A 72,089-nucleotide genomic window follows, 5' to 3' on the forward strand; every position below is an offset into this window, starting at 1 on the left:
TATTTTTATTAGATAGCTTCTGTTAGAAATAAATAAATACAACATGACAGATTAATTCAATCTGTCAAAGTTGATGATCATTTTGAATTCATGTGTTAGTCTGTAATGGTTGTTTACTTCCTTCCTCATTCCTGGTTCTTTTTTTCTGACCCTTGGATGTAGAATTGTAAAAATAAAAATATTGTTTTTTTCTACACCTGTTCTAGCTCTCAAATTATGACCAGAGACCTATTGAATTTATCAATAAGCTCCAAAGCACTAAAGGGGGCCCCTTTCTGTATTCTAACCTATCTACACTGATCTGGACTATTTCCCAGCCATGCATCCTGTTTCCTGCCATCTAGTCTCACTCTGCTCCTGCTCCATCTTTATTCTCATGGTGACTCCCTATTGGCAATTTCCTCATGGTGACCATCTCCTGGGACCCTCTAACTGGGATTGCAAGTGCCAACTCAAATTTCCTCTCCTCTCCTTCCCAGGTATTTAGTTAAGATTTTATTATCTAGTCAGAAATGATGGTGAACCATTTTTACACAATGTTGTGACAGGAGATTCTTTAATCAGAATGACAGTCACAGAAATCAGCATCTGAATACATAGGGCACAAAACCATCTCCAACACAGAATACATATGTATTCATTCATTTGAACATTTTTCTAAAACATCTTTTTGTTCTGCATGGTGGTACATGCCTTTAATTCCAGCACTCATGGAGGCAGGGGCCAGAGCATCTTTGTGAGTTTGAGGCCAGGAAAGTGAATCTGAGACAGCCAAGGCTCAAAATCAAATCAAAACAAAGCAACAACAAATCAAACAAAAACATGCAAGCATCTTTCCTGTCAAATTTATGTGGGACTTCATCCAAAGCACAATGGACAATATTAAAATTTACAGCTTTTTTTTTCAATAGAAACAAAAATGTTTTGAGTGTAATTTAAGAAAAAATATGTGAAGATTCTATTCCCTGATAACTTTGACAACAGTATCATTACAATTTTAACTTAGGCAATGTATTGGTTTGAATAGGAATGACCCCCATTAGGGGTCACCCCCATTAGGCTCATATTCTTGAATACGTGGTCATTAGGGAGCAGCACTGTGTGGCAGAGATTAGAAGGTGTGGCCTTGTTGGAGGAAGTACGTCACTGGGGGTGAGCTTCCGGGTTTCAGAAGCTCAAGCTAAGCCCAGTATTGCCCTCTCTTCCTGTTGCCCGCTGATCCAGATGGAGAACTCTCAGCTTTTTCTCCATTACCATATATGCTTGACTGCCATCATGCTTCCTGCCATGAGAATAATGAACTAAACCTCTGAACCTGAATGCCAGCCTCAATTAAATGTTCTTCTTTATAATAGTTGCTGTGGTTATGGTGTTTCTTGACAGCAATAGAAACCCTGAGACAGGCAGGAATCCATGTTGCTTTGCACAATAGTGATTTTCAAAATAAGTGACAAAGATAGAAAAAAATCAGAAGTATTAGAATAACTCAACAGCACTGTCATGTATTAAACAGTGGCAATCAAAATGAAAAAATGAGTCTGGCCTCTGAGAAAGAACAAATTTCACTATTAAGACAGGAGTGAGAAGGTATTATAAAAGCACTGAGGATTTTTCTGTAGGAACGCTAAAATGAGTTCATCTGAATGACAAACAAGAAAAATATTCTTACAAACACATAGGCTCTCTTTACTATAAGTACTCACGTAACAGAGTACTTGACAGTGACCTGGGGGCATCCTGCTCTGGGTAGGAATTGAAGTAGGTGAATTCTAAGTCCTGTCTCACTCTGAGAACCTGTGTCTGTGGAAACCTTATAGTGAGGACATTAAGACTAGGACTGAGGGACAAGGGTTGCTTTAATCTACAGCTTTCTTTCAATCTCCTTCTTGCTCAGTCTTAGAGTGGCCCGTGCTTTACAACAGAGATGTAGGTTTGGCAAGAGTTTCTATTTTTGTCTGTAAAGTTCTGGACAACTTTAAGACTTTATTTGTATGCTATTACTGTGATCTTTTAAGAACCCCTGAGGAATGTGTATTTAGTACATAGGTACATGTTCCCTTGAAAAGCTCAGCCGAGGAGCACTGGAGGAGGCTGAACATGGAGGGGAGAGTATGGATGTCATTTGCTTTGTGGCAGAAGGGAGAGCAGGACAGATTATTCCCAGTTCACTGGATTTTTACCTGATGACTTTCAGAGAATGTAAATGAGGAGACAATCACAGGGGGTACATTTAATGACATCTTAATGCATTGTGGAATTTATGACAAGGCCTGGATAGCTTGGGCACTCCACTGTTGGAAGCAGATGCTGCTATAATTCTACTTAATACTGAGAAGGAGAGGAAAGCATATTGTTTTTCATACAAATGTTTATGAAACGTTAATAAGAATAACATGTAGCGCTTGATGCTGCGTACATAACCTGAAACCCTTTTCTATAAATATTTGTTAAGGAGGCATTTTTGCTCTCAACATAAATTGGTTCCAAGTCCAGATCCTAAGATGTTATATGATCTTCTTTCTCTTAGTACATATTTAAATAAGACTAACTGACCCAGAGGTGCAGTCATTTTTTACTGTAATTTCTATCTTAGCCCCTAAAGGAGTTGCTTGGACTTGACTCATGAAATATACTCTGCACCATAGCTCAGTGAATGGCTAGGAAGTAGAACTTTTGTGGTTATGCTAACTGGTTACTAACATGTTTGGAGGGAGTAATGAGCTTCATTAAGTTTGAGAAAGTACAGTTTCTAAATGATGTGGTAATACTTGATATTTACAATATAAAAATATTTCTAAAATACGTTTTTCATCTCTGCCAGAAATGTTGGCTCAGTAATTTCCAGTGACCAATTAGGAGAATGAGAGGAGGTAGAATATGTTTGAGAAATTCTCTCCATTCCAACATCACAGTAAATTTGATTTACTGTTCCAAATGCCACAGTTCTTCATCTCTAACTACAGTGGCGGGGCTCTTAGGCACAGTTTTATTTCAGGCTGTATCTTTTCTATTTGCACCACGTATTAAGTTACTTGTAATGACTCTTACTAGCCAATGTCCCTACCCACTCTTTTAATGGAGGAACTGTTTTAGAGAAACAGGATACTGTAACTGTGATTTTTCTTTCAGTTAAAATGATCCTAATTGCTAATCACTCTTCAGCATCATGGCACTGTCTCCTCTTAGCTTCCTGGCTTTGGTCAAAAATGTCAAGTCTATAAAATGAATCATTTTTGTAGCTTTATTTGTTTAAGTACTTAAATATGGGATAATTTTCACATGACGTCTTTTGCCTTCCAAAGCAACAGAGGAAAGCCATTGTGAAGCATTAGGCCAGTGTGAGTCTTGGGAAAAGCAAGAAGGGCTTTATCTTCTAAAACTATCCTGGAAGCAGCTTTACCAGTCCACAGAGGAAGACAAAGAAGCCAGCCCTGATGAGACCTGATAGACTCGGGTCAGATGGAAGGGGAGGTGGACCTTCCCTATCATTGGATTAGGGGAGAGGCATAGGAGAAGAAGAGGGAGGGAGGATGTGATTGGGAGGGGATGGGGAAGGGGGCTACAGCTGGGATACAAAGTAAATAAACTGTAATTAATAAAAAATTAAAAATTAAACAAACAAAAAAATTATTGCAGCAACTGGGTTGAGAAAGGACAGAGTAAATACTTAAGAACCTCATATAGGAGTGCTTCTAAGAGTAATATTGAATTTTTCTTTTTGTACCTCTTCAATGAGTCTATTTGACACAGTGTGATTGGTTAATTATTCTTTCTTTGTGAAACAGGGCTACAGCATAATGATACTTAAACTTTCTAATAAATCAGCCTTCTCCAGTGTTGGAAGACAGCGACACATGCTATTTTGGTCTCAGATTTCCAAAGAGTGCTAATGACATGCAATATTCAACTCTAAATACAATGTTATGTATTAGAAAACAGTACCATATGTAGAAATTTTCAAAGTTGATTTTTACCTGTGCTTGTTCTAATAAATTTCTCCTAACAGAAATTAGGAGACAGTTTGGTGAGAATTTTCTTTTTATCTGTTGCTGTCTTGTATATTTTATGAACTTCTTTGTCGTATTGAGAGCTTTTAAATGAATTTTATCTCACTTTACCTAGGATATCTCTGTGAAAAAAAATCACTAATCTAAAAGGATATAGTATCCAAGCTAATGTCATTGTTGGTCCTCAGGTAGTCATTTGCCCTTACTGCAATAAATTAGGCTGTTTTGAGTTTCTGTTAAAGACTAGAGGTAGATATTTAAAATAAAAACTTTATTGTAAATTGAAGTCATTGTATTTGAATTTTCTCAGCACCTCAATAATTATTTTGCTCTGGAAAGGAAAAGAATGTAAAATAATGAGTACAATCCACAGCCCATTGGAAGTAGAGATACATAAACACTATACAAACTTTCTTTTTTTAAAATTTATTTATTTTTACTAATTACAGTTTATTCACTTTGTATCCACCCATAAGGCCCTCCCTCTTCGCCTCCTGGTCCCATCCTCCCTTCCCCTTCTGCAAGCATAACCCTCCCCAAGCTCACTGATACTGGAGGTTCTCCTCTCCTTCCTTCTGATCTTCGTCTATCAGATCACATCAGAAATGGCTTCATTGTCATCTTCTGTGGCCTGGTAAGGCTGCTCTCCCCTCAGGGGAGGTGATCAAAGAACAGGTCAATCAGATTATGTCAGATGCAGTCCCTCTTCCCATTACTATGTAACCCACTTGGACACTAAGCTGCCATGGACTACATCTGTGCAGGGATTCTGGGTTATCTCCATACCTGGTACTTGGTTGGAGTATGAGTCTCTGGAAAGACCCCTGTGTTCAAATTTTCTGGTTCTGTTGCTCTCCTTGCATGGTTCCTGTCCTCCCCAGATCTTACTATTTCTCACTTCTTACATAAGATTCCCTGCATGTTGCCCAACAGTTGGCCATAAGTCTCATAGTCTGCTTTGATAGTCTGCAGGGTAGAGTCTTTCAGAGGCCCTCTGTGGCAGGTTCCTAGGTTGTTTCCTGTTTTCTTCTTCTTCTGATGTCCATCCTGTTTGCCTTTCAGGATGGGGATTGAACATTTTAGTCTGGGTTCTCTCTCTTTCAATTAAGATTATCATGATAATGGGCACAGGGGTCATTTGTGAGACTGTATCTCCAACCAAGGACCATGTATGGATATAACCTAGAACCCCTGCTCAGATGTAGCCCATAATAGCTCATAGTTGGTACCCAAGTAAGGGAAACAGGGACTATTTCTGACATGAACTCAATGGCTGGCTCTTTGACCTCCCCCAACCCAAGGGAGGAGCAGCCCTGCTAGGCCACAAAGGAGGACTTTTCAGCCAGGCCTGAAGATACCTGATAAGCTAGGTTGAGATGAAAGGGGAGGAGGTCCTCCCCTATAGTGGACTTGGAAAGGGGTAGGGAGAAGATGAGGGAGGGAGGATGGGATTGGGAGAGAATGAGGGAGAGGGATACAGCTGGAATACAAAGTAAATAAAATGTAACTAATATTAAAAAATAAAAATTTAATTAAAAATAAATAAATAAATAATCACGATAATACAGCAAATCCATGTTGTGGTCTAACTAAGCCTAACACTTTTAAGGTCATGCAGTTCAGTCATTAGTTGCTAATAGAACACAGTCATGAAAAGGGTGGTAGTGTGTTTCTTAGGGTTAAGCTCTATACCAGACTCTAGTTAGTCACTTATACTCAGCCATATGATTCTACTAGTCACGTCATAGTTCCCTGGTTTTCTCTATTACCAACATTTTCATTTGTGATCTAACCTGAGAATACCACCTAACATTTAACCTTTGTACCGTATCCTTCCTAGGAGTATCCTTTGTCTGTTGTTTTAGTTGGAGTGTGCCAGATACCAGAAGAGCAATATAACAAAAAATGTTACTGTATCAGTGGAATTAATATTCTCCACAAACTCATTTAAAGAGATAAAAGAAAATGGTTATGGAGGTTAAATTCAAAGTCAAGCAAGTGTGACATGACAAAGTTGATTCTGGAACAAGTTTGTGAAGCCAAGGCCCTTTGCTTAGGTTCACAGTGGTGACAGCACAGATATCCAGTGTAGATTATTCCCTGGGAAAACCTCTATGTCCACTCCTCTATCTGCCACGTGCCTACAGACAGGAGTCAATGAACACCTAGGTCTTTATAGCACTCATTTTACAAATAAGTTATTTAAAAAGCTGGAAAGCTGTTTGAGAAATTAATGATTGATCAAAAATGTGACTATTTTTTTCAAAGGTAGTTTTAACTAGATAATCTTGAGGAAATTTTGAGGAAAAATTCTGTTGTCTAAGAGTTTATCTTCAGTGAAAACTTGACTTTCTGTTGACATTGGCATATGGATAGAAGTTTCAAAGAGAATGAACTGTGGATGATAAAGGAATAAATGATTCTAGAAAAAGGCTTGAGGTAATGTCAAAGTGGTTACAGATTGCTGCCCTTATAACTTTTTCTTGGACATATTTGACATGCTTTCATAAATATTGTCTTTGTCTGTTTAAATGAAATTCAATGTCTTGAAGCTTGGAGAGGCTCTAAGGTGTTTTATTAATATTATGTCTCTAAGAAGCATCAAACAATCATTATTTAATAAATACTTGATAATAGTTTGAATTAAAAGAAATAATGAGCTATTATGTGTTGAATACTTTTGCTTAATGAAGAACTTCCCCCAAAATTGTGAGTAGAAAGAATAATCATAAAGTTATGTATATCAGTTATATTATTCAGGATACTTTTAAAACTCACAAGCTTGCAAGTTTATCTGTATGTGTGAAAGGATATTGTTACAAACATGCAAGTTTAGTGTTTATAAGCATATCTTCTTTGCAATGGAATTTCTAACACTTGTTTTGTGTCATCTGGTTGTATAAAATTCACACTGTGCACTTACTATTAGCTATAAGCTATGGACAATGTGCAGCCAGCATGTTACCTCAGGGACTTGAGAAGAAAGCTTCTGGATGCTATTTCACAACACCGATGGCTAACAGTGATAAAGGTGACAAAAGGTGTCAGAAGCCCCATAGCATTTATTCTGTGGCTGCTGATCTAAGTAAGGCCATTAGTTTCCAACAGGTGCAGAAGTCTTAAGTGCTGAACTAGCTTAGAGATGCTTAAATTCCATCCTATGTCTGCATCACAACTAAACAAATGCATGGAATTATGATCATGAAATCCTGTTTTACATTGAAGAATTTAAAAATATCAAAATAGTTTTTATTGGAAGTACATTATTCTTTCAAGATCATCCAGGCTAGAGACTTTTGACTCTGAATACATGTGCAAATACCCACTTCTCTTTATTAATCCCAGTAAACACAGCTAGACATTATTTTTTTTTACAATTGAATGTGTTTGAGTTTTGTGTGATCAGCATATTTTTTAATTTTTATTTGTTTAATATTAGTTACAGCTTGTTAACTCTGTATCCCTGCTTATCCCACTCCCTCTTTCCCTCCCAATTCCACCCTCCCACCCTCATCTTCTCCCTGCCCCTTTCCAATTCCACTGATAAGGGAGAACCTCCTCCCCTTACATCTGATACTGGTTTATCAGGTGTCTTCAGGACTGGTTGCAGACACCTCTTCTGTGGCCTAACAAGGCTGCTTTTCCCTGGGGGGGGGGGGGGGGGCAAAAAGCTCACTATCGAGTTCATGTCAGAAACAGTCTCTGTTCCGCTTATTAGAGTACCCACTTGGATACTGAGCTACCAAGGGCTACATCTGAGCAGGGGCTCTAGGTTGCATCCATACATGGTCCTTGTTTGGAGGAACAGTCTCATAAAAGACCCCTGAGCTCAGATACATTTGGTCCTTGTGGAACTCCTGTCCTCTTCAGGTCGTATTAAATTCCCCCTTCTTTTTGTTGATTCCTTGCACTCTGCCGGAGGTTTGGTTATGGGTCTTAATATCTGCTTGGATACACTGTAGAGTCTTTCAGAGGCCCTCTGTGGTAGGCTCCTGTCCTGTTACTTGTTTGCTCCTACATCCAATGTCTATCCCATTTGTCTTTCTAAGTGAGGATTCATCATCATACCCTGGGTCCTCTTTCTTGTTTATCGTCTTTAGGTGGATAGATTTCAGTATATTTATCCTATCTTACAGGTCTATATAAGTGAGTATATACCATGTGTGTCTTACTGCTTTTGGGATACCTCACTCAGGATGATCAACTCTAGATCCCACCATTTGCCTGCAAATTTCATGATTTCCTTGTTTTTAATTGCTGAGTAGTATTCCATTGTGTAAAAGTACCACAATTTCTGTATCCATTCCTCAACTGAGGGACATTTGGGTTGTTTCCAGGTTCTGGCTATTACAAATAAAGCTGCTACAAACATGGTTGAGCAAATATCCTTGTTGTGTACTTGAGCTTCTTTTGGATATATGCCTAGGAGTGGTATAGCTCGATCTTGAGGAAGCACTATTCCTAATTGTCTGAGAAATCACCAGATTGATTTCCAAAGTGGTTGTACAAGTTTGCATTCCCACCAGCAATGGAGGATGGTTCCCCTTTCTCCACAACCTCTCCAGCATGTGTTGTCACTTGAGTTTTTTATCTTAGCCATTCTGGTAGGTGTCAGGTGAAATCTCAGGGTCATTTTGATTTGCATCCCTCTGATGGCTAAGGACATTGAGCATTTCTTTAAGTGTTTCTCTGCCATTCTGTATTCCTCTACTGAGAATTCTCTGTTTATCTCTGCACCCCATTTTTTAATCAGATTGCTTGATTTGCTGCTTTTTAATTTCTTTAGTTCTTTATATATGCTGGATATCAGCCCTCTGTCAGATATAGGGTTAGTGAGGATCCTTTCCCAGTCTGTAGGCTGTCGTTTTATTTTGATGAATATGTCCTTTGCTTTACAGAAGCTTTTCAGCTTCATGAGGTCCCATTTATTGATTGTTGCTCTTAGAGCCTGTACAGCTAGACATTCTTAATGAATGCCTTTAAATAAGACATAAGAAAACCATAGAAAGCATAGATGACACAAAAACTACTATGGATCTTTAGAACTAAGAGGTGGAAAAAGGTTTTCTTTTTGTGTACTTTGTCCACAATTGAGAACTGGGGAAGCCAGAACACAAAAATATCAAAGTGGAGGAACAAACAGAAGACATTAAGAAAAGAAAGTTATTTACTAACGTTAGAGGACCAGAAAAGGATCAATCTGTACTAACAGAAATGTCAGGACAATAGTAGTCCTATCAAAGCCAAACACCACAGTGAAAGGCCGTGCCTTAACCTCAGAGAATGCTGAGTAGGAAGCTCATAGAATCAAAGCACTACTATCTATAATGTGCACTCCACCAGAGCCAACCCACCCCAAGATGCCATTGGGAAAACTGCAGGAAGCTGAGGTTCTTCCACTTAAATAGTGCCAGTGTTATGCCGGTAGTATCAGTGTCTGCATAAGTGGCAGATTGTGAGTTATTTCTTTCTGCTAGCACAGGGCCCAAAGAGGCCTTTTAAGACAATATATATAGTCAAACAACATAATGCCAAAATATTTAGGAAATAGTCAAGTCATAATAATTGTGATTATTTCTGCTGAAACAATTTAAATTTAGTACTGAGGAGCAGTACGCTTAAAGATGGCTACAGTGTAAAGAGAGACAGCAGGTTATGAGCAAGAACTCCAAAATGACAAATATGCTGGAATCATTTGACAACAATTTTAAAGCAGCCATTGCAGAAAGGCTTCAAAGAGCAATTCTGAATCTTCACAAGATTTAAACACAGCTGGGTGTGGTGGCACATGCCTGTGATCCCAGGACTCTGTGAGGTAGAGGCAGACAGATCTCTGTGAGTTCAAGGTCAGCCTGGTCTACAAAGCAAGTCCAGGACAGCAAAGGCTACACAGAGAAACCTGTTTTGAAAAACCAAAAAACAAAATAAAATAAACACATTGAATATAGATTTCATCCAAGCAATCACAAAGTGTAAGGTATAAACAAGCAGAAATATTAGATTAAAATTACGTTTACCAAAACCAAATAAAAATCATCAATAAATATGTTTAACAAAATGGAAGTATCTGTGAACTCAAAGATAAAATAATTAAAATGTATCCAATGTAAAGAACACAGAGATGGCTTAGTGCCAAAGAGTATTTGCTGAGCTGAACTAGGCATGGATCTTGGCATCTAAGTCATAAACCAGTAATGGACATTCATGCCTGAAAGGACCTTTCTGGGCAGGAGTGAAATAAATAGACATAGTGATGGTTTACATTTGCTGGCCAGCCACCTTAGTGCCAGGGTATTAAGAGACCTTGTCTCAAAAGAAATAAAGCATAAAGTTATAGAAGCAGAACACTTCTGACCTCTCTGAAACATCCACCTGCAGATATATTTACACATAGCCACGTATAGAACTATGCACAAACACACAAACCTGTGCACAAACACAGACACGCACAGAGAGACACATTCACATAGAAAAATAGACTAAACACACATATACACACGTTTACATACATACAAATACTCAGAGACACAAGCAACAGGCACATACACACAGAGAAACACAGATTCACAGAGACACCTGGAAAAAACTCACAGATACACTGTGACACATACAAAGACTCATATGTCAACACAAACATATTCATACAGTCACACACACCACATTCAATCCTATAGCCCTCCCTGCACAAAATAAGCAAATAATTTTTAGAAATTTAATTATCTCGCCTAAAGAAGAGAGGAAATGACCAAAACACAATATGGTAATGACCTTGAATCTCTGCCAGACTGTAAGAAGACTTTTTCTGCCCTTGGATTTTCAGAGAGAGAGGAAATATGAGTGTGGCTGAAACTGTACTCAGAAAATCTGTTCAAAATTCTAGAAATTTGGCAAATGATGCATCTCTACAAGTTCAGAAAACTAATGAACATTCGAATTGCATACGTTCAAAGAAAGTGATATAAAACACCTATCATTAAATTCTGAAAAAGAAAGGAAATATTATACTTTGTTTGCTACAGCAATATCACAGTAAAGGAACTTTAAAAGAAAAATTCAAGAGCTAAAATGCACAACAAAATTTACACTTTAACCCTCTTTATGTGTGCTACTCCTCAGTACTAAATTTACATTGTTTCAGCAGCAATAATCACAATTAATAACCATATTATTTTAAACTTACAAGACCAAGAATCTCTCTACCCATGAACGTTAGATTTTCATTTCCTCAATTGTGGAGCCTGGCAGCTCCCCTCACTGGAAGATTGTCCATAGGAAATTTATATTGACCAACACATAAATACTGACATGACAGCAGTCACTGAACTTAGCAGTGAGCACACAAGCTTTGAATTGGGCTTTTTTTTTTTCTTTTTGCTTACTGAGTAGGGATGGTTTACTTGTATGGATGGATCCCAGGCATAGCTTTCTTGCCCTTGCCCTATGATCCTCAGCATCATATGCAACAAAAATACTGAGAAAGTGGCACAAAACACGTGTTTCTTGGCCTCATCCCCAAGGTATCAGGCTTAGTGAGTTTAACACAGGGATCAGAATATTGCATTTCTCAGTAATTTATAAATGCTGCTTCTGCCAGCATGCTTTGGAGCACACTCCCCGGGACTCACACTTGATTCGGGAAGATAGGTGTTGAACGCCCAATGTTCGCACTGTTTATTTCCCACACACTACCTTACTTACCTTCCATTTTTCTCCTCTCTTCAAACAGCTGTTTCCTCTTGACTTTATGTAAGCTTTCTCAAAAAACCCACTGTCTCCATTTAGGGCTTCCTTCAAAACCGTGGACAGTCTTTCCACTGCAGCATCTTGGATTAAAAGTGAGTGCCACAAGGACCAAATATATCTGGGCACAGGGGGCTTTTCTGAGACTGATTCTCCAACCAAGGACCATGCATTGGAGATAACCTAGAATCCTTGCTCAGATGTAGCCCATGACAGCTCAGCATCCAAGTGGGTTTCCCTAGTAAGGGGAACAGGCTGGCTCTTTGACAACTTCCTCCCACCCCCCTGAGGGAGGGCAGCCTTGCTAGGCCACAGAGGAGGACAATGCAACCAGTCCTGATGAGACCTGATAGGCTAGGGTCAGATGGAAGGGGAGGAGGACCTCCCCTATCAGTGGACTTGGAGAGGAGCAGGGAGGAGAAGAAGGCGGGAGGGTGGGATTGGGAGGAAATGAGGGAGTGGGCTACAGCTGGGATACAAAGTAAATAACCTGTAATTGATATTAAAAAATAAAAATTATATAAATAAAAGAAAAAAAGTGATTTTTCTTTTCCCAGTCGTCATTTTGCCAGTTTTTCCCTCATCTGGGAGAAGAGAGTTGAAGAAGTCTGGCCTCAGACATGGTATAATTGTGGTTGGCTTGGTCTTGTCCAGGTCACGTGAAAGTAGATACATCTGCTCTGAATTCATTTGTTCAATGATCCTGTCATGCTTAGCAAATACTCTTTTGTTTCATTGAAGTCCCCAGTTACAACAGGCTATTAAACTCTTTTGCTTCTCTTCTGTGATAATCTGTAATCCTTGGAGGCAGGGGAATGATGTAGATAATCCATTTAAGACTGAGTACTCAACAGTAATATTCTTTGCAGGTTGACCAATTTTTTGACTTTTTGTTAGTTGCCATCAACAGAGGAAGGAAGCCTCTCTGACGCAGGTTGAAATATGCACTAATCTGATAGTGTGGAGAAAGGGGGGATTCATGAAAAAGCAATATTAAAAAAATTAAAGGAGTAAGAGAAAAAGAATCAAGTCACCAAGACTTGAGAGATAAAGATTATCATGAAACCCTCATATAAAAGAAAGCATGTGAAGTTAAAAGGAGTTTCGAAACAAAATGGATGTGAAGAAAGATCTAGAGACAGTAAAAATATGGACAAATGCAAGAAAGATTCAATCTCAGAATTTTCTAAATTTTGTTTTTATGGTTGAAAAAAATATAACATTTATTTATGCACTCCTCCTTGTATATACAAGAAATACTTGCAGTTATTTTTATTATGAACTGAAATGGGATGGCAGGTTACAGAAAAGTATTTTTCTGGATATAAAGCATTTGATTTTGATGTAGTTGCTGAGATGTAGTAAAGTAGCATTAAATTACATTTCTGCATTTTGCTAATGTTACATTTTCTGGCTTTGAGTTTGTGTTACTTACATGAAAAATATAACCATTGGAGAAAATTATATGAGGGTGTGCTAGATCTTTCTATAATATTTTTTTCAAATTCCTCTAAATTTCTAGGTATTACAAACGACTTCTGAAAGATATATTTTATTTTGCTTATTACTGCTGCATGCATTATTTGAAAAGTAAATATATCTTATGCGTTATATATAAAACGAGCTCCAGACCATTCTCTCTAACTTTTATCCAGATTTGCTTTCGAGTCATCGCTCTTCTTTGAAACTCACCACGTGACCTATTACATCTCTTCAGCATCTACTCAACATCATCTTTACAAATAGATGATACTAGCTGATGTAATGCAGCTACCAAGTACAATATCAAAATGATAGTGATAATTTGCAAGGCACTAGTAAATACACTGAACTACTTATTTCTTCACAAATACCAAGGAGGCTAACAGTGCTTTGTCACATATAGAACAAATCTATCAGAAATAAAACAAGATGGCAGGAAAATCGACACTATTAGTATGCTAACTAGTAATTCTAACGGTATTATGTACCTCGTACTTTAAATACATCTAAAAGGGAATGAAAATAAGAGGAAATGATGATTGTGCCCTGTCTCCTCTGTGATTGTTTCCCAACTTTCATAAGTCTTCATTTATAATATTGCAAGGGGTGTAGTGACTGGAAATTACCCTGGGAAACTGAGGGCTTACCCCTTTTATACCCTGTGCAGACATATTTGTATGAATAGCAAAGTATTTAAAAACTGTGTGAATAGAATTTCTAAGCCATAGGTTTAAAACTTGAACTGTACTTCCAAGGCTTTTAACCTATATAATGTATGCTCTAGCCATTTTTATTTTTCTATCAGCTCTCCAGAAATGCAGAGGTTTGTACTTTTGCTGAAATATTTAAGAAATTGAATAGAACTCTTTAACATTAAGAAATAGTTCTAACCTTGTACTTGATCCAAAAGTCTTAATAGTCCTGAAATATTTCACTTGCTTTGCACAGATCATTGGGTCAGCCTTCAAAGTGCTAATGAGGCCAAGTTCTCCAGGACAAACTCTAATGGGCTAGTTAGGACCAACTGACCTCCATGTCCACAGCTAACTTTCCTGACATGTTCACAGATGCTGGTCTCACCTGAAATACCTGGGCAGTTGATTGGCCGGTTCAAAAAAATCCATTGGCCAAAGTGACAGACACACTTGGGTCTGCTAACCCATCATCATCTACATACTGAAAATATCTTTAACATATTACTTTTTATTAGGAAAGAAATTAGGACACTGATGTCAACCTGTTTGACCTGATGGGCCCTTGAGTTTTCTTTCACGCTCTGTTTTATTAACTTTTGGACTAACTTAATAATATAAATTATTATTTTTATTTCCTGAACTTCTGGCCTAAAAAAAGTCAATGTTGACAGTTTCAAATTTGGACTTTTTAGAAAATGAGTAAGGATACATTTGAGGAGCTGCTGAATTTCATACCTAGAAACATACTTTATAGTGATCATTAAGAGAAAAAGAAATTACAAGGACAAAATTCTGTTTCATTCTCAGAGGTGAAAAGAAGAATAAAGGATGAGACATTCACTTTATCATCAGGATACAGAAGTGCTTTATCATTAATAAACACTAAAATTTTGTACTAATGATTGGCTCTAGTGATTGAAAGTAATTCAGCAGAGGAACACCCTATTTTCTCACAAGGGCTTTTCAGGCTAACATTATTAGACCCCAGCAAAGCAGCATGGAAGGGAGGTAGTTTCTAACTTGGCCTTCAAATGCTGACTAGATCCCATGTATATAATTACTTATGAGGAGAACATGAGCATCTTGAAGTGGGTGAGTGCTTTCCAAACAGACAATCAATATTAATTAGTGGGACATGAAATCAATTTAATGATTCAGTAGGTCTTGACCATCCCTTTTGAAATGAAATGCCATATAATAGTATAATCAGGAAGAAGACTGTATTATGCTAGGATGGATTCAGAATAGATTGGGAAGTCATGGAGTGTTTACTGAAGTAGTATGTGTATGCTCATGTCTGTGCTATGTCATGAAGTACAATATACTGCTCACTATGAGCCATGATGTTAAAGGAGGCTTGACCTTGGGAAATGCGATGGAAGAGACTTCTCTGAAACTACTGAAAATTTAATGCCTAGCCAAGCTGCCCCAAACAGCTTTTTTTTTTTTTCTTTTAGCTGAAGGGCCTGGAGTAGTTAACTTGGAAGCATACGCTATCAGTTCCTGTACGTGTTTGTTTTGTCTTTTTTTTTTTTTTCCTTTTGCCAGCTGTACTCTCCACCCTCATCTTATTTACATGTATGGGCCTATTTCAACACAAGTGCTTTCTATCACCTTGGAGTCTGACAATTCAGATTTAACTTATCTACCTGAAACATCGTTTCATTGGTGGCTCTTCAAAATTACATCGCAATAGTATTTAGTGTGCATTATTAATTTTTAAGTATTGGGCAACTGTGCAAGATAGTTGTGTTTTAAAAAAATAGATGACTTGGTAATATAGTCAGTGAGATATAATGTTTTGCCAGAATAATTGTTATGGAAGGAGACTCTAAGATCAGCCCAGGTATATCTTAGCTGCTATCCATGACAGTGGGTATCCACCTTTATTGAATAACTTGTCTCATAGGATTTAACGTCAATGGATATGTATCACTTCAATCAGATCACAACAGATTGTGATTCCTGTCCTGCTGGTTTAGCCTCAGTATTCCAGTCTCAACTTACATGTCATGAAGAATGTGTCTGTGTCAGAGGTCAACAGGATAAAAAAAAAAAATAGTGGTGGGCTTTACCTCATAGCCAGCCAGAATTTTAAGCCCCAGTGTCTTAAGGAAAAGTTAACTTAGGAAAAGTTCTACAGAGTTTAATACTTCTAGTTGCTACAGGAACACAGAAGTGGATTTTTCTTGAAAAAAACTTTCACAAGAGCCCATATCTTCTTACCAAGTTAACTGAGTCTTTTGAGAGGTCCTTCCTCAGAAAGCAGTCAATAGTATTGTCAAATTCCAGATTCATTGCTGCTATGGCACAAGTGCCTCCCTTTAAGAATTTGTCATGTACCTGTTGGCAGTTAGATGTGGTGTACGCTCTGATTCTCAAACATAGGATATTTGACAAACTGGAAATGCTTGTAAATTATTCATGCTTTTTATTTTAACAAGAGTCAGGTTAGCAAAATTATTTTCTACTCAGAATGTTAGCAGTGCTGTAATTGAAAAACTGTGTCCCCTAGAAGGTGAGGAGTGTCTCTCCTATCAGTGAACTAGGGGAGGGGCATAGGGGAAGCAAAGGAACTGAAGGTCAGATTGGGAGGGGAGGAGAGAGGGGGCCACAGGCAGGATACAAAGTGAATAAATTGTAAAAAAAAAAAAATTAATTAAAAAAAGAAAAAAACTGTGTCTACATTCTATAATGAAAATCATACATTAGAAAACAAAACTTACACACTCTATTTTGCATTCTATTTCTAACATTTAATTATGAAAGAAAATCCCTTGCAAACACATATATAAGAATTTTGTCGTAGAATTAATGGTATTTCATTCATTTCTAAATGAATCACAAGACAGTCTTTAGAAGTGTACATGAAAGGAAAATACAAAATACTTCTTGAGACAGTAAGTTTATTAACTCTAGAGATATGAGCAATCAAAAATGTCCAAATGAAACAAAAGCTGACAACAAGACACCAACTAAACAAGCTGGAGACATTTGACATATTAATATTTTAATGGTAACCCCTATATAACCAAATTTCTCATTATGTTGGGGTTTTGTTCCTTCTCAGAGTAAGTCTCATTATGCTATGTTATAACTTACACTGAAACGGTTGTCATAAAAAGGAAGGAGAACCTAACATTTACCGTGGTGTGTTTGTAGCTTTTTACACTCAAATTAAAGTGCACCGTGAATGAATCAATGAAGTTCACAGGAAGAAATAAATTACATCATTACTAAAATTTTGAGTAACTAACATAATCATTTTAATGTATGAAACTATAAGCATCCCCTTTTATGTTGGGAACATTGGAAACAGCCTTTATGTTTTGTTTATGACCTGGCCTATTGGAGAAAGGACATAATTTGTATCACTCAAAAGTGTAAATGTTCCCTGTATCCACAAATAACCCAAATGCAGTGAAGTAAATACTGATTTATGTATGTGTTCAGTTGGCTTCAGAGCAATAATATAATTTCCAATTACATTTTTCTTAAGAAAATAAGAGCACTAGCAGTTACTCCATGGGAAAGAAATAGTTCCTTGAGCTAAACACAGAAACTGCCATCCTCTAATTACCCTAACCCCTTAGACCTTGCATTGTCATACTACAATCATCTTTGTCAAATAAAGCAGAAAGCCCCGATTTTACTTCACCCATGTCATTTCCCTTTTACTTAGGTAGACCAAAAATGTAATTGCTGAGGCATGTTACATTTCATGTGCATTTCTATTTTTTTTTTATTTAGACCAGAGATAAATGAAAGTCTATATTGTTACTCTCCTTTGATAATTATCATGATAAGTGTGATTGGTCAGAATAGCACAGAGAAAAGGTTAACATATAAAATACTAAGTTAAAATATTAGCTTAATAACCTCCATTTTCTATACTATTCAAAAATCTGAATGGCTTCTTAGAGCTAAAATGTTAGTAATGTCTTGTCACTTTGTGAGTTAACTCCACTTACACAGTTTTAAATATTTTTGTTTAGTATTTCTTTTCATGAAATCTTCAGTCAAATAAACTTTTTTACTTTGCCACAGCTCATTGAATTCTTATACCTGAGTTACTTCTTCTCAGACAATCTTAACCACATCCAAAGATTTAGCTCCATTTTCTTTGTTTTGGTAATGGATTGTATATCTCCTCCTCCCTCTAGAGCTCCAGTGCCACTTGCCTGTGTTTTGTAGTGGACAGTCTATGGACACCGTCTTTATGTTTCTCCAGTACATCATATCCACTAGATCCTAACAAAACACAAAGCACTCAACTAAAATTTAAGATGTGATCTCTGTTTCCAAGTCATCAAATCTGTGTTGTCAGTTTAACTGCTTTTACTTTACTGTATTTTGAAAGCATTTTTTTAATGGAAAAAAGAAGGAAAGTCTGAGACTAACATATAGCAGATAATATATAATTCCCTATTTTACAGGAACATCTGGAACCATGGAAATAAAATACTGACCCTCCTTATTTCTTTGTGGGGGCATAAAAATGTTTCATCTGAGGAATACGTTTGACTTTGAAAGTTTAAATTGTTGGTTTGCTTAGAATAAAGGTTTATTTTCCCTAGCACAGAAAGGCAATATGGTTAGTTTGCAATTACTGTAATGAAAGGGAGAAATAAAATCAAATTTAATTAGGAAGGTTTAATAACCAGAATGCTAATATAGTTCTGGTTTATAGTATACAACCTTAATGTGTGATTATTCTGATGAATTCATGATGTCTCTTAACCTTCATTTGGCTCAATTTTGCTGCCTATTGTAGAGTGGAGTTGAATGGTTCAAACAGAAGAGTAAACAATTCTCTTTCTTGTATAACAAGTTTATTTATGACATTGTTTCTGATGAAACTGAAGAATTAGGCAGAGTAGCATCTATCCTAAAAAGTAAGACACAAAGAAGCTGAAAGTAAAAATGAGAGGAAGAGAATATAAAGATGAATTTGATGATCACACATCCTCATTAACTCACATTGCAGTCTTGCAAATGCAACTAAATATCCTGGCATGTTTAGAGAACAGAATGAACTCTATTACCAGGATGTACCTGGTAATAAAAATATTCTGTTTTATAGACAGAAATTCAGGGTTAATTTCTTTTGTCTTGCCATTGTATCTTAATGATACCAGACAATTAGTACCTACTAATGGCACAAAAGCTATTTCCTGAAGATAAGTACAAAATCATGAAAGTTTTATAAATTGAATTGCCAGAGATTTTCATCTGTACTTATCTTGTGCATTTGCCTTTTACAAAGAGGAATTTAAAAATGTTACTCTGTAAAGACAATTACAAGGTAACTTTAACATTTACTTCAAATGAACATGATAAAAAATTGCAAATGTATTTTATTTTTATGTTTAGAAGACAATGGGTTTGGGAATATATGGCCCTCCACACAAATTAACAGCTCTCTAATTTTAACACCTTTTCCTGTTACATTTAGAGAGTTTGTTGGTATTAATTTTATATTTAGATTGGCAGGAGTAGCAGAAGTTTTTGTATTTGTTTCACAACATTTGGTATGTGGCAAATACAGTGGATGTAGAGAAGATTCATTTGTGTGAAGTGTTAGGATGTGGTGATAGACTGGCAGGAAGGGTGTCCAGAGGAAGAACGGTGGACAGAACATGACACATCCAACTCTGTTCAAGTGGGTCGCGTTCTACCTGCACTACAGTAACCTCAGAAGATTGAGACAGGTCCTAGGACATGTCTCAATGCTCTGAGATAACCAGGACTGAGCAACGTCTCAATATCTAATAGAAAGTTTTGGTGGTTCCGAGCTACATCAATAATTGATGCTAGTTGAAAACAAAGCAGACCAGAATTTTGACATAGCTAGTGAACTATAAATTTTTTCCAACAAGTTTGCTATGGTAGGAGAGTAAAAGAAAATGCCTGAAATATATCCCATCATATACCATTTTTGCCTTAGCTGACTGCCTCTGTTGAGTAACTTGAGTCTGGTTGACGGAATATAAAAATGATGATAGGATACCAATTAAATCAGATTACAAAAGACGGTGGCTTCTGAATTGCTAGTTCATTCTCTGTATTACATTTTCAGCTTGCAGACACTTGACAAATGTTTCTGCATCAGATATGGTCTCATGGATAGACAGTGAGTGGGCCAGACGGTATTTTTCACATTTACATTTTAATTTATTTTTAAAGTTCTATAAAATACCAGAGAACTCACTTCTAAGTTTGCCTTTTGCTTCCTGTAACTTCTTGTCATGTAAAGTTAGAAGTAAAGCTTTGGTGAATATAAGCAGATAAATTTTGCTTCCAAACCAACAGTATAAGTAGAATGTCTTAGTGACATTCTGAATTTGACATTGGACCTTTGGTAACTTGGATAGCCTGGGCAATTCTCGGATTAACATCATGTTGTAAATATTGTTCCTTGGACCAGTTGCTTATTGTTGTTCAAATAATAGACATGCCTGTGAAATTTCTGGACACTGCTGCAGCTGAAGAGTTTGAGTGCAGGGGTATGAAGATATCAACTAGGAGAAATAATCAAAGGTTCTTAGAACAAGCTGTGTGTGTATTGAAGACAGATTCCTGTAACTTGATTTAAAAAAATAAATAAATGACTAAATATTTATGAAATTTCCCTTCTAGGTAAATCTGAGATTGGGGAGCATCCATAGATATGAAGAGACCTGAGCAGTTTTTATAAAGAATTCTGGAAAATTATTTAAATAAAAATGATCTGGAGAGGACAGGAACTCCACATGGAGAGCAACAGAACCAAAAATCTGAGCACAGGGGCCTTTCCTGAGACTGATACTCCAACCAAGGACTATGCATGGAGATAACCTAAGACTCCTGCACAGATGTAGCCCATGGCAGTTCAGTATCCAAGTGGGTTCCATTTTAATACAGGGACTGTCTCTGACATGAACTGATTGGCCTGCTCTTTAATTACCTCCCCTTGAGGGGGAAGCAGCATTACCAGGCCACAGAAGAAGACAATGCAGCCACTCCTGATGAGACCTAATTGACTAGGATCAGAAGGAAGGAAAAGAAGACCTCCCTTATCAGTGGGCTTGGGGAGGGACATGCATGCAGAGGGTAGAGGAAGGGAGAGATTGGGCCAGGAGGAGGGAGGGAACCACAGGGGGGATACAAAGTGAATAAAGTGTAATTAATAAAGAACTAAAAAAATAAAATGTTAAAATAAATTTCCTCTTCTTTTCTTACCCCCTCCTCCTTCTCTTCTTTTTCTTTTTCCTCTTCTGTTCCTTGTCCTCCTCCTCCCGTTCCCTTTCGGATAGGGCTTCACCATGGAACTTTGGCTTACCTGAACTCATTCTGTAGTCCATGCTGGCATCTAAGCTCACAGAGCTCCGCCTGCCTTTGCCTTTCGTGTACCCCCACCATGCCCAGATCAATGTCTCTACTTTTGATACTTCTTTTTTTTAAGTATATTATTTTTTTAAAATTTATTTATTACTATTTATTATAATTTATTCACTTTGAATATTGGCGGTAGCCGCCATTGTATCTTCCCAGCCCCACCCTCCGTCCCTCTTCTCCCCGTATGCCCCTCCTCCAGTCCACTGATAGCAAAACACCTCTTCTCCTTCTCTCTGACCCTATTCCATCAGGTCTCATCAGGACTGGCTGCATCATCTTCCTCTGGGGCCTCGCAAGGCTGCACCCCCTGCCCCCCAGGGGGAGGAGATTAAAGAGCCTGCCACTTCCAGAGACAGCCCCAGATCCCCTTATTAGGGAACCTATATGGAAACTGAGCAGTCTATGGGCTACATCTGAGCAAGGGGTGTAGGTCTTCTCTATGCATGGTCCTTGGTTGGAATATCGGTCTCTGCAGGCCCCTTTGGGCCCAAGGTTTTTGCTCTGTTGGTCTCCTTGTGGAGCTCCTGTCCTCTCCAGGTCTTCTATCTCCCCCTTCTTCCATAAGGTTCCCTGCACTCTGCCCAAAGTTTAGCTATGTGTCTCAGCATTAGCTGAGATAGAGCTAACGGTGGATAGAGTCTTTCAGAGGCCCCCTGTGGAAGGAACCTGACCTTTTCCTTGTCTTCTCCTACTTCAGATGTTTACCTGTTTGCCTTTCTGAATGAGGTTTCAGCCTCTTCCCTAGGGTCCTCCTTGTTGTTTAGCTTCTTTAGGCTGATAGAATTTAGTGTATTTATCCTATATTATATGGCTAATATTCACTTATAAGTGAGTATATACCATATGTTTGTTTCTGCTTCTGGGATACCTAACTCAGGATGATCTTTTCTAGTTCACACCATTTGCCTGCAAATCTCATGATTTTCCTTGTTTTTTATTGCTGAGCAGTATTCCATTGTGTAAATGGAATTTACAATTTCTGGATCCATTCTTCACTTGAGGAATATAGGTTGTTTCCAAATTCTGGTTACTAGGAATAGAGCTGCTATAAACATAGTCGAGTACATGTCCTTGTTGTGTGGTTGAGCATCTTTCAGATATATGCACAGGAGTCATATAGCTGGATCTTGAGGTAGCACTATTCCTAATTTTCTGTGAAAGTGCCAGATTTATTTCCAAAGTGGTTGTACAAAGTTATATTCCCACCAGCAATGGAGGAGAGTTCCCCTTTATCTACAACCTTTCCAGCATGTGTCATCACTTGAGTTTTTGATCTTAGCCATTCTGATGGTTGTGAGGAGGAATCTCAGGGTCATTTTTATTTGCATTTCCCAAATGACTAATGATGTTGAGCATTTCTTTAAATGGTTCTCTGCCATTGATATTGCCACTTGATATTCCTCTGTGGAGAATTATCTGTTTAGCTCTGTTCCCCATTTTAAATTGGGTTACTTGTTGGTGTTTAACTTCTGTAGTTCTCTCTATATTCTGGATATCAGCCCTCTGTCAGATGTAGGTTTGGTAAAGATCTTTTCCCAGTCTGTAGACTGTCTTTTTGTTCTGATGACAGTATCCTTTGCTTTACAGAAGCTTTTCTGTTTCATGAGGTCCCATTAATTGATTGTTGATCTTAGAGCCTGTGCTGTTGGTGTTCTGTTCAGGAAGTTGTCTCATGTGTCAATGAGGTCAAGGCTCTTTACCACTTTTTCTTCTAGCAGATTTAGTGTCTGGTTTTATGAATACATACTTTTGATTCTTCTATTCCAGCTTGTTTTATGAATGGAAATTTGATTTATTTTACAGGGATTTCCCTGTCTCTGAAAAAGAGTGCGCCTTACATTGTAATCTGTAAATATTTACATTTTCCTCATTGCACATGCATTTAATGCCCTAAAGAATGCTTTGTTCCCATTCAGAGTTCCTGGGCCAGGCACATTAATTATTTAAGAGAATACTTATATGTCTCCATTTTCCCAATACCTTTCCAACACTAACAGGTGTGTTTAGTAGTTTAATTCATACACTAACTAAGCTGCCATGAGCAGAGATGATTCAAAAGCCATGTTTATTATTCCACTATTACTTTGCTTATTTTACACGCCGGTCTAAACAGGGCATCCATGTTACCAACACTTCTTCATTTTCTAAAATCAGAGATTATTATAATACTTTCCTCAGATTTGGTAAGTCACTAGAATGATTCAAAGGACTTGGAGAAGTACCATATTATGATTATCTTTATTACAGAGCAAAAAGTTCAGGAAAAGACAAATGGAAGACATACAAGATACAATTTCCGGTGCAGGTGTCACTTGATGCTCTCCTCAGGGGTGGCACCCTCCTAATACATCAGTGTATCCATCTACCTAGTGCTAACTCCATCAACAAGCTTCATCATCTAAATTAGAAAAATGATTGGCTAACTCACTAACTACTGGTGAATGAATGAGTTTAGAGTCTACTTCCAAATCCTGGAGATTGAGATCATGGGCTGAAAGTTCCATCTTTATATTCAGATAGAAGACTCTTCTTGCTTGCAGTTTGAAACTGTCTAGGGTCCTGTCATAAATCAATTCATCATCACAAATTCAGGCAGGGCCCAAAGGGGCTGCTTATGGGTTGAAGGGAATTCTTTTTTCTTGGGATGTAGCAGGATTTCCAGGATCTGTAGCTGAAATATGGAACAGTAAAAAACATTCTTTATTCAACTACAGAGTCTTTCCTGAACTTTAAACATTACATGTCTACTGATCATAAACTCTACAACTTCCTTTGGACCCTTGTGGACTCTTAAAATCTTACTAATTTCTCAGCATATCAAAATGACATCTATTAAAATTATTTAAGATTGAGGAGATTGATGATAATGGTTAGAGATCTATTTGTGTAGATATAACTGAATAAAAGTGAAAAATTCTTTGTGACTAAAGCATTCTCTTTGGTTCTAACTAACCATATATTCAGAAAAGCTAAGGTAAGTCTGAAGGTTGACATCAATTTCTATACCTTGACCACTGTCGTTTCTATCTTCTTCTGTGTATTGGTTTTACTTTGTGTTACAGTAGTTACATATCACACAGTGTCTTCAATTCCAAAGGCTGATGACTGACTTACAGTCTTTAAGATGTTAGATGATAACAAGCACAAGCTCGGTGGCTTACTAGGTATTAAGTGCATCCTTTGCCTCTTGCTTTATGTCTAGAATACCTCACTATATTCCCCAGAATGGAAGTCCTCAGCTTGTTGTCCTAACACCTGTGCCAAAATGAAGAGAAACTGGCAACTTCTCCATTGGCTCCAAGAGGCCTCATCTGCTCATATGTTGTTGACCAAAGCACTGTGAATCTTTCTCTTGACTTAATTGCAGGTACCAGGATCCTATGTGTTTTAGCTATGAAATCCAAACATTGAATCCTTGTTCCTGGAGAGATTTGTGACTAGTTGAAAGGAACTTCTTTTTGCATGTGCAGCCACGTGTCATTCAGAGCCTGTAATGATGAGTTGAGTGTCCATGTCTTCTGTTTACTGCTTTCTGAAAGCCTGGGTTTTCAGTGGGCTTTTAAACTCAAACAGTGTCTCCTTTTCATGTTCCACTGTCTGTAACTGAGATGCAGTCATGCTTCCAATCTGTCAAGATCTTATATTTGAGGACATTCCTATTTGCTCTCATAATGGTGTTTTGAGCTTATCCCTTTCATCTGATATTCGCCAAATGCAGTCCATAACTGTCACATGGTATTTAATATTCTATTTTCTATTACATTCTGGGACTGCATTAGCGAACTTCTGAAGAAAAACTGAAATATTAGTAGGTGTTTTATAGCAGATGCCATGGGTACTTTTTTGGGGGGTGGGGGAGCAGCCTTACCAGGCCACAGAAGATGACAATGCAGGCACTCCTGATGAGATCTGATAGACTAGGATCAGAAGGAAGGAGAGGAGGACCTCCCCTATCAGTAGACTTGGAGAGAGGCATGGGTGAAGAAGGGGAAGGGAAGGTGGGATTAGGAGGGGAGGAGGGAGGGTTTTAGGGGAGATACAAAGTGAATAAAGTGTAATTAATAAAAATAATAAAATATATAAAAATACATCTGTGGTGATTTACAATGTAAACTTTCCCTGTTAAATCTAAAAATGGAGTTGGCACTTTGTACCTGTAGGGGGTTTTATTTTATTTTCTTCTTATAATAAACTTTATTATTATAGTCTAAAAAAATACTTTTTTAGGCTTCTCTGTTTATCTCATCCTTACACCAGCAATATGGCTTGGCTATGCTGTTTCAGAATCATCTCATAACAATTTCCATGACACTTAGGACAGTTTATGTATAACTCCATAATCTTCCTTTTTCTTCTAGGTTGATGCATTATACTTTCCTTCACTTAGTTATTTTCTGAGGTTTATTTATTTTTCTCCCTCGTTCTGGGGAAGCTAATTGAAAGAGACTGGGAAATAAAAGGAATGAAGTCTTCTGAGTACTTTTTCCTAAATGTCACTAGAAGTAGTCTGTATATTCTGTTGAAGTCTTTCTACAGCTCCCATCAGAATCTCTACATACCTGTGCTATCAATATTCAGGGAATTAACTCTCTCTCCTCTTGCTGTGTTAGGTCCAGTGCTAAAAGCCTTTGCAGTGTTAACATCCTAGCATCTTTTCTCACCAGATTCTCTACCTTTTGATATCTACAAATTTGTGAATACTTCTTGCATCTAAGTTTCCATAAATATCTATTGAGAGGGGCTTCCTTTCAGGCTGAGTTATATCCTAAGATTGTACGACCTGTGCATCTTTGTAGTTTAGCATGATGAAAATGTGTTTCTTCCTAGGCCAAAATCCATCATGGTTGTAGGGAGTCTGTCTGTTATAACTACTCTGCACTGTAGCCTTCACTTTCTTCCTGCTTCCATGATTAGCTGAGCAGTAGGAAGCGCTTAAGGATACTCAGGTTTTGGCCTCTGTCTCTCTGCCTGAATGTGATAAACATGACTTTTAGTTAGCAATTCAAATCACAATGAACGTCAATAACAGAAATTCGAATAGTCATCCCAAAGTAGGTACACTAAGAGAGCTTCAGGGTGATTTTACGAATTATTTACATGTGATTTCAGAGCACAACATTTCAATTAACTCACGTATACCTAATGTCAACTTCACACATGTAAATATTAATATAATGGTTCATAAAGAAAAAGAATAGAATTTCACATAAAAAAAGTGTTTTTAATGTTATGAATAACTGAACATTATAGCGTGTTGGAATCTGTTCATGTGCCTTCCAAATCTGCTCGGAATTACCCAACCCCCTTTTTATCCTCTTGCCTTTAGGCCAGCACCAATGATAAATTCCACTCTTACCCGGGGCTTCAACTAGTTCTTAGTCACTTTATCTCCTCCTTCAATTGATTTAGCATACCAGACAGAAAGGGGCTACATTAATGTTGTTTCCATCCTTGTGGTATGATGTGAAGCAGCTCCAGTGTTTGCAGTGAATTGATGTGCTCTTCCTGGATTATAGAAGTGATGGGTTTCCCCAGAAGCTACCTAAAGGAAGAAAAGCAGAACTCTTTTGTAAAGTTGTCTTTGACAAAAGAATAAGAAGAGACTGGTTCAAGCATGCTGATGGGTTACTCTTCTTCCTCCCCTGATAATTCTGAGGTGGTGCATTAATTGCTTGACTAATTACTGTGACAAGATACCTGACAAAACAACCAGAGAAGGAAAGTTAATGTTGGCACACAGTACCAGGTTGATTACAATTATTGAAAGACAATGCAGGAGTCTGAGTGCAGAAAGCCCAGGTTCAAGACTTAACCACTTACCCACACTACCATCAGGTCTCTGCCTGTTACATTGAATGTAAAAAGTGTCTTCAGAAAAGAGAATAATTACTGATGTCTGTGATCTATGTCTGGGAATTATTTGCTATTGTGATGTTTTAAGATATGTGTAATTTCTAGTAGGAAAAAAAGTAACCATTTTCTACCAAAATGCAGAAAATAGCAGAAGTTGTATCAATTCTATCTGTAGATATAGTAGCTGGTTTTTCTAGAGGATAATCTTTTTCTCTACTTACATCTTCTCTTGATCTGAGATATAACATAGATCACATAACTTAAATCTCAGATAACTTGGATGGATAGATAGATAGACAGACAGATATTGTTTAGGTCTTTCATGACAATGAAATATTGAGATTTCGTTTTAACATAAAAACTCTTTTTTATTTTGTCTTTAAATATGTAGTCACTGTTTTGCATTTTATTTTTTCACAGTGTTGGCATGGTTTCTATTTAGTTCTTTGTTATAGAATATCATTAAGAAAATGTATTCCATAGCTGTCATGTGACTTTTACCTCAGTTTTTAAGAAAATACATTTCAGAGTTAGTAAACCTCAGTTTTATTCTACTTTGTTCTGCTTGGCAGAAGAGCCTGTGAAGATGTCAGGAGCAAAAAATAGGATTTGAAGAATACATTGGCAAGAAAAGAAAGAAAATCTGGCAGGGGTTTTTATGTCTAGCATCAACTACTAACTGTCTATGTAGCACTCGAATTTGCACAGAATGAGCTTCTGTGCTTTATAAAGCCAGTGAATCCACAGCCCCGGAAATGCCATTTACTTTATGCAAATGCATATTGTGTATAAAACAATTGTGACTCAAGCAGCCATAAATGTGAATTGTTCTTTGAAGTCAAGATACGGTTTTTAAAGCTTGTTGCCACATACTTTCTTTTCCACATAGTTTGCAAAGTTTTATTACATTTTTTTCTTTTTCAAGACAGTATTTCTTCTGTGAGGCCTTGGCTGTCCTGGACTCACTTTGAAGACTAGGCTGGCCTCAAACTCACTGAGGTTCACCTGCCTCCACCTCCCCGAGTGCTGGGATTATAGGCTTGCGCCACTGTGCTCGGCCTTCTATTTTATTTATTTATTTTTAATCTTGAATTTATATGCAAAACTTTGAAATTTGTAGGCAAATGGATGGAACTAGAAAAGATCACCCTGAGTGAGGAAACACAGACCAAGAAAGACACCCATGGCATGTACTTACTTATAAGTGGATATTAGTCCTCTAATACAGGATAGACATACTACAACGCTGAAGATAAGTCCAATGGACATCTTAGGCTTCATGTTTGCCCACTGGTTAGGGGATTGGGGGATATCTTTGACAGAGTTTATGTTTCCTGCTTTTTTTTTTTTTATCACTTTGCCCGATGGAACTTTCCTACAAGGCCACAGGGTAGGAAATGAACTCAGTCCTCATGTGAATGGAGGTGCTGGGATGTCTGGGTAGAAGGGCTCCCCTATTCTGAAAATTAGGGGAGAGGGGATGCAGGGATGTGGGAGGGAGGGTGAAACTGGAAGGAGAGAAGGGAGAGACCTATGACCTAGATGTAAGTTAAATTAATTAATGAAAAGGAAAACCACCCGCAGGGGGGGAAAAAAAACCAACTAAATGCAAACAAATACCAACCAACCAACCAACCAACCAACCAACCAACCCTCAACAACAAAAAAACCTTTCATTCTGTTTAATAATTCGTAATAACTGATGTTTTATTAACTGGTTGAAATACAAAATACTGTGCTAAGACTTATCAAGTTTACTGATAATCCCAAGGATATGCCCTTATTTATTATGATGCTGTCATTTTCATTTGCCTTGGCTCAGCAGCAGGTAGTGGTTTTGTTGCCTGTGATGAAGTATTGTTACTATTACAATTGATTCTTTGCAATACCTTCATTTTAAAAGAGACCATCATAGCTTTCATTGGTGGTGTCAGTTTATATTTGAGAGCCAAATGAGTTTTATTGCATTTTTAAGTTGCCCAGTATAGTGAGTGTGGAAATTAACCAAAATGATGGGCAACAGCCTTGCTGTTAAGAGGTACATTTACACAATGGAATACTACTCAGCAATTAAAAACAAGGAAATCATGAAATTTGCAGACAAATGGTGGGATTTAGAAACGATCATCCTGAGTGAGGTATCCCAGAAGCAGAAAGACACGTGATATATACTCAATTATAAGTGGATATTAGACATATAATATAGGATAAACATAATAATATCTGTACAGACAACCAAGCTAATCAAAAAGGATAAGATGGGTAAGATGCTTAATCTTCATTCAGAAAGGAAAACAGGATGGACATTGAAAGAGGGAAGAAACAGGGAACAAGACAAGAGCCTATCAGAGGTCCTCTGAAAGGCTCTACCCAGCAAGGTATCAAAACATATGCTGAGACTCATAGCCAAACTTTGGGCAGAGTGCAGGGAATCTTATGAAAGAAGGGGGATATAGAAATTCCTGAAGGGGACAGGAGCTCCACAAGGAGAGCAACAGAACCAAAAAATCTGGGCACAGGGGTCTTTTGTGAAACTGATACTCTAAAGAAGAACCATGCATGGAGATAGCCTAGATCCCCTGCACAGACATAGCCCATGGCAGCTCAGTGTCCAAGAGGGTTTCCCAGTAATAGGAGCAGGGAATGTCTCTGACATGAACTCATGGGCTGGCTCTTAGGTCACTTCTACCTCAGGGAGGAGCGGCTTTACCAGTGTAAAGAGGAAGACAATGAAGCCAGTCTTGATGAGACCTGATAGACTAGGGTCAGATGGAAGGGGAGGAAGACCTTCCTTATCATTGGACTTGGGGAGGGGCATAGGAGAAAAAGAGAGAGCGAGGGTGGGATTAGGAGGGGATGGGGTGGCTAAACTTGGGATACAAAGTGAGTAAATTGTAATTAATAAAAATAAAATAAGAATTAAAAAAAACAAATCTTTATTAAATACTTCCAAATATTTCTGAATTCTTGCTGTGCTCCTGTTCAGCAAAGCAAAGTCAAGGTTCTTATGGTCCTTCAATGACTAGATTTCTCAACTCTGAAATGTTACTGTCTATCTTTGGCACAGATTTTACTAGATGGTTATCCTGAGGTCAATATATATCTTGGCTTCTTAAATGAAAGTAAAACAGTCCCAGGAAGGAAAATTTGTCCTCTTAAATCCCAGAATTCTAAGCAAAAGTTGTTGCATTTTTCACAAGCAAGGGCTTTCCTCAAAGTCTTTTGAAGGAAAAACAATTTAAAGTAAAGGCTATAAAACACTTTATGCTGAAGAACTGATAACAAACATGAATGTCTAAGAAATACTTGAAATAATGATGAATGTTCTATCCTGACACACTGACTCCCATTGTCCCTCTTCTATTTCTTAAACCCCTACCCTTCTACCAAGCTTGAATTATTTATGTTTTCTACTGGTAAAGGGACTTCAGAAGCAAAGACACAAATACACTTAAAATGTAAAAAATTGACATGTAAATATGATATAAATATAACCTTTCATCTTCTAAAGCAGTGTGCAATAGTTTAAAAATCTTGTTTGTGTCATGATTAATATTTACTTTCAAGATGCAAAATTCTGGAACCATCAAGGAGAGCAAAACTCTCAACATGCCTCTGAGGGAAATTCTAGATTAAATTACTTGAAGAGGAAAGATTCATCTTACATGTGATCAACACCATTTCTTGGACAGAGTACTGAGTTGTGTAAAAAAAGATAAGGTGATCTTTCCCCTATGCATACCTAAGTACTTAAATTCTAATCTCCTCTTGATGCCTAAGTGAAATAGTGTCTTTGAAAGTCTAATCCAACGTGTCAACTTCTCACTTAAAACCTACCTTCTATTCTTCATAGAATTGGATTTCCATTGTTCAGGGGCTGGAGACCAAAGGCTTCACCATGCTTTGTAAGCCCCTCCCAAGGCTAGTCCTCACATTTGCCCCAAGCCTCCATGTTCTAATCCTTGTTCTAATCCTTCTTCAGTCTTGAGGAATATAGCCTGTCTTGGGCTTTTCACATAATGTCTCATCACTGAAGTGACCTTCCCTCTTTCCTTCACTTGCTGGCTCCTTTCCTTACTAAACATCTTCCATGAAAAAAAAAAAAAACCTTATGCAATAAATAAATATCTCCTTGTTCTCTCCTGGTAGTAAACACCTCATGTTAACACTTCACAATAATCTATATCACACCTTCTAGAACTTAATTTGCAACATTAATATTTACACACACATTTCCTTAAGGGTTTTCTATATCACCTTCTTGCTTAAACTCCACTAGTCTATATTTCATAAGCAGCACTTAATAAATCATCCCTGCGCTTCTGATGAGGAGATGCCTGGATATGACCGTGTTCTGTACCATGATTTTCATCACTGTCATTTTCTCAAATGTGTTATTAATAAAGGTCTGAAAAAATAGAATTATAATATTCTCCCTGACTGGTAATATTACCATATTGTGTGTTTCATTTATTTGAAATTTTGCCACTAGCATACTCTTCTGAATGAATTTTTATTAAAACGTACCCAGTGATATAATTTGTAGGAAAATGCACAGCTGTTTACTTGACTTTAATTTGCTTAGTGAGGTTTTCTGAGATAGAACTATATTTAACACTTGGAAAGCATTTATTTAATTATTCTATAATTTATATCTATACATTTCCATGAAAAAATAAAAATGATAACAGATAGCCACAAATTATGTATAGAAATATTAGGAAATTATTAGCTTTTAATATTATGTAAGTGATTATTCTTTTTAAAAAATTAGGCAAAGGCATTTGAGAAGCTAGACTGTCAGCATTGTAATTTAATTATATGCGTCATTCACTTATAATAGACAAGAAGTGACAGACTTCATACTGAAAAGAAGATCCACAAGATGGGTCCTAAGAAAAAACTTTAAGAGAAAAAATAATTACCAAATGATCACAAAGCTGTCATCAATGATGCAGAACTGGTTATGGTTGAACTTTGTCTCTTCCTTCCTCCAAAATCATACTGGGGACCTAACTCTTGAGAACTATGAGTGGGACTGGGTCTGGAGGTTAGCCCTGTTATATAAATAAGGCAACAAGGTCTTATAGGTGGTTAATAATCTCACGTGACTGGTGTCCTTGAAAACACACGTGTACAAGGGTTAAACCAGGAGATACAGGGCATAGCAGAGAGCCAGCCTTTGATAAGGAGGGTATTCCCAGCAGCACCAGCCCTGCTTTCATATTTAGCTTGGCCTTCCAGGCTCTAGGACCATGAGGGAATCTGTCATTTAAACCCCAATCTGTAGTACTTTGGTACAGCAGCACTAGAAAAAAAAAATGACACGATTATAAGCAAAATGTTTTGAAAACACTAGAAGAAATAAAGGTTTTGCCAGAAATTTCTACTGCCTCTTTATAAAAATGTATGTAAGACTCACGGTAAGACCACAGTCTTCCTAGTTTCCTTGTATCAAGGAGTAAAGCACTAAATATGTGTCTTCAACTCTGAATTTGGCCCCCTATGCCCTATGTGTCTTGGAAATCTGTGTTCATTTCCAAAAGCTGTTGTAAAAAGGGCCTTGGATGAGCTGTCCTTTAGGATCCTGGGAACTCACTTCAATGGCAATAGTTATCAGCCCCAGGGACACTAAGCTTCAGTCTTTGAGATACACGTGAGATAGCCTGTGTTCCTTGTATGTAGTTATTGATTGATTAGTTTCCTGCTGGCTCCTTCCCACTGGATGATAGCTTTCTGCTGACTCTGTCCCATCCCCCCCCCTGCAATCTATGTACAAGGTACTAGACATCTTAGGAAACTTGCCTGGCATAAGGCAAGACCACTTGGTCCCAACTTCCCTGCTTTCTTTATTTTCCCATCCCCAGTTCTTTCCTGCAGGAACATGATAGGTAGCATTTATAAGACACATGCTTTTTAATAACCTTTCCCTATTAAAATGTGTCACACTTGGAACTAATTTATGAAAAGCAATTATCATTTAAAATGTGGTTTTTAAAAATATTAAAAATATTGATGTCATCAGGCCCCCCTGGGCCCAGATATTTTGGCTCTGTTGGTTTCCTTGTGAAGCTCCTTCCTGTCCTCTCCAGCTCTCCAGGTCTTTCCATCTCCCCTTTCTTCAATGCGAATCCCTGCACTCTGCCCAAGTATGAGAGCCATCATTTCATGGCTGGACTGAATGAAAAGGAGACAAAGAACTGAGGAGTAGCATACATGCCTCCATACATTGTTCTCAGCTCTTGACTGTGGTTGTAAGGTGAAAAGTTTCTGAAGTTTTTAATGCTCCTGCCACTGTGACTTCCGTGATGGATCTTACCTTGGAACTGTGGGCTAAACCAACTCTTTCTTCCTTATGTTTCTTTTGTCAGTGTTTTTATCACAGCAAAAAGAAATGTTACTAGGACAGGCTACTTTCTGAGAAAACAATCCTGGGAAAAGCTGTAATACTCCAAGCTAATCATATGTCTTCCTTCTTTATATCTTACTTTTAAGTTCATCAAAATATCTAAACTAGTCTCACAACTGGTGAAAGTGATGGTAATAAGAAAGTGTTGAGAACTCATCCATAAATATGACATGGCTATTTCTTCATGGCTCAGGGAACATCATAGAATGTCAGAAAGAGTGTAACACTGGAAGAAGAGGAAGAGGCTTTGAAATGCTACTACCATTTGGCTGTGATACAGCTGCTACAATCACGAACATGCCACAGCTGGGACTACTGGTGTAGGACTGAGGATAAAGCACATGGAAGATGGAGAGAGACTAGCTGGAAAGAAGTCAGGGGCAGCGGGAGTGAGAGGAGGCTATGAGAGCATGGTGAAGGTGGCAGGAAGTGAATATGATCATGATAATTCTATACATGTACAGCACTGTAAAAAATTTTAATGATAAAAAATGCCTGTAAGGTAATGCAAAAAAAAAAATGCTCAGTATAATTTTAGGAGGCTTTCTTTGTATAGGAACTAGTTGTAATCAGTACAGAGAATATCAGATCACAATATTAAATCCTCCATTTTTGATATCTTGTTCCAGTTTAACTTGCGCTTGCAGGTTGTATACTATGGACTTATACATTTAAAATTATCACCTTGCATGTGGTCTTCTCACTCATGGCCCATCAGGAGTATCAGGAGATGGACTAATTGCTTTTCAAGGCTCCCTAGAGGATTAACTTTCCTACCAGTCACACCTGAGCTCACAGCACTGCACAGCCATGGACTACGAGATGCAGAACAGTTACCATTTGCCAACAGGCACCCCCATTTAGCAAATCCTGGTACAAATCAATTTTCCTGGATAATAATTCTTGAAAAAGCTAAGTTTAAAAAAGGAAACACCAGGCTGAAAACTCACTCAGAAGGGCAAACAGGATAGACATCAGAAGTAGGAGAAGACAAGGAACAGGACAGGGGCCTTCTACAGGGGGCCTCTGTAAGACTCTACCACCAGGGTATCAAAAGAGATACTGAGACTCATTGCGTAACTTAGGGCAGGCTGCTAGAAACCTAATGGAAGAAGAGGGAGACAGAAAAACCTGGATGGGAGAGGACCTGCACAAGAATACCAACAGAGACAAAACATCTGGGCCCAGGGGGGCCTGCATAGACTGATCCTCCAACCAAGGAACATGCATGGAGATAAACTAGAACCCCTGGTCAGATATAGCTCATGGTAGCTCAGTCTCTATGTGGGTTTCCTGATAAGTGGGGCAGTAGTTGTCTCTGACATGAACTCAGCAGTCAGCTCTTTGATCACCTCCCCCTAGGGGTATAGCCTTGCCAGGCCACAGAGGAAGATGATGCAGCCAGTTCTGATGAGATCTGATAGGCTAGGGTCAGATAGAAGGGGAGGAGGTACTCCCCTATCAGGGAACTACGGAAAGGGCATAGGGGAAGAAGAGGGAAGGTGAGTGGAACTAGGAGGAAAGAAGGGAGAGGACTACCACAGGGATACAAATTATTACCACCTTCTCCAAACCTGTAATTAAAAATGTTGAGACATTAAAGACAAGAAACCTTCTAAAGTCTCACGGGGTTTCTTGGAAAGTAGCTTTTTTAACTTAAATGTGGTGATGTACCAGCCCTGGCTCCAAAGTCACCGAGGTCTTCATGGTTAAATTTGTGGGTGAAAATGACGAATGATAGGTTGTGCTTTCTGAAAGATCCTTTCTCTGTGTCCTAGCCTAAATACATTATGGTTCATTTTCATTAGAAGGAAGAACTGTGCCCATGCAGAACAATTTACTGAACTTTACAGAAAATTCATACCTCACACATTAGAACTTGTAGTGAGAGAACAGTTAGAAAGAAATACTCATCTATAAATAAATGAATTAGAAGTTTCAAAGAGCAACATCAATTTTGATCTACAGAAAATGACACAATATGTAAAGCTACACATTTTACACAAACCAACTGCAAAACTGTATGTTGTAACTAGAGGAGATGTGAAAGCAGGCAGTAGTAAGAGTGTCATTGTTGACACTTTCTTACATTTAGTCAAATTCTGTGGGTTAATCCTCGAAAGTTTCATGTTAACTGTAAATCATCCCATTTATAACTACCCCTATTGTATATATGGTGTGTTTATCTCTATTACGTTTGAGCAGGAGTTTGGAAGATTCAGAAGACTTTGAAAGAACATTAACGAAGACATGAGAGACCCTGACTGCTAAGCAGAAAAAGAGGAGTATGCATGACATGGAGAAAGGTTGTGCATTTTTATTCTCATTTCTCCCTAAGGTCAAACATTTCAAACTAGTATGGAGCCAGCATGGCTCACCATAGGAATCAGAAGAGCAAGAGAACAGCAGCAGCTCTTCTGACAGCTTCCCCACAAGCCTATTCTCTATCAAACAAGCATTTGACACCCGAGATCTTCAGCTACTGATCCTGCAACGCTTATCTTGATGCATTGCTTGAGTCTGCAGGTTTGCTTGTTTTGTTCAGGGTAACCACCTGTCTATCCATCACTCTTTATTTTTTAAATATTAATTACAGTTTATTCACTTTGTATCCCAGCTGTAGACTCCTTCCTCATTCCCTCCCAATCCCACCCTCCCTCTCTCATCTCCTCCCATGCCTCTCTCACAGTACACTGAGAGGGGAGGTCCTCTTCCCCTTCCCTCTGACACTAACCTATCAGGTCTCATCAGGACTGGCTGTATTGTCTTCCTCTGTGGCCTGGTAAGGCTGTTTCCACCTTACCGGAAGATAATCAAAGAGCCAGTCATTGAGTTCATGTTAGAGACAGTCCCTGGTCCATTACTAGGGAACTCACTTGGAGACTGAGTTGCCATGGGCTACATCTGTGTAGGGGTTCTAGGTTATCTCCATGCATGGTCCTTGGAGTATCAGTCTCAAAAAAGACTCCTAGGCCCAGAATTCTTGGTCCTGTTGCTCTCCTGTGGAGCTCCTGTCCTTCCAGGTCTTTCTATCTCCCTCTTATTTCATAAGATTCCCTGTACTCTGCCTAAAGTTTGGCTATGAGTCTCAGCATCTGCTTTGATCCCTTCTTGGGTAGTCTTTCAGAGGCCTTCTGTGGTGGGCTCCTGTCCTGTTTCCTGTTTTCTCCCTCTTCTGATGTCTTTCCTGTTTGCCCTTCTGAATGAGGATTGATCACCTTATCCAGGGTCCTCCTTCTTGATTAGACCCTTAGATTCACCTTACACTCATCAGAATGGCTAAAATAAAAAACTCAACTGACAATACATGCTAGAGAGGATGTGGAGAAAGGAGGTCCCTCCTCCATTGCTGGTGGGAATGCAAACTTGTACAACCACTTGGGAAATCAATCTGGTGCTTTCTCAGACAACTAAGAATAGTGCTTCCCCAAGATCCAGCTATACCACTCCTGGGCACATATCCAAAATACGCTCAAGTACACAAAACGGATATTTGCTCAACTATATTTGTAACAGTTCTATTTGTAATAGTCAGAACCAGGAAACAGCCCAGATGCCCCTCAACTGAGGTATGGATGCAGAAATTGTGGTACATTTACACAATGGAATACTACTTAGCAATTAAAAACAAGGAAATCATGAAATTTGCAAGCAAATGGTGGGATCTAGAAAAGATCTTACGGAGTGAGGAATCCCAGAAGCAGAAAGGCACACATGGTATATACTCACTTATAAGTGGATATTAGACATATAATATAGAATAAACATTCTAAAATGTGTTTACCTATCACTCTTACCGCATTCATTTTTTAATAAATTATTGTTAAATAGACTCTATACTTATATAAAGATGACATATTTATATAATGACACACTTACTAACATCTTCCAATGCATGCAAACAATTTGGAATGTGTAGTTAAAGAAAAAAAAATGAGCTGCTGACAAAAAAAACATTACAAAAGTTTTAAAATAGTATATAGTGAAAAATATGGCAAACTGTGATAGTGATTAAACATGATGAGTTTGCTATTACTGCACAGAACAAGAGTTTATAAATTTAAGGAGCTTATCCAGGAACAGAGCAGAAGGGTCTGTATAGAAAATGCAAGAGGAGTCAGGTACACAAAAGATTAACTAAAGAAATGGTGGCACATGAAGGAAAATGATTTTTTTTTCTTAAAGTTTATGATTTATCTGCTTAAAAAGTAAAACGTACTGTATTTTCTATTGCTTATTTTTTTTCTGCTGAATTATTGTGCTATGGCTTGTATGTATTGATAGGATAAGAAAAGAAGGATTTTTTTAATCTATGGCATTTACTACATTTAATATTCTAATTCTTATATCTCTATCTACCCAGGTCTTCTCTAAATAAACACTGCAACAGAAAAAAGAAATAGAATAAAAAATGTTATGCATATAGCATAGAAAGGGATTTCAATAAGTCTTTCTTTAGTTTTAACTTTCTTTAGCTATTTAAATGGTTTGTAATACATTACGAAAGTGCTGGTGAAAAGAGCCAGTTGGGAACGATGTTAGGGTCTGAGCATTAGCACGAGGGGGAGTGTCATGACCAGATAATAATTCTTGCAAACTACACGTGACGGCGATTGTCAAAACAAGCGTTTGTGCTGGAAGCCGAAAGGGCACGAAATCTCTCCTCTACGGTCTGTCGGGATTCTCCGTTTCTTCTTTCACGGGCTGCATCCATAGGCATCAGTTCAAGTTATTCTTCAAGAAGATAAGTTTGGGAGGCCATCATTTTGCTTATAAAGCCAATTTATAAATAAATTACTAAATAAATATAAATAGCCCCTTATTAAGATGACTATGTCTTCAACAAACACATTGTGTAGTAGTCCTGAAACAGACAGTGTTTGCTTGCGGAGATCCATTATAGTTAGCAAACGTATTTATATAAGTTTCAGTCATTGTGGTATAATTTGGGAGTGAAATTGGAAATAAGCTATTGCAGTCTCATGAGTTAATGCCATAATGAGGCTCTTATTAGTATATATGATATTGATAGAATGGCAATGACATGCCAATATCCTTATGTATGTTCTCTGTTTAAGCAGCATATTATCCTGTTACTAGAAAACTGGTATCAGTGCTGCTAAGCTCTTTACCTAAGGCCCCATTGTGTCTAAAAATTATACAGTGGCTTCCCATAACCACTGTCAAGAGTCTACACACTGTGCATGCCTTCACTCTGAGAATAAAGAGAATTGGTTTCATTTTTCTATCAAATGCTGTATGGCACATGTGGTCAAACATCTTTTGAGTTCTGTTTTGGCAGTGGGTTTTTACCATGGAGTTTTCTCACTCCATAAGTGAGTTGTATACCCACATTATAGAAGCCTAGATACCAAGGATTGTGGGTGGTTCTAAGAAATATGGGAAGGCAGTGGCCTTTGCCCAATGGTCAGTGAAATGATCACACCTATCACCTAAAGGAAGCATCTCATGTAAATCAATTTTGGAAGCTTGAAAAGATACTTTCCAGCCCAGTATATCTGGCAGAAAATATGAAGGACTTGCTTACCCTGTCACGGCTGACCTTACCAGTGAACTCAGTCTGTACATACATACATACATACATACATATATACATATATACATACATATATACATATACAAGATATATATATATCTTGTCAATTTTGGACAACATTGCAGAGATCTGGGATATATTTGACCAGTGGCTAGCTTGTCATTAATGAAGCTATCTCCAAAAGGAGATTTTATGATAGTCATCATCATCTTCGTTAAGGTAAGCTGGGGTTGTTGCCAATCAAATCAAAAGGCTAAAGATGATGTTCCAACATTATATAGAGAGAATGGATGACTGACCAGGCAGGAAATTGTTTCTGTCTTCTCTTAGTTTTGGAAGATGCCTGCCTGCACTTCCTATATTCCTTCTCAAGTTACTGATGGGGTTGAAGATTAGATAGTTATAGCTTCACAACTGAGCTAAATTTGTTTAGGACTTAAGAAAATGTTTTAAGTTCTATAAAGATGTTTCTTAAGTTGATAAATACAAGATATGATAGAGAATTATTTAGATACAAAACTTTAGATTCACCTAGATGTCAGTATTTTCTTCAAGATTGCAGAATACAAATGAGGCAAACAGATCTGAGTTGAAGGCCAGCCTGTTATAGAGTAAGTTTCAGGTAAAGAAAAGCTTAGATCCAGGCATGGTGGTACAGGCCTTTTATCCCAAACAATGACAGGAAGTCAGTTTGTTGAAGGAAGCACCTATGTGTAAAAGTCATGTCTAACTGAGTGACAGAAACAGTGACAAATCAAAGAATTGACAGAATAGGATACGCCCAACTGTCAAGAAGAGAGAGAAAAGGGAAGCCACTTAAGGAACAATGAGAAAGAGAAAGAAGTTTTATCAAGACAGTAATAGAGATCCAGGTGGAGAGAGAGAACACAGGTAAACACTAAATGAGCCAGAGATTGAGAAAGAGCCAGAGATTAGAAAAAATCATTGCAGTTAGTTTAAAGCCAAGCAGAGCACTTCAGGGGTCCAGGATGAAGCCAGATGGAATCAGTCAGCTGGGAGAGAAGTTTTAGCCAGAACAGCTGAATTGAACCTGCCAGCTCAGAGCTTAGTAAGAGCAAGAAAGAGTGAGCTTATTAATCAGTAAGTCTCAGAGGCTGAAAACATTCTAGGCCTAGGTTAGATCATACGGAAGCTTCGTGGAAGCTTCCACGATTAGGCCTCGTTTAGCAGAAGGAGGCAATAAGCCTCAAAGACAGCAATTACCTCAGGAGAATAAGAGTTAGTTTTACACCTGGCAGTGAAATAGTTCCTGTCACCAGAGCTATGATATTTTAAAGGAGAGATGTCCCCTATAGGCTCCTGTATTAAATACTTGGTCTCCCGTTGGTGACACTACTTGGGGAAAGTTATAAATATAGCGACTTAAATGATTGATGTCCCCCTTAAGGTAGTGTGTTTGAACATTCAATCTCCCGTTAGTGATGCTATTTGGGAAGGTTGTGAAGCCTTTGGGAGGCAGAGCCTTGCTGGCAGAAGTACATCACTGGGGTCAGGCTTTGTAGCCTCATTCCACTTCCTGTTCTTGCTCCCTGATTCCCGTGTGTGTATGAAATGCAAGCAGCCAATGTTTTGCCCTGTTGCCATGCCTTTCCTTCTTGTCTTTTGGCACCATACACCAAAATAAACTTTCCTCCTTAAAAAAATTAAAAAATTTATAATTAAAAAGAAAGAAAATATGCTTTCCTAGTTGAAACTCTATTTGTGAACATGATTCTCCTAGCTGTGCACAAATTATATCAAAGAATCCTGATAAACTATTTCTCAATTCCTCATGCAAAGACTCTGAACAGCTATAGGTGTGCAGTTTTAAGCTGGTAAGGCATAGATATCTGTAGCCTAGCAGTGTGTATCTCACATACATAGTATTTGGGGGGAATATTTGCCAGAATCCAAATCCCAAATCAATTTATCTTCAACGTCTGTTCTATTTGTGATACCAGTCCTCTTCTAATTTAAGCTACAGAGTTCCTTCCAAATAATCTAGAGTTCTGATAAGAAAACTGGCTTAAGGATTTCATACCTGTCCCATGGAAGTCTCCCTGGGGTAGAGCTGGCAGTTTTCATTTTTCACAAACTCCTGAAGGCATTCTTAGGAACATTAAAGTTGAGATCATTTCCTTATATTTTATTGCTCTGGTAAGCTAGGAGTGCTTATTTCAATTATGTAGAATGGATATAGGTCAGTGCATTTCATACAGAAGGTATGTTTTTAGAAAGCTAATCATCTCCAGGATAGCTTATTGCTATTATTTCACCTTAATAAAATAGCTAAGTTATAATGGGGAAGAAAATCATTGTCTTCCGCCTAATTCTGTATGGTTTCTGTAGCATTGTCATATAAGGGTAAATACAATAGAGGACTATTGTGTGGTTCTTCATAAAGTGGTAAAACAAACCATGGAACAGTTGAACTTTGCAAATCATTATTTTTTAAGGTGTGTGTGGTGTGTGTATGTCTTAAACAATAGTAAGTTCTTTCTATGGAAAAATCTGACGTGCCTATTTCTACTTGTATTGCTCTTATAATAACAAATACAATTGATAGGTATCTACACAGGGAACTGACATAGAATTTGTTTTTTCAAGCACAGAATAACCCAGATCCCAAAGCTGATGGTTACTGGGAGCCCCAGGATTCCCCTTCCTTTCAAAGTTACTTACAGAAATTCAAGCATAGAATCTGAGGTACAAAGTCACCTTTCCTGAAGCTCAAGTTACTGTGTTTGAAAGACACCATCATGTTCATAATGGTAATTTCTATGCTATGTGCCCAGTGTGCAACACTGTGCTTGACACATACAGGGAATTCATATGCATATCTTGATGGTTAAGTAATATAGAACAGGAAGCAGTTTAGTCATTCATACATTGGACAATTAATACTGCTTGACAGGTCTGGGGGTGGTGAGTATTACATGTAACTAAATAAAATTGCAGTTTATATCATATTACCTGTTTGCACTATGTGCCGTAACTACAGATACAAGTTGATAATTTTCTATTAGGGCACATGTAATGTAAAGGGAATAAAGAAAACACCATTCATCATTTTGTTAAGAAACATTAAAGCTTTTGAGAAATACAGGGTCTCATTTAAAAGCATTTCCTTGTTGGTTTTGTTTTATAACTGAAAAGTCAGGTGTCTTAGAAAAATTACTAGAAATGCCTTTGCAAAATCAACTATATAAAATTGCTCATTTTGGGATCTGTGAGACTTAGTTTAAGTATTAAATAAATCATGTTAAAACAATATAATGACATACCATTCTTTAAAAAGGTAATTCTTTCTTACAAAAGACAACACAAAAGAATGAAGAATCTTATCCTGTAAACTGGATTTTTGAAACCTTTTGTAATGCTCACCTTTAATACTAAGTGAAAGTTATCAGCATGGCACACCTTAGTGACTATTAGAAAACAAGGTCTGAACTATCCAGATCTTGGTATAGAGCAAGGAAAGGAAGAACGGGAGGAAGCCCTTCATTATGAGAAACTCACAATATGTTCAAGGAAGATATAAACAAAGACAAATAGACACCTCGGTGGTAAAATAGGAGGCTTTGGCACGTCAAACAGTTTTTTGTTTGTTTTATTTTCACTTTTTGTGTTTTTCAAACTGGCTAAATGTAAAATAGTAGCACAAAGGCCATTTAACGATTTATGGGCACATGAGAAGACTGTACTTCCTGGCTCCTCTTGAAATAAACCTAATCAAGTGAACCACTTTGGGCAGTGTACCAAGGGTAGATGTAAGCCTTCCCAGGTAGAAGAAATTAACTACCAAGACTTCGACCTCCAGACAACTCTTCTAGCGTCAGTCATTACTGCATCGACCCATGAGAAAATATGTGAAGTCAAAGCAGCTTGAAATGCTGAACCAGTGTCTGACACAGACTGACCCAAAAGAGCAAGAGAGAGTACTAACTATGCAAAGTCCTGAAGAGAGAAACCAGAACAAAATTCTGTGCTGTCATTGATTTGGATGAATCATGTTAACTTTAAGATATCCTAATCAATTCTCATTAAAACTTATGTTAAAAATAGATATTAACCTTCAAAGAAAATCAAATCTTACCTTAGAATTGCAAAGTGAGTCTGTCTAATAACTTTTAATTTTTGGTTATATCTCCTGATGAGGAAGGTTTAATTTTATTTAGAGTCTTTGGGTTGTTTATTTTCATTCTTTCCAGCCCCATGAAACTCCACCCCCATGTACTTCAATACATGTCTATTTAGGTACTTTTAGAATAAAATATTTAAACATTTTAATTAAGTTGATTTTTATTTATAGTGTCTTAAGTGGCTCCAAATGGAATGCTATGAGTTGAATTAATATCATAATTAATGTAGAGAAAAATGATTCCATTTTTCAAACCATATGTTTAAATTTGGAAGAATTAGATAAATAACAACTATAGGAAATACTAATAAATAATAAAAATAAGTAAATCATTAATTCTGTTTCAGTTTACATTTGAAGTTTAAAGAGAAAACAAGCAAAGACAGAAAAATGTGCATGTAAACTATTATATGCTTAGGTATTGTATCAATTATATAGTATATAATATGCATTAATATAATAATATGCATGTCCACAATATATTTTTCTATGTCTACATATATATGTCTATGTAGAATGTAGAGTTAGATAGAACCTAGAAACAATAGTGACATTTACATATCTACCAATGAACATATTCATTAAATGCTAATACTGTATGAAAAAAATAGCTATAACCTTAGAACAATGTGCAGTTAATAAGTATATATGTATTTTGAAGGATATGAAGTAAATACATTAGACTGGTTATCTGTGGAGGAAAATGAAGTCATGAATTGGGATAAAAAGAATAAAAGCCAGCAATCTGGAAGCAAGAGAAGTACAGGCCAAGAACAGGGTACTGTCAACAAAAGATTGGATGAACTCACTCCTATTAACAGTGCTGAGTTGTGTGGGGTTTGAATTGTTTTGGTAAGTCTCCTCCATTTGAAGTCAGAGAGTCTATAATTAATTTTGCAATGGGCTGATTACAAGAGTTCACAAAAAGGGATTGAAGGAAATAGGGAAGATGAAGAACAACTTCTAACATAGAAAAGAAAAAAATAATAAAAAAACCTAGCCATATTGGACTGAAATTTTTACTGATGGGATGTACCAAAGAGATGGAGTGAAGAAAGCCGAAGCTATGAAATTCCCAGCTTGAGTTAATAACTACCTATCCTTTTTAAATTTTTTTTATTAATTATACTTTATTTACTTTGTATCCCCCCGTAGTTCCCTCCTTCTTCCCCTCCCACTCCCTCCCACCCTTCTCCTTCTCCACGCAAGCTCCTCCCCAAGTCCACTGATAGGTCTTCTTTTCCTTCCTTCTGATCCTAGTCTGTTAGGTCTCATCAGGAGTGGCTGCATTGTCTTCCTCTGTGGCCTGGTAAGGCTGCTCCCCCCTCAGGGGGAGGTGATCAAAGAACAGGCCAATCAGTTCATGTCAGAGACAATCCCTGTTCCCATTACTATGGAACCCACTAAGAGGCTGAACTGCCTTGGGCTACATCTGTGCAGGGGTTCTGGGTTATCTCCATGCATGGTCCTTGGTTTCTTATCATGCTTTTGTCATAATTCTCAAATGACATTATTAATTTTTCAACATTCAACACTGTTCTTTTTCTCAAGAATTCTTCCTAGATAGTAATGTGTAATATTTACCCTACTTCATATTTAATAAACTACTGAAATCTACTGGCAACACTTCTGTTCCAATATCGTATTTAATATTTGTTTTCTGTTTTTTTGTTTGTTTCGTTGTTTGTGATACTCAATCCAGGGCCTCACATTTTCTGGAATAGAGTTTGTTTGTTATGCTTTCTCTCATCTGGTTCTGCCAATCATGATGAGAGACAAACATCTTTCTTCCTTTGTGCCCTGTAACTTCCTAGGATTTAACACCACCTTTAGATCCCTCCCTACATAATATCTCTCCTCTTTGCCTGGTTGTTATATTTACGTAAATCTTATATGTTATATATCTTATATAAGTTATATATCTTCTATATGTTATATATTATATCTTTGTATATCCTTAAATAATCTTACACTTTTACAGATAGGAGTTGTTCTCTCACTTTTTATTTGTAATTAGTAAATCTAGTCATCATCTTTGTAATTCTCTGTCTAGAATGAATATATTAATAAGTAAATAGACAAGATTAAATAGAAAAAAAGATCAAAGGTATTGAGGTAAATCAATTTTACAGAAATAATGAAAGTGTTTACTTTCAGCCAGTACAATAGCAGTTTTTTTCAGACAATTTTTCATACATAAATTAGAAGTAACAGTTAAAAACTCTTTCACTAATTAATAGAAACATATTTTTTCACTTTGTAATATTATGGGTCCAAACCATATTAAATAAGATATAATGATATATATACCTTGAAATTAAAAAATAACATATGTACATATTTGCATAGACTATGTATATGGTATGTAAATATAGACTACGTAGATAGTCTATGCAAATAATCATATAGCCTATAATCATATAGCCTATTATAATCATATAGCCTATTTCTATGTACTTATAAAAATTCACAGCGAAATAGCTATAGAAAATGATCAATATGTTCTAAATGAATAAAAAGAAGACATAAAAAAAGCACAAAACTCAGGGATGGTTGGGGAACTTAAAAAATAATCAGAACATAAAAATTTGCTCTAAATTGAAGCCTAGAAAAAAATGTATTTTGAAATTTTACTTTACACAAGTACTTTGCCTTTTCTTATTTATGTATTTTGTTGTAATTACTGTGAACAGTCAACTTTGTTGGTCAAGAACAGTACGCTAAATAGGCAAGTGAATACATAGTAGAGAATTAATACATTTGCCTGACAATTTTTATTTTCTCTTAATTCTTTGGGATATAGACAATAACAATTATCTTAAATAATAACCATAAATAGTTATTCACAGACAATGTCAAAAGAGCAGTGTAATTCTGAGGAAAACAAGAGGTTCATTATAATCAAAAAATAAAAATAAAAATACCAAAATTATACAAAAGAAAACATTGCTTTAAAAAAAAAAAGTAGAAACCTCAATCATTGTATTTTACCAATAAAGACTAAGGAGCCAGAGAGATGCTGGGGTGAAAACTTGCTAACTCAGAGAGGCAGAGAAAGTACCTAGCTGACCTTCCTTCTCAGCTCAGGTCTGGATGGAAAAAAATCCAAAAGACTTTCTAGCTCAACTGACAGCTCAGGAGGAAAAGGCCAAAAAACCCAAGGCCAAGGCTTGCTAGATCAAGACCAAAAAGCCAGCGACCTGAGGAGCTGAAGCCAGAGCTTAAGCTAAGAGTTCTTTTTTCTCCACCTCCACACTGTCTTGAATACCTCTCAACTCAAAGTCCCTCGGTACTCTTTAATCCCTGTCAGCTGCTCTCTTGCTTTGCCTCTTGACATAGGGTTAAGTTTATTAAACCCTGTGTACAAAAATCTCTTGGACTAAAGATGTGTGATAGGGCTCAACCACACCAAAAAAGAAATAGATTTCTATAGTTCACAAATGGGATCAAATATCCTGCTATAGGAAAACATTTGTGTGTGTGTGTGTGTGTGTGTGTGTGTGTGTGTATTAACCTGCAGAAAAAAGTAGTTAATAGAAACAGGAGTTAAGGGTACAAATCAAATATTGGCATTAAAATATACTTAATGAGTATAAAAATAGCATATGAGCATATTTTAAGAAAACCACACATACTTTAAAAGAAAAAAATAATGTATACCTACGTTAGTCCGATTTGGCTTAAGAAACAGAACTGACCCAACCATATGGAATAGATAGTCTTAAAGGGTTTTCTAGGTAGACCTACAAAAGCTGTTTCACACTGGAGAGGCTATAGATCCATATTCTTAGTCTGGCACTGTAATCTGAGAGGATTCCTTGGAGAGATGCTGATCTCCAGTCTACATTGGAATCCTGATGAAGATGGTCCTAAGGTTGGTGAAGGAATGATGCAGCAATAAGAAAGAAATATGTGGAGGCTCTTTCTGGCTTCCAGGGATCATGGCCATAGGTCCTCAAAGATAAAGGGACCACAGGTGGGAGCCAGGGATTTGGAAGGCCATCAGCATGATGTGAGAGACCAAAGAATTAAAAATTAGTTTTGGGCGGGTTATTGAAATAAAGTTTAAAGCACAAACCTGAACAAAGGCCAGACAGGTAGAAATGTGTCCAGGCACCTGAAGGGAGGAACCAGCCTTACTGCATTCTTTTCCTGCTCATTAGAGATACAGTTGCTAGGAAACAGCCCTTCTCCCCTGGGACAGCCCAACAAGAGAAACCAGACCATTAATGGTTTAGGGGCCTTCCTATAGCCAATCAATTAAAAAAGCAACAACTCGTTTGTGTTTTAACCAATAGAATTCTTGCCAGGCAAGAATTTTCCTGCTTTGGGCTTGCTAGGAGGGACTGGAATCTTTAAATCAACCACCTAACTTGAGCATGAGGCTCTTGCTCTCAACTGCCCTGGCGGTGAGGGTATGAGCCCAAGGTAGCTTATAATAAAATAAAAAAAAAAAGAAAAGAAAAGAAAGAAAGAAAGAAATCTTCATGTGTTTTGCAGTGGGCTTGACTCCTGGTTGTCTTTTAGGGTCTCATGAATCGGGCACAACAGATGGAAATGAACTTTCTGAGATCAGCTGTGGGGAGGCAGACCAACTTTATTCCAAGGGTGAGTGGAACGTATAGGACAGGACTTTGGGAAAAGGGAATGGGGGAAATGCAGAGTGGCTGAGAGTCTGCTGAGACACACCACTAGTTTGGGGTGGCATTCCAGGAATCCCAGGTGCTTGCTGAACAGGTTCTGCCAGGAGAAAGGGGTTGAAGCTGTAATTCTGCTAAGGTCTAATTGATATTCCTCAGCTCTGGGACACTCCAGGGAGAGAAGACTCCTCACTGACGGAGGGAGTCTGTCATTCACTTTGAGCTGAGCTCAGACCTTCCTGGTAATGCCAGACTTTGACCTTAGAAGCAACATTCCCTGACAGATAGACTTGCTGTATTGAGGTTGAGGGAAATAGGCACAAAACAAAGCTTTCTTCTTTCATGTCCTCACAGCTGGGTCACCACCAGAAAGTGCTCCCAGGTCTTAGGGTGGGTCTTCCTACTTCCTGTAATTAGATCAAGAAAACCCTCCACAGAAGTACCTAGGCACTTGGATCTTAGTTGATTTCAGAGACATCAATCAAGTCAACAACCAAGATTAGCCATCACAACACCTAAAATGAGTAATTACAGGATTCATTTACTAATGACACAGTATGACATCAACACATCAGCAAACACATTGGAAGAGAGGATAAGCAAACACAAAAGTGAGCCACTGAAAGAACATGAAAGTGGTGCAGAGAGGGCCACCTTGTACTTTAATTGGCAATTATATTAAATGTACTTTAGTGTACAAATTTAATGTACTTTTAGTACATCAATTGTTAGGTCCCTACCTGCAGGGCTTGGCTGGCAGACCCTGCCCTCTACCTAGGGGCAGGGCTTCCCCTCTCCCAGAGAGCATTCACTATATAATCCAGACATTTTCCTTCTTCCTGGCCTTTTTTTTTTTTTTTTTTTTTTGTCCCATGCCCCTTTTTCTGAACTCTCCCTTTCCCCTGCCTTCCTTTCCCCTATCCCCTCTCTCCTCTGCTCTCCTCTCTCAATCTTTCTGTGTCTCTCTTCCTCTTCTCCCCTCTTTCTCTTTGCAAGCCCTTCTCCCCCCACCACCATCCTGTGCTGCTCTCAATGAATCTGCCTTTATGTAATTTAACTTCCTCTTGCCATGAGCTCATTCCCAGAAACAATCATCTGTGCCTTGACTCTGGAGAAGTTGAGCCCCACCCAGCCTGCCAGGCTGTACTTGTGGGGCCAATCCCTTCACCTCATCATTCTCCACCCAACCATCTTTAAGCCTGGGAGGAGCTGAGTACCCAGCTCAGCAACTCTGGGCCATGTCAGAACCAAGTCTCTCCTCCAATCTCCCTCTGTGCCTGACACAACTTTGCACTTGGTGAGTGTGGCCTGCCACCTGATGTCAAGAGGTACTAGATGTCTCTTCGAGGATCCAGGACCCTTAGACTCACTCTGTGAAGCCATGGCAATGCCAGAGTTAGTTTGGCCCAAGAAAGGCCAGGAATTTGTTTTGAGGTAACCTTACATTTTGGAGATGTCTAATCACAGATTAACCTCACCAAACTAAACCCAATCCCAGATTATTGAGTTGGGACACCACTTCCATAATCTTGGGATTCTAACAGAGGCTGGAAAGATAGTTGCTCCTGGATGTCTGCAGTTTCCAAACTGCACTTGTTCAAGCCTAGGGACAAGCCTAGGCTTACCCCTCCCCCTCCTTCTTTCACTTCCTATGGCCACTTTCTGCACGTGTGACTCTAGGTCCTGCCTAGCTCCTGTTCCACGTTCCTCCCACCCATGCATGCTCTCCTAGGTGGCTGCTCTGTAGTGGTAGGGGTGACACCTGCACCAGTAGAAGTTATAAATTGCCCTCTGACAATAGATTACTACCTGTGGCTGATAGCCATGTTGATTTTGGGATAAAGGACGTTTTGCCATGTCTTTCTCACTGTTAGTATTTAGGCACCTGCTTCTAGGTTGCCTAGCAACCTATGATGTCGTCATGTCTGACCAGCCAGGTGGCCACACCTGGAAGGTGTGGTTACCTTGATCCTTAAAGGGACCAACTTGCCACATTGTCCCTCTCTTGCTCCCTCTTGCTCTCTCTTGGACTCTCTTGGCTCCCTGCCCTCTCCCCTTTCTCTGTCGGTGTGTCCCCTTCTCTCCCCACATCATGTCTTGCTCTCCCTTCTCTCTCTTCATCTCCATCTAATACACCTCTTTCATATAAAATTTGTTGTGTACCTCATCGTTCATTAAGTGGTCCTAATATCTGGTGCTGTAACTTGGGAAAGGGGCTCTCCTGATACCACCAGAACCCCTTTAAATCAAACTATGGATGCTTCAGACCATAGGATGGCTGCAACAGATTTTTTCTCTGCTCTATCTATCCCTAACCACCTAAGCCTGAAAATCTTTACTTTTCCTCAACTAACTACCTTACCACGCATGGCATATCTGTTCCTCTGCCTAAGGCGCCAAAATAGGCTGTGGAAATCGCTGGTGCGCCCTAACCTATGCCTAAAAATCTTTACTTTCTCTCAACTACCTGCCCTTAGCACACAGGACATTTGTCCAGCTGCCCGAGGCGGCTACTTGCCACTGCTTGGACTTGCTCCCCGCCAGGTGCTCTGTTCTCTGAGCCCCGGGGACTCACGGGTTACAAAAAATCAGCTTCAGGCAGACAGCCCGCTTCCAGATAAGCAATTACTGGGGACCCTATGCGCACAGAGATTGCTTTAGATTGCCTCAAGTCCCATGGGCGAAATTTTCAATCTCCCTTGAAACGCCTGTCTCCATGTTGGTTTTGGGAGGTGTGTGAAAGCATGGCTTCACTGCGACTCCACGTGGTTTCACAGCCATCTTAACTTAGGGCAATTCTATCCCTATCCTTTCCTGCGGATGGGGTTCTCTCTACAAGAACTCAGCCTTTCCATGTGCTCGCCCCTCCCCCACTCCTGCAAAACTCCAAGCCGTGCAAGTTCTGTACACTGGCTCTCAATATTCTGACCTCTAAGATGTTTTTTCCAAGCTTTAAAAAATATTTTCTTTCTGATTTCTGTACACTCTGCTCTCTCTCTCTCTTTATATATATATATCAATTTTTTAAATTCTTATCTAATGATTTATATAATTTTCTCATTGGGTTTACAAGACTTCCTTAATTATAACTATTTATTTTATCTCCTTTTAGACTAGGACAACAACAAGCCTTGTTTTAAATTGGTGTGGATGTTTATAAAAATTCAAAGTTATGTTTTACTATCTACATAATTCAACCCTGCTTCCAAATAAATTTTATATAATAATAAAATTTCAGTTATAAATGTCTATTCAAAATAAGTTACTTTAAAATGCACATCAAACTGCCTATGTCTTTTTCAATTCCTAAATTAGCAAATTCTGTTTCTCCTGCCATGAGCTACCTATGATCTGGATTCACCACTAGGCTTTCTGGCTAATAGGTTTGCTATAATAAAGTCAAATGTAATTTTAAAATTGCTTTATAGTGTTCTACTATATTGTTGGTTTTAAAACACATGACTCGGGTTGGTTACTACATACAGGCTTTTACCAATATTCTAAATTAAGATCTATTAATTTTAGAAGTATTTATGTTAAAAACTTGGTCCTTGTGCTGTATCTTCAATATCAAAAGTTAAAACATGCTTGGTCTTGTTTTCAAAAAACGGTATTATTATTAATTTATAGTATAGCCTTAGATTTTTATAAGCTATAAATTTTTTATACACTAAATCATACAAAAAACTGTTGTGCTCTCACTTTAGTGGACTATATTTATGACTTTTAAGGGTCCAAGTTAACAAGGACAAAACCTAATATTTAATGGTTAATGGATGCAAGTTAATAGTCATCTCATAGATGTCCAAATATATGTTTATAGTGCTATATATGCAAACATGGTCTCATTGCCATCTTTAATAAACAGCTGGGAATGGTCCTTGAGTCACCATACAGGAGTTGGTAAAAATGTAAGAGAAGAGCCTTCCTGACAGGTTCATCTATCCCAAAAACTATGCTCCAGACCTTGGCTGCTGCTCTGAGGCTGTTCATTCCTGCACAAAAAACAGGAGGTCTGCAATTCCCCATCCTGCTGGGGCATAGTCGAAAGTCAGTTTCACCAGGTGACTGTTTCAAATGAAGCCAAAGGGGACACTGGTCCCTCTGCTGCCTCAACAAGCCATAGCTGCCTGCAGGCAGACTGGCCTCTGGAAGTCAAAATGCTCCCATGCAGGTTTGTTCTCTGTGCCTAGCCATGGAGGCTCACAAGGACTATAGACACTTCCAGCCCTCCAACTCTTTAGCCTGGCAGAGGACAAATGGCTCCTTGATTGAGCGACCTCCATCACCCTAGCCCAGCCCTGGGTAACATTGCAGGTCTGTTTTGGCCTCACAGTGGAGTCCCATGTACATGTTGTCAACCTCTGTCTTGGGAGACTTTAGATGCCTTCTCAGTTCTCTTCACATGCGGGAGACCAGGCCTTAAGCCTGAGTCCTAGAGTTGCTAGTTGCTATTGTCAGGCCTAGATACAATATGCCTTGTTGTCAGACTCAAGAAACAGGCCTGAATAAAACCTTTTACCATCCCTCTAGCTAAACGACAATAAATGCTCACAGCAGTCTAACCTATGTCTCATGATCAATAACTAGATACAAAGGCCCCCCTCAAAAAATATTGTTTGAGGGTCTAAGAAAGTGTCTTAAGGTTGATATACATGTTTGACAGTCTAAAAACGTCTTAAGGTTCGTAAATGCAAGCTATAAAGGTTGCAAGGTCTAAGGTGATTTAAGGTATCCTAAATAAGTAAAAAGGCTTAGTAGTTCCTCCTGTTGCTATGCTACTGTTATATTGACTATCCAGAGCTTTGACCTTTATCAATAGAGCTCTGATTTATTAATCTAACTCCAATACAAAAACACTCTACTGTACCACCCACTATTATGATTCCAAGCTCAAGATTTTAAATTTCCATAATGTGTGCCTATACTAACGGTTACGACCAAGTCAGCTTCTGTCCCTTCTACTTCATGAAAGGCTCTGTCTTTTCAAAGCTCACATTAAAGAATGCTTATGCTTTTAACACAAATGTGTTTGTCTACTGCTTTTTCTACAATGTATATTTCAGTGCAGATTACATTTGTGATGCTAATATGTCTAAAGTTTTATCTCCTTCTTAAAACTTAAAAATAATTCTTGTAAATTGCAGGAAAGCCAATTGAATCCACCTCTCAGGTCAATTGGGCTCCAGATAAGTACTGTTCTTATTGCCTATCTCAGAAGGTGGGATTCCTTCCCTTTCCCTGGTTTTGGGAATTCTCTTTCCTGGCTACCAGATTGCTATCTTCTACAGGCAACACTGGTTGGATTGGTGAGTTTCCTTCATTGGCCAGCCACTGGATTGGTGAGTTCACCTCATTTATCAGCATAAAATGCCTCTCTTGGGAGGGGAAGCTTGACCATTCAGCGTCCAGCAACTTCCTACTATCTTTTGAGATGGATGGACCTCCCCCACTTCAGCCATAGTCTTCACTGGCTACGGTTGACTCTTTCTGCTGACCTCCATTTATGACTTCCTCTTTCCCCTGGGAAAGATTTTTTCCTTCTATGTGCACAGTTTCTTCCCCTCATGCTCGCCTACGAAAATCCTAAAGCTAGGTGAACTGTGCCTCCCCGGGCAACTGTGCCCCTGATACTCTCACCAAAAGCTGATGAGCTATTGGGTCAGGTAGGATCATATCTACTGGGTCAAACCTTGCTCTTGGGATGTCTTGACAGGTCACTGACTCCTACCCTCCCAAAGGGAATAGTCCATTTGTCTGTTCCTCCAGATTCTCCTCTGGGATGTCTTCTGGAGAATTTCTGGTTTCCACACCTAATGCCTGCTTTAAGGGCCTCTAAGTTTACACACTTCTGTAACCAAACTTGGCCTCAATTTCCTTGAATGACAGATCCAAAGCAAAGCCTTTTTAATTACTGTCAGTGATTGGGTAAATGAAGGTTCCCATGTTCAAGTCCCTTTGATCCAAACCTTCCACATCTGTTCGGTCTTCCAAAAATTTTAAATGTACACCTAAAGGATTTTCTGCATAACCTACTTAACTTTGTCTTCTGCCTATATATATGTTTCAGTATCTTGCCAGACCCAGGGCTTCCTATATCCACAACAATGCCAAAGCAGCTACCACAAGTGTTCGAGTCTGACCTCACAGACTTTCATCAAGCTGACCTGACCTTTTCCTCCCAGCCATGAATGTTCTTGCAGACCCTGGAAAGCATCAAAGCAGCATGCTCTTCCTGGACTTGGCCAGCATTTCAGCCTTTTGACACCCCTACAGCACCCCCAGTATCAGTAGGAAGTAGCCAGAAGAGAATCTACGCCCATTAGCCCATTATTCACTTCTTAACAAAAGGCTGGAATGGAGTGCTTCAGGTCCAGGAAAGCACAAGCAGCTCCAGGTTCTTTCAGTGTTCCTCAGTCCCTACCTGCTGCCTTGCATGGCTGGCAACTCTACTGGCAACCCTCTACCCTAAATTTTCCAGAGCAGAGGCTTTCCCTCCTCCTCTCAACCATGTAATCTGGCCATTTTGTTGCTATTATTTCTTCTCTCTCTTTTAACCCCTTGCAGGGCAACCAAGAGCTACTTCCAATGAACCTAAATGTATATACTTTAACTTGTCTTACATGAGAAGCAGCCCAAGTTCCTCATTTTTAATTATAGAAAAGTGGAGGAATGTAAGTATTTAGGCACCTGCTACTGGGTTGCCTAGCAAGCAATGATGTCATCATGTGTCATGGGCCAGGTGGCCATACCTGAAAGGCATGGTTACCTTGCCCCTTATAGAGAACAACCTGACATGTGGTTTCTCTCTTGCCTCTTGCTCTCTTGCTCCCTCTCTCTCTTGGCTTCCCTTGGTTCCCTGCCCTCTCCTCTTTCTCTGTCAGGGTGCCCCTCTCTCTTTCCCCCATCATGTCTTGCTCTCCCTTCTCTCTCTCTCCTCATCTCCATCTAATAATCCTCTTTTATATAAAATCTGTTGTGTGCTTCATCATTCATTAATTAACAGTCACCATCTTGACAAAGGGCAGTCACATGACTGGAAGCCATATTGGTAGTGGAAGAGCCTTGGCTTCACTAATATCTTTATGAAGAACTTCCAACTGCACTCTGTACCTTATTTACCACCACTTACCACTTCTATCTTTTAAGCTTTTGTTGTTGTGTCTGTAATGATGGAATGTGGTGGGATCAACAGGATTGCTTGTCTCTCTGTGAACTGTACCCATGAAAGTTTTGCTTTTATATTAGTCCAGAAATATATTTGAAATAATGCTAAGAACTGATGCAGTGAGGTACAAGATTACCTAGCCTCTTGTTCTACATTTTCAATATTAATCCTCTGATCAGTAACTAAAAAATAATCAAAGTCTGGGTCAGCTCTGCTTAAAAGATCATGGTCCTCAATCCTGCCAGAGAATCTGTAGAACAGGACATTTAAATGCTTAATAAAAAAGCTTACTATGACAGAGAACCCAGCTTTCTAGTGGTGACCCCAAAGCCTTGAAGATTTGGGCACAATGACAGAGGACTCCACCCCAAATGTGCTATTAGGCAAGACTATCCCATTTTGCTAGCTGTTATGGCCCTATCCAAACTGCAGACAAACATGGCACCCAGAGAGTTGACTGCCCCATTTCACAAAAAAAAAAAAATAAGGTCAGTTATTCTCCCAAGTTTTTCCTCCATAAAAAACAAAAACAAACAAACAAAAAAAGCCTCTCAGATTTGCTTGGCCCAGTACCCAAAGACTGATGCTGCGATTCTGCCCTGGGACTTGTGCCCAGAATGAAGCCACTGACACCACAGGAGCTTAGTGGGAAGTCTGTCTGGAAAATGGGTAAGCCTCTGTCATATTAATCAATACATAGGCAGCTAGGATTATGCTTTCTGCAGTAAATTATTCTTATGAGGTCTTTGATGGGTTTGAAGATCAGTTTAACAACAAAAACCAAGGCTTCAGCTGCCTTCCCATAAAAGCGCAAAGTTTATGTAAGGTCTGAGGATCTAAGAAAGTGTTTGAGGGTCTGAGAAGGTGTTTTAAGTTGGTAAGTGCAAATTATAAAGGTTAGAGGTGATGCTAAGACATGTAAAAATTTGTCTCTTCTTGTAAACAAAAGAATTCTTGTAAGCTTCAGGGAATACACTTCTCACAGGACAAATGGATTCCAGATAAGTATAATAGCCTGTTTGGCTGAGGGGTGGGATCTATCCCTCTTCCCCTGTTTCTGGGAGACACACCTTCCAAATAACAAAACCATGGACCTAAAAATCTCAAATGTATACCTGCAGCCTGATATGTATATATGTCCCAGCATCCTGTTTCCTCGAGAGCTGCATCCAGACCTCAGGGGCTCTGGCTTAAACCTCACAGGCTACTGTAGCTGTTGCAGTTTCCTAGCCACAGATTGTCTCACAGGTCCTGGACAGCTAATACAACAACCTGCTCTGATCTGCTAATAATCCAGCCTTTTGCTCCCCAACCTCCCCAAATCAACCTACCCAGTATCAGCGAAAAGTAGCCAAAGAGGAAAGACTTCTTTGCCTGTCTACTTGCTCCAGGTCATGTCTGGCATACACTGTGCTCTACCCAGGGACCAGGGCTTCCTCTCTCCTGGAGGCCATTACTTGTGTAATCCAGATATTTTGGTTCCTCCTGGCCTCTTTTGCCCTTTGCTCTTTTCTCTGTCTTTCTTGGTGGGTTTGAGAATGACATGATTTAGTCTGGGCTCCCTTGAAAGGAGAATTTCATAGTAAATTATGTTCCAGGTAATAGGAAGGAACACTATTACAAACTAGAGAGAAATAAGAGAAGTTGGGTTTTATTATTGAACTATTGTTGTAAGAAATAGGGATTCAATTTGCTTTTGTATCCTCTAAGGGATATGTAGGAAGTACTTTCAAATTGAATCTCCCAAAGGTAGAGAAGCTGGAGAAGCTATTGACAGATACTCAGATCCTAGAGTTGGAGGCTATTTCTGAGTGTGATAATTTCCTGTGGTTACTGTTTGTGCCATTATATGAATCAAATAATGTCTCTGGCTCAGGCCTAAGCAGGGCAGTAAAAACAAAATGCCCTGAACTTCCCTTGTAGTTTTGTTATTGTTTCAGAATACTCCCTGGGTATTTCACTCATTCCAGAATATGAGATGCACAAATGGGACCTAAATTGAGCTTGTAAGTTGGATTTAAGCCTACACAACCTCCGGCATATCACCACTGCTGATCCAATCAACACAATGTTCAGTAGATGCATAAATTAGAAATGCTTGCTGAATGCTCTGTTTGCATGGTTTTATTGTATGCATAACAAACACTAATATAATGCTGTTTGATTTTTAAGATTTTGTTGGCTATACAACATCCTCATTAATTACTTTTTTCATGTTTGGATCACTAAATCAATTTGGGTCACTTTCTTCAAATATTTCAAATAGTTCTCCAAACATCAGCACTCTGAATATTATATAATCACATTCGTATTCTTTTCAAGTATTCTTGGAAGTGTTGTAAAGGTAAACCCTAAGAGATCACACAGAATGATACCGATTAAGTTGGGTGTAAATCAACAACAGAGATAACTATATTTATTTGAAAAACACATTCCCTCCCCCTCGTTAGAGTATTTGGTACCCCCATTTAGGCCATACTCTAATTACACAGAATATATTTTATTTAGAAATCTGGGATCTTTAATTGGCAATTCCCTTAAAACTTGGTACACGTTTCTCTGTTTAGCCTTGGCTATACTGGATTCTATACTCATTTGTAGACTGGGCTGGCCTCGAACTCACAGAGATCCACCTGCTTCTGCCCCTCTGAGTTCTGGGATTACAGCATGAGTCGCTGCACCTGGATAAGGTATTTGTCTTTTAATAATGTTTATACTTGTCACATTCTTGAATGGCTTCCAGGGAGTTGACATGAATAGAGAAGGTAGGAGCCAAGGAAAGACACACACAAACACACAGAAATATGGACATAGAAAAGCTGGGATAACAAGCCTGGGCTTTCTGATGGAGAAAACCACAGCAGCCCAAGTATGGTTACTGCTTTCAGCTGTACAAGGAGTATGGTTATTACATACAGATAAACAAGGAGGCAGGCCTAACTGATCTCAGTAGGTATGATCTCTGTGGGGGAGCATATTTGAGCTGCAGGAGGAAGGGTTTGCCATTCTTTTGAGGCTCACCTAACCAGGGTTATGCCATTCCCATGGGGCTGAGGCATTGGAGTCGTTGACATGGCTGTTTGCTCCCCAGAGCACATGTCACTCAGAACTTTATTCACTCGGGGCATGTTACCCAAATACATCTTACAGTTTTCATACAAGTATATATTGTAGATAGAGTTTGTTACTCTCTTTAATCCCAACCTAGCTGTTCTCATGTTTCTCCTTCTCATTTTCTCCCTCTGTTCCCTTAGATATGTTTGTTTTTACTTTCATGTCAAATACACATAATTGTATGCATGTATATATAAAAATTTAGAAATCAGAAATGAGAGAAACATGTGGTATTTTACTTCTGAGACTGGATTAGTTTTCTTAATTTGATGAACATTTTCATTTATTTGTCTTAAGACGTATATTTATTGTGCAATTTTTAGCTTTTTGTGAAATATGTTTTATTGAGTTGTAGGATGGCTTACATTTGGTATATAGTTTTTGTTACAGATGTGATATGTGTGTGTTCACAAACATATGTATAAATTCCATTGTTTTGGGCATATTTACTTTTTCATGTGTGTTTTATGAACAATAATTCCTTAGTATTATTACTTAATTGGTCATGTTAATACATGGTGCTTTCATACTCTATTTAAAGCTTAGCCTAAATGTCAGGATGATGTTTTCTTATGCTTTCCTCCCTAAAATATGTCTTCTATCCCTCAGTAACAACCAAACTTACAATTATTGCCCAGCTGGAAAGGGAAACTGTGATATGGAGCCATTCTCAACGTCACCCGCCCTTTACACAGGCATGACTGTTCACCTCGCTCTTGGACAGATAGATCATCCTTTCTCCACTTCGCCTGTTTCACTCTGTCAACAAAACAGGACACTATGTGAGCACAGGTCTATTTATACTCTATGCAATTCTAGCAAACAGCTTGGGAGATTGCAAATTGATGGGAAGACTTTGGAAAGCTGCTTGAGACGCGAGCTAAATTAGAACAAATGCATGTACCTATGATTGCAGCTTTACTTTCTAGTGTGCTATAATTTAGGACTCCTTTCAGTGGTCTCAGACGCTTTCAGGGTCCAGTAGTATGCAGTGAATTGTTAATTATTTTAATTTTTACCTAGTAACTGCCAGCTTCCATGCACCCATTCTCAGTATATGTTGTGTTCAAGTGATAGGCACTCGGAGGTTTTGCCATTCCTTCCTTTCCAGGTCCCAGCTACATTCAGTTTATCCAGCAAGACTCCCACCCACACTGTGCAGTCTGCCTCTAAGAGGCACAGAGCCTATGGCTCGCTCCTCTGCTCTGACACTGCCAGGTGTGACCAGACTTCAGGCTGCAGGTGATCTGCCTGTACCTCCAGCTCTCTGGGATATGGGAGTATAACCCCACCTGTTCTTCCTGTATGTGTGTTGGAGTAATCCTTAAGAATCCCAAGACTCATTCACCAAACATGTATATGCAGAATAAGTATATACTTGTGTTTACCAAAAGGAAAATTTCAGAATGTTCGGAAAAGGAGTATTTGTGGCCATGAAAACACCAGGAGAGGCAAAACATTCATGAATGTTGTCAACATAGGATAATAAATGTAAGTGAACCACTACTATATGTTATAGTGTGGGTGGAACCACATACACAATGTGTGTGTATATGTGTGTGTATTGCAGGGGGGGGATCTCCAAGAAGAAGGGAGGGTCTTCGGGATAAATTTATACAACAAACAGATCCACAAACCTGGAGAATTTAGTTTGCCTCAGAGTTTGACAGGATATTGTCAGCCCCAGAGGAGTAAGGGAGGAGAAAGCACGGCTGAGCTCAAGGCAGCTGGAGCCTGTGGCTGGAACCCTACACCTGAGGTACCTGAGAAGCAGGGACACTGATGCTCACTGGTCTTTCTCTTCATTTCTCAGTCCAGGAATGCAGCCCATGGGGTGATATTACCCTCTTTTAGGCACCACTTCCCTCCTCAGTTAACCCTTGTTTAAAAAAAAAAGTTCTTATAGTCACACTCAAATGAGTCCCTCATTACTTCCTGGAATGACTTTAATCCCATCAACTAGTCATTAACCAACACAGAATTCAAGTCTTATTTTTTAATGAATAAAGTCGATGAATCCTCAAGAGTGACCTAAAGGAAGAGAAAATAGTAGTAATAAAATAGGTACTAATAGACACAGGAGAGACCTTACTAAAAATGAAATTTCACAGGCCTCAGAGTGAGAAACCTACACGTCAGAAAAGCACAAATCCTACATGAACAGAAAATTAGGGCAGAATAATCAGAATTATGATAGAAATTAAAAAAAAAAAAAACCTAAAACTAAAAATGCATGCAGGCAAACAGTGAAACTCATTCCAGAGGATAGTGATACCTGTCAAACAAACAAAAGAGAATAGAAAACAATACCATGAACACCAACAATAACAACTGATTCCACCACGATGGGCTTGAATAGGAGTCCTCCACTCACATTCATACCGCATGCTTGGTCCAGAGGGTTGTGCTAATGGGAATTAGTCATTTCTTTGAGCTGTATAGTGCTGTTCAGTCATTTCAAGGATGCTGTATTTGTGCATGCTTTGTTTCAATGTATGTCTGCGTACCATTTGCATGCCTAGTGCCTCTGGAGGACAGAGGAAGCTCAGTTAAACCCTCTGGAACTAGAGTGAGAGATCTCTTCAAGACATGGTGCACACTTGCTTCTCAGTCTCTTTGCTTCTTGTTCCTTGAAATAAAGTGGTCTGCTTGACCGCACGCTCATTTGGGACATGTGACCCTTATTTGCTAGTTAGGTTTTGTCAACTTGACCCAAAGTGCAGTCACCTGGAAAGAAGGAACCTCAGCTGATAAAATGCCTACATCTAATTGATCAGTGAGCAGGTTTGTAGGGCATTTTCTTGATTAATGATTGATGTAGGAGGGCCTAACCCACTGTGGGAGGAGTCATGCCTTGACATTTAGTCCTTGGTTATATAAGAAAGCAGGCTGAGCCATCTGGGGAAACAAGGTAGGAAGCAACGTTCTTCTGTGGTCTCTGCTTCCTGACTTCACTGATGATGGTCTGTAAAATATAAGCTGAAATAAGGCCTTCCCTTCCCAGGTTGCTTTGATCAGTGTTCTGCCTCAGCAACAGAGAAACAAACTAGAACACCTTACTGGAGGTTCCCAAATTAAGGCCATGTGAACTTGCCCCAGAACTTCCTGAACCATGAGTCAACATAAAGATTTTCCCTTTATAAGCTAGTTTTGACTTATTTTGTTTTACTGGATGAGAGCTGAATGAGACAATTCCTAATAATCAATGTCCATCCTTTAAAATTGCTACATTTATTTATGCACTCCTTTGCAGCACATGCTCAGGGTCATCTTTACCCAGTCTCCATTTTATACTAACCATTTAAGTTATGATAAAGTTTACTGTTGCAAACTTGTAATGCTACTTGTAACTTGCCTTTCTTGTAAGGGCACCCATCCAAGCCAAGAAAATGCTGCCTCTCTAAACAGATACTTAAATGTCAGATAGCTTATCTCGTTGCTGGAATACCTTTCCTATATCCCCTGCATGTCTCCCAGGCATACTTCTCTTGCTATATAATGTAACTGACCATATAGGTCTCCATCAAGCCTGCTATTTCTTACCCTTAATGGTAGAATAAGATCTAATCTCCATTTGTTGTCTGTAAGGTACTGTGTGTTTCTGTCAGTTACTACTCTCAATCTCATCCTCAAGCACTCTGTTAATTCTTCATTCACTTTTAATCAAGCTGATTTCTTTACACGTTTTGAATTGGATAACAAGCTTCAAAAATTTAGAAAAAATCAAAATAAATAACAAGCAAACAGGTAAAATAGCAGACCTAAATAAGCTATAACTAATTAGAATAGAATTTTTATTATACCAATACACCACCTGTAATACACTACTTCAGATTATGTGTCAAATCGTAGAACTGATTATTCCCTCTATTGTTGCTGCTTTTGATTGTGAGGACCAAGTGAATACAAGAGGATGTATACTAACCATTGTTTTCTTCTGTTCTTCTCTTTTAAAACCTAGGCATGTGTTTCTCGGATGCAGGAGAAAGATGGATCCTGTTTTCTAATCCAGTATTTTAGACTGTGTTGTTTAGCTGGGGAATTAACACTATTTATATGGAGAGTTATTATTGAGCATTGTTTATTTTTTTGTTTAATTTTGTCATGGTGGTATTTTCTTAGACATCTGTGGTTAACTCTTCTGTGATTATTTACTCCCTGTATCCTCTAAAAAGACTATGTTTTGGGCATAGAAGTTTATGGCATCAGTGGTTTCTGAGAGTTTGTAGAGCTTCTGTCCTGGCCCTTCTGACTTTCTTTATTGAAAAGATGCCCTTTTATGTGACTTGGTCTTTCCTCCTTGCAGCTTTTACTTTCCTTTCTTGGTCCTGTGTATTTAGTATTTTGATTATTATGGTATGGAGTTTCTCTCCTTGTCCTCTATATTTGTGCTCTGTATACTTCTTGCACTTTGATACAAATTTCTTTCTTTAGATTAGGAAAATTTTCTTTCATGATTTTGTTAAAAAAATAGTTTCCGTGCTTTTGATATACTTTTTCTCCTTCCTCTATACCTGTTTTATAGGTACAGAGGTGTACAGAAGTTTGGTCTTTTCATGGTGTCCCATATTGCTTGGATTTTTTAATTAATCAATTAATTATTTATTTATTAGGTTTTTCTTTTTCTTTTTTTTTTTTTTTTTTTTTTGAGACAGGGTTTCCCTGTGTAGCCTTGGCTGTCCTGGACTCACTTTGTAGCCCAGGCTGGCCTCAAACTCAAAGAAATATGCCCACCCCTTCCTCCCTGAGTGCTGGGACTACAGCTGTGCACCACCATGCCTGGCTGCTTAGATGTTTTTAGATTTAATTTTTTCTTTGACTAAGTTATTCATTTCTTCTATGTTGTCTTTGAGGCCTAAGACTGTTATGTGAACAAGATGAGTGGATAAAAACAAAACGTGTTCTATGTTTTCTATTTTGTACCACTGATAACTAGCCATCAGAATCAGAAATGAGTCTTAGTATACTGACAGACTACCTCAATCATATGTGCAAACCAAATGTTCAACATTAGTAGAACACCCAGTTTTTCTACCAAAATTTTACTATAGAGGGATGCTTATCTGAAAGCCATTGAGTCTGAGAAATATGTGTTGTAGAATATTGGTTAACTCCTGGAATGGTTTACAAGTGGATGCAATAAAAACCAAAACAAAACAAACAAAAAAAAACACAACCATGTTAGATCTGGGATATAGCTCAGCTGGTTGAGTGTTTGCTTAGCATGTAGTAGGCCCTGGGTTTGATCCTATGTGAGGTGACATGTGCCTGTAGTATAAGCATTTGAGATGTAGAAATCAGGAATATCATCTTCCCATAAATCAAGAAGAGCCTGGAGTACATGAGACCATGCCATAAAAAAAAATAAAAAAAGAAAGAAAAAATAATATCAAAGATGGAAGACAAATCAGAAAATTTGTAATAAAAATTTTTAAATCTTATGCATGTACTTGACTATTGAAATTAGTAACACAACAAGGAGGATCCTAGGGAACCTAGGGAAGAGGCTTAATCCCCATTCAGAAGGGCAAACTGGATAGACTTTGGAAGTAGGTGAAGACAGGAAACAGGACAGCACCTTCCACAGAGGGCCTCTGAAAGACTCTACCCAGGGCATTGAAGCAGATGCTGAGACTCACAGCCAAACTTTGGGCAAATTGCAGGGAATCTTATGGAAGAAGGGGGAGACAGAAAAATCTGGAGGTGACAGGGCCTTCACAAGGAGACCAATGGAGCCAACAAATTGGGGCCCAGGGAGTCCTGCAGGAACCAATGCACCAACCAAGGACCATGCATGAAGAGGACCTAGACATCCTGCTCAGATGTAGCTGATAGGCAGCTCATTCTCCAAGTGGGTTCCCTAGTAAGGGGAGTAGGAGCTGTCTCTGAAATGGACTCTGTTGCCTGCTCTTTGATCACTTCCATCTAGTGGGGTGGGGGTGGGGATTGCCAGGCCACAGAGAAAGAAGATGCAGGCAATCCTGATGAGACTTGATAGGCTGAAATCAGATGGTAGGGGAGGAGGGCTCCCCTGTCTGAGAAATAGGGGAGTGGAATAGGGAGGGAGGGTGGGATCAGGAGAAGACAAGGGAAGGGATACAATCGGGGTGCAAAGTAAAAAAAAAATCATAAAAATAAATTTATATTAAAAAAGAATATAAAGAGAAAAAAGAAAACAGAATCAATATATTAATAATTTAGATAATGATAATATAGAAAGTTGGGCTCATTCAAATATGGTGCTATGAGTGATCATGCATCCCATAGAGTCATGTATTTGAACACTTGGCCTGCAGTTGGTAACTGTTTATGGAATGGTGGTTACAATGATGGTTATGAGAAACAGAGACTTGCTGGAGGAAGTTTGACACTGGGGGCAGGATTTGAGAGGCTATGCCCTTGCCCCCATTTCCAATTCACCCTCTCTGCTTCATGTTTGCGCCTGAAGATGCGATTTCTCAGCTTTCTCTTTCTGTTACGATGCTTGCCATTCGCTACTGTGCCTTCCTCAGCCCTGCAATCTCCTCCTCTAGAACCAAAACCCCAAAAACTCTTTGATGTTTAAGTTGCTCTGGGTCATGGTGTTCTATCACAGCAACAGAATGTAACTGATACACTAATGAAATCACGGCTACTCTTCAAACATCATTCGGGATTCTACAATTCCTCTGTTCAGTTTTTTCCCTTATGTAACAACATTACAATGTGACACGGTGACTTGTTAGGCATTGCTGGGTGACCGATGATGCGCATGATAAAACAATGCTTGTCATTTGCCTTTGCACCTCTCAAGCCTTCTCCCTTACCACTGGCTCCTATTTGTCTTCAGAAATAAGAAATGATGGTGCAAAATACCATCACCTCTGCTTTCTATATGTTCCCTGGTCTTGCATTAACTGTGGATAAGCACCTTTTGATGTGACACCAATAAACTGAATCAAATTAGCTTATATATGGAGGAAAAACTCAAAATGCATTGAAAACAACCTTGCTATAGTTATATTTAGCAATAAACCAAGTGAGCAATCGAACTAATTTCCCACAGGAATGGGAATATACTATGTGAGAAGGAAACATTAAAGACATTCCTGTGGAAATTCAAATAAAGTACACAAAAATGGAGAAAAAGAGAAAGAATCCTCAAGAGGTGTTTTCTATTCAGTATTGTATCATGTGTAAATGGATCCCTGGGAACTGTCATAGTGAAATTATCTACAGCAAGTGAAAGGTCATACAAACAGAAAGGATAGCATTCTGAAAAGTAGCAACAACACAGCAAAATGCTAGATTTGCATCATAAAGCACTCACACCTTGCTGAGCTGGGGCAGAACAGAATAAATACATTTACATGAAAAATTGAAAGAAAGACACTGTCAATATGAGCAACGTGATGTGGAAAATTGCAATAATTATCTGGATAATTCAGGCCAAATATGCTAATGAATTAAAGATTTCTTTACAACTTGATTTATCTTGGTCAGCTGTCAGCATTTATTAAATTAACTAGACAATTATTCAAGTCTCTATTTTTCCAAGCTTCAATAGACTCTAGTATTGATTCTTTGTTTATGTCTGGAGCAAAAGAGCTTTAGAGCACTATTGACATTTCCATACTTGTTACGGATAATATACATTTTAAATCTCATTATACATTTAATTACAGATTAAGAAATTGGTATATTAGAATAAATACCCACACCACTCCTAAGGTTTGTAAAATACGTTTTAACATAGAAACATGTTTAATTATTGTGCTAAGCAAAAGACAAGCTGAGCTGCTCTCAAATGACTGTAAAACACAGGACAGTCAACAGAGCTCATAAGGAGCAGAGTGAAGGCCAGCTGTGTAATTGGCTCTAAAGTCTCTCCATGTGTAAGTCTTGAGGAGACCAGACAAATTCATTGAAAATGGGGCAATCTGTGCTGCGAGTGACAATTGACTCTAGGGTTCAGTTTTAGAACTTTCAACTATATGATTTTATCTTTCTGTTCAATTCAAACGCAAACGATTGATTTTGGAAAAATGGGTATGTAGAGGTAAGTGGAGCATTATACTCATTTTCCTCAGAAGTTCGTAAAAAACAAACAAACAACCCTCAATGTTATAATAACATTTGAAGTGAATCCTTTAGTATGCAACAGTTGCAAATATTTGAATGATGAGTAACATTCAGCTTTTTGATGTTGTAAAGACTTGAACTTGGGGCTTTAACTTATAACAAGAAACAACTCTACTACAGAGAAAAACTTTTAACTGATCATTCCATTCAGCATATATTTTATGTTCAATATATATTGGCAGAGCCCAAAGAGCCTTGTGGAAGAGTTGGGGAAAGTATAAAAACACAGGAAGGGGACAGGAGCTCTGAATGAAGATCAACAGAGCCAACTAACCTGCTCCCAGGGGACTTGTGGATACTGAAGCACCAAGCAAGGACCATCCATAAGTACCTGATGGGGAGCTTGATCTTCATGTGGGTCTCCTAGTAAGGGGATCGAGTTGTCTTTGACATGGACTCTGTTGCATGCCTTTTGATCACTTCCACCTGGTGGGGCTGCCTTGACAGGCTACCATGGAAGAAGATGTGTTCAGTTTTAATGAGATTTGATATGCTGGGGTGGGTTAGTAGAGGGGAGGGGTATGCTTCTCTTTTCTGAGGGGTAGGATAAAAGGTAAGATAAGGGGCTACTATTGTGGTATAAAGTGAATATATATATGTATATTTAAAATACACACACACACACACACACACACACACACGTATGTATTTTAAATTTGAACTTGGAAAGATCCTTAGCAAGGAAAGTTTATCTAGACTGGAAAAGGTTCCTTTCAAGCTTGCTGAGAATTAAGACAATAAGTACTTTCTAATATTTGTGTATTATGTCATGTATTTCTGGACAACTCTATGCTTGCATAGATAATCTCTAAAGAGTTTGCTTCTAAGCTATAGTTATGTAACTCATTATTTTAAAATGCACAAATTGAAAAAAATCCATCCAATACTTATGGAGGTAAATGAATGCACACAGCAGGATCTTGCAAACTTAACAGCACTAATAGAGCAGGCAAAATCACCTTTTACTGTAAGAACATTTTCTATGTTCCGTAGGTACGTAGCATGTCTAGTTTTCTTTGGAAAATTCTTGGAGTAATCCTTCCACCGACTATGACACCAAAAGTGCTTCTGAGTACTGAAAAGTGTCCCTTAGGAGATAAAATTACCCTGGTAATCACTGCCATGGGGTGTGATCTGCTTGCAGCACTAGTAACCCACACAGCTGCAGCTCTTTTCCAAACATTTTCCAACCACCACCAACCTGTTTTCAATGGAAAATATTTGCTTTGTTTCATTGTAAGATGAATCTATGACTAAGAGGGAAAATATGGCTAACAGTGACTTTGCTGTGAAGAACACTGCTTGAAAACACCATCTACAAAACATAGACAGCTCCTTAAATGCCTCAGAGCCTCAAGAGACCCCTCAAAGGAAATAATGAAACCCTGCATCTCTGAGTATTTGGTCTTACAGCTATTCTCTAAAGGAGGAATTCTTTCACTGGGAGATCCCTGGTCAAATGAAGAATATAACATTTGCTAGAACATTGCTAGCACAGTGCCTTCCTGCCAAGCTTGAATTTTCCCATTAAGACTAAAAGCCCGAGTTCTAAAATATTTGAAAAGAAACCAGTTATTTCTAAAGGAGTTATTGGTGATGTCAGAGTCCCTTGATCGTCTATTATTCTATGGTAAGACTGTGTGTTGATGTTTTGTTTTGCTTTGTTTTTCCTTTTTTTATATATATTAGTTACAGTTTATTAACTTTGTATCACAGCTGTAGCCTGCTTCCTCATTTCCCAATCCCACCCTCCCTCAACTCCTCCCTGCCCCTTTCCAAGTCCACAGATAGGGGAGGTCTTTTCCCCTTCCATCTGACCCTAGCTTGTCAGGTTTCTTCAGGACTGGCTGCAATGTCCACCTCTGTGGCCTAGCAAGGCTGCTCCTTTCTAGGGGGAAGAGGGGAGGTCAAATGATAAATCTTCACTTAGAAGGACAAATGGGATGGACATTGGAAGTAGGAGAAAACAATTAACAGGACAGGAGCCTACCACAGAGGGCCTCTGAAAGACTCTTATCTAGCAGTGTATCAAAGCATATGCTGAGACTCATAACCAAACCTTGGGCATAGTGCAGCGAATCATATGAAAGAAGAGGGAGTTAGTATGACCTGGAGAGGACAGGAGCTCCACAAGGACCTAATATATCTGGGCACAGGGGTCTTTTATGAGACTGTATTTTCAACCACGGACCATGTATGGATATAACCTAGAACCCCTCCTCAGATGTAGCCCATGGTAGCTCAGTATCCAAGTGGATAACCTAGTAAGGAGAACAAGGACTATTTCTGACATGCTTTGTTTTTTCAAAAGCAAGAGATGGTAAAAACCCCTAGAGGGAGATAGAGACACCTGGAAGTGATAGGAACTCCACAAGAACAACTGAGCCAAAAACCTGGGCCCAGGGGGGCCTGCAAAGCCTGATACTCCAACTAAGGACCATGCATGGAGAGTACTTAGAAGCCCTATTTAGAGGAAGCCCATAGGTGCTCAGTTTCCAAGTGGATTACTAGTAAGGGGATCAGGGGCTCTATCTGACCTGAACTCAGTGGCTGACTCTTTGATCACTTCCCCCCTGGGGGAGGGGTGCAGCCTTGCCGGGCCACAAAGGAAGACAATGCAGCCAGTCCTGATGAGACTTGATAGGCTAGGTTCAAAGAGTAGGGGATGAGGTCCTCCCCTTTCAGGGGACTAGGGAAAGGTGTAGGGGGAGAAGAGGGTGGGTGGGTGAGACTGGGAGGAGACAAGGGAGGGGCTGCAGTGGGATACAAAGTGAATAAATTGTGATTAATTGATTAATTAATTAAATTAAAATAAAAAAAAATCAGGAAACAAACCAAACCAAAAAGGTGTCTAATTTAGAGGTACATCTTAGCAAGGCTCATAATATATATTAGGCATTTTGGAATATAGACTCGTTTTGTGAATCTTTGTTAATTCTGCTATTTGTTCTATAGAATCACAATTTCTACCCCAAACACATTTTAGGTATTTCTTTTCCTTTTTTAGTTCCCTGCACAGGGGAAGGTGAGATGCACAGTGTATATGGGTTTTGTCTCAGCTGTGTTTTATCAACCTCGATATTGTGATACTGAGGAACAATAAAGATGAATGCCATTAAAGAAAAACACCCAGCTGTTTAACTTCTACAGTTCTCACCAGCCTGAATATTGTCAATAGGTTCTCTGAAACCACAGGTGTTTCTGCTGGTTGATATGAAGCAGATAATTTTTAAAAGCCTGTGTTTTCACTATTCAAATGTTGGCTGCAAATGCTTGTTATTATAGAACTATCTCTCTTCTTTTCAATATTAAATAACACTGAAAAAGGCTTTTTCATTTCTAATTAATTTTGTAAGTGAAAAAAGTGAAGTGTGTGTGCATGTGTGTGCACGTGTGTGTTAACACAGATCCAGAGAGAGGGGAAGAGAAAAAGATGGAGGCTCAGAGAGAGAGAAAGACCAAGAGATTTTTTTCCAGATGTTTCTCACCCTGGGAAGGCCTCTGTATACTCTGTGGTCTCTACCAGTATCTTCTCACCACACTCACAGAATTCCACGAATGTTGTTATTATTCTCCCTTCTTATTTTTTCCTGTTATTTGCATCATACCTATTGTGTCGTTTTGGCTTAAGTGATTAACTTATATTTGTAATCACTGTTAATGAACTTATAGTTTATATAAGGTTTCACTTGCCATATAGTCTGCAATTTTGAAAAACATCCAATGCTAAATATTTATGTTGTAACAGCATATGGGATAGTCTCCTTTCTTACAAGTGGTTTGGGCATGGAGAGATGGTTCCATAGTTAAGAGCACATTCTTAGGACACTGTTCCTTCTGATGGCCCAGAGTTAGGATCCCAGCCCCCTTGTCAGGTAGCCACAACTTCCTGTGACTCTAGGTATAATGGATCCAATATCTCCTTCTGTACTCTGTGGGCATCTGCTCCCTATGTACACATGCTTAAAATATATATATATATATATATATAATTATACATATAAATTTTTATAAATATATATAAATTTATATATATAAATATATACATATATAAATTTTTGAAGATATATATATGTCTTCAAAAACACCCATAGTCTCCTAGTTCTTCATTTGTTCTCCTTCTGAATTGCCAGTAATCATTCATTATCTCTTATCGACTACATGGTTTTGCATTTTCTTGAATGCCATAACGTGAAGCATAAACAATGTAGTCTTACACTTTTTTCATACATCAACATGTTCTTGAGATCCCCACCTTTCTTTTCTTATGGCTTGATAGAGCGTAATTTATCCTGGTGTAATATCTCTTTGGACCAGTGCAACAGTTTACTTATCCATTCATCCATTGAAGCTTTATTGGTTGATTCCAAATTTTAGCAATATTGGATAATGCCGGTTTGCACATTCATGTGTACATTTTTGTATAGGTGAGAATAAGTTTTCAAGTCATTTGCATAAATGCCAAGAAGTATAATCACTTAATTTCACAGTGAAAACTTGCATGGTGTACAAACATGCAAACTGTCTTCCAGACATTTCTGGTGTTACATTGTTCTCAGCAGTATTTGACATTCTCAGGGTTGCGGATTTTGGCCATTTTAATGGGCCAAATAGTCATATCTTCTTATTGATATCATTTTTCATTTAAAAGTCATTAATGATTTAAGAGGAACACATTTATATGCTTACTTCCCACCTGTGTAACATCTTCAATTCTCTTACTTCTGCTGCTGTGAAAAAAAAAATACCTTTGACAACTCAATTAAAGGAGGAAAGATCACTTTGGCTCATAGTTCAAGGTAAAGTCAGTCATGGTGGGGGAAGCAGCAGAGGGGCTTAAAGCAGCTAGTCATGTTGCATCCACAATCAAGAAGCAGACAACCATGGAAGGCATGTGCTCGGCTAACTTTTCACTTCTGATACAGTCCAGGACACAAGCTCAGGGAACGGTACTGTCCGTTTTAAGTGTGGGTCTTCCTACTTCAATTAACCAAATCAACAGTGATGGTCAGAGGCTAAATAATCACTTACAGGTGTGCCTGAAAACATCTCACCTAGGTGACTCCTGGTCCTATCAAGGAGACAATTAACACTAAACATGACAGATGAGATGGCTCTTCAGATTGTTACATACAAAATTTTTATTGCTGAATTTTAATAGCTCGTTTTATGTCTTAGCGATCAGACTTTCACCAAATGTGTGTTCTGCAAAAAATATTTTCTTCTTCATAGTTTTTCATTTCCTTCTCTCAACATTATTTGTTGTAGAATACAGTTTTATAATCTCGATATTGTTCAACTTAACAATAACTTTCATGTATAGGCTATTGTTCTGGGTGTAATATCTCAGAAATCATTACCAAACCAAGGTCACCTTAATTTTTTCCTGTGTTATCATCTAGAAGTTTTATAATTTTGTAAATGACATTTACTTCTTTGGTCTATATTGTGTTAGATTTTGTGAATGGGTTAACTTCTGTGTCCAGACTCATTTTGTTTTTCACATGTAGATACCTTCTTATTCCATCAGTGTGTATTGAACATAGTATCCTTTACCATTAAAGTATCATTTTTTGGTTAAAGCTCCATTTACCTAACCTAGTGTGGGTCTGTTTCTGGATTCTTTATTGATCTATTTGTATTTTTTTGTCAATACTCTACTGTTTTGATTACAGTGGCTTTATATTAAGTCCTAAAGTCAGGTAGTATCAACCATCTGACTACTCTTCAATATAAAACTTTCTCATTCTATTTAGTGGTGTGTGTGTGTGTGTGTGTGTGTGTG

This window comes from Psammomys obesus, unplaced genomic scaffold (assembly GCF_907164565.1).
Source record: "Psammomys obesus unplaced genomic scaffold, mPsaObe1.curated_primary_1811, whole genome shotgun sequence".
NCBI lineage: Eukaryota > Metazoa > Chordata > Mammalia > Rodentia > Muridae > Psammomys > Psammomys obesus.